We start from the raw sequence: 72,089 nt of genomic DNA, 5'->3' as shown, positions 1-72,089 counted from the left end.
TCTGTGAAGGTTGCATTTTATTACTCTTTCTGCCAGGGAAGGGCAAAAGAGATGAAGTTGGGATGAGATTTTTTTTTTAATTATATAGAAAGTTATTCGTGGAAAAAAAGTCTTTGTCTTTAGACAGTTTTTTTTTTCTGAAATTACCAATTTAACTTAATTTTATTTTCACGAATGTTTAAATTTCAATAAGGGCAAAGCAAATTATTCGCCTTTCAATTAAATTTCAGAGGAAAATAAAAGTTTTAATTTCAAAAATAGCTTTAAAGTAGAAAAAAAACAGTACTTTTTTTCAAAAGTTACCAATTTAACTTGACTTCATTCTCACGAATTTCCGAAGTGGTTAAGAACACTATTCGCCCCCTCAATTAAATTTCAGAGGAAAAAAATGTTTAAAAAAAAAAACTTTAAAGTTGAAATTTTTTTTTCCTAAAATTACCAATTTAACTTTATTTTCACGAAAGGCTAAATTTCAGAAGGGGCGAAGCACATTTTTCGCTCCCTTAATTTAAATTCCCAGTAAAATAAAGTTTTTGATTTCGAAAATAACTTTAAAGTAGAAAAAAAATAGGGCTTTTTTTCTAAAGTTATCAATTTAACTTGACATTATTTTCACGAATGGCTAAATTTCAGAAGGGGCGAAGCACATTTTTCACCCTTCAATTAAATTTCAGAGGTAAATAAAGTTTTTTACTTAGAAAATAGCTTTAAGGGGGAAAAAATAGTGCTTTTTTCCTAAAGTTATCAATTTAACTTGACTTCATTCTCATGAATGTCTAAATATCAAAAGGGGTCTAATGTCTAAATATCACTCAATTAAACTTCAGAAGAAAATAGTGCTTTAAAAAAAAAAAAAAAAAAAAAAAAAAAAAAAAAACAACTAAAGTTGAAAAAGGGTTCTTTTTTTTCTTTCTAAAATTGCCAATTTAACTTAACTTTATTTTCACGAATGGCAAAATTTCAGAAGGGGTGAAGCACATTATTCGCCCCCTCAATTTCAATTCACAGTAAAATAAAGCTTTTAATTTCGAAAATAGCTTTAAAGTAGAAAAAGAAATGGATCTTTTTTTCTAAAGTTACCAATTGAACTTGACTTCATTCTAACGAATATCTAAATTTTGTAAAGGGCTAAGAGTACACTATTCGCCTCTTCAATTAAATTTAAGACAAAAAAAATGTTTTTTTTTTTTTTTTTAAAGTTCTATTTTTTTCTTCCAAATTACCAACTTAATTTTATTTTCACGAATGGCTAAATTTTAGAAGGGGCGAAGCACACTATTCGCCCCCTCAATTGAATTTCAAAAGAAAATAATGTTTTTTTTCTTACATTTTTTTTTAATAAAAACTTCAAAGTTGAGAAAAAGTTCTTTTTCGTCTTCTGAAATTACCAATTGAACTTAACTATGTTTTCAAGAATGGCTAAATTTCAGATGGGGCGAAGCACGTTATTCGCCCCCTCAATTTAAATTCACAGTAAAATAAGTAATTTTTAATTTCGAAAATAACCTTAAAGTTGAAAAAGAAATGGTTATTTTTTTCTAAAGTTATCAATTTAACTTGACATTATTATCACGAATGGAAAAATTTCAAGAGGGGCGAAGTACATTACTCACCCTTCATTTAAATTTCAGAATTAAATAAAGTTTTTTTTCTTAGAAAATCGCTTCAAAGTTGAAAAAAGTTTTTTTCTTCCTTTAAGTTTACTAATTTAAATTGACTTTATTTTTTTGAATGTCTAAATTTCAGAAGGGGCGAAACGCAATATAGGCCCTTTTATCAAATTTCAGAAGACAATAAGGTTTTCTTTTTGAAAAATAGCTTCAAAATTGAAGAAAAAAAATTTGTTTTTTCCTAAAATTACCAATTTTACCTAAATTTATTTCTTGCTTTCATATTTATTATAACCTCTTACTTTAATTTCAGAGGAAAATTAGGTTTTTTACTTGGAAAATAGCTACAAAGTTCAACTAAAAAGTTACTTTTTGACTATTTTTTACTCGGAATTTTACTTGATTTTATTTTCTCGAATGTTTAAATTTCAGGAGGGGCGAAATATATTGTTTGCCCCCTCACTAAAATTTCAGAGGGGGCGACTGCCCCCTCTGCCCCCCCGGCTGGCACGCCACTGTTCCGGGTTACTGCTTCCGATATATTTTTACGCCGCAGATTGAAAAAACGCGCCATCATATTATTGCATCATATCTTTTGCAGTATTTCATATGTACCGAGTTCTTTCTTTCAGCTTTTAAACTTCAGCATTATCATATTAATATTATAATCATTAGAATATTTTCTAATTAGGCTAACTTAAAAAGATATTTTATTCAAATGTAGCCAAATAAGGGATAAAATACAAAACATGGCAAACCTTAAGAATTATTCACAGTGAGATATTAACTTTCCAAAAATTTTTTTGGCCTTACGACCTCTGAGAATCAATACATTTCTGAAAGCTCTTATGAAGGGTACAAATATGTTTAGATTTGAACCCAAATTGCAATGACAAAACTGCATAGAATATTTGGCTTGTTCACACATCGCCTCGTAGACGTAACATAAGCGGAGGGATACACCGGAAATTTTCTAAATTTCTTCCGGTTTAAGGACGCTTGTTATTGTTTATTGTTGTTATTGTTTAGTTTACATTTATCAAAGTGGAGAAAAGTTTAACTTTTGTATTAAAAATGTGGCAACATATTCGATACGTAAATAGAACGCTTCGCAATCTTTGGCTTCGCTTTGATATATTTGTCGCTGTTCATAATAGTTATAATAAGTTTTTCTTCTTCTTTCCAAGCTCTATTTTTTTTTCTTAAGCGAAGACGATAATTTTTGTAGCGATATAGAAATTGATACCATAAAAAATTAATTCGTTTTCGTGTTCTTTTCATGTATTTAGCATTTTAGTTTTTTTTTCTTAAGCGTTGTAGCTATTTAATATATAAAATAGGAGTTTAATTGTTTTTGAAGGAACGATCACGCTTACCTCGGATCTCTTTGGTTTTTCTATTCTTTACTTTAACAGTTTTTATTAAATGTAATTTGTTATTTCAGAAAGTTTCAGTTTGAAAGTGAGCACTTAGATTTTAATATTGAAGTTTCATGATTTGCTTTCATAGTAATTGTTGTTCGTTGACTTCTTAAAAACCCAATTACTGACATGGCAGAACCGCCTTCCAAAAAACTTTGTATTTTGTCAAAGAAAAAGATATTAAGAGATTCTCAAGGAAGAAGAAGGGCACAAGAAACGTCTGTGGAACGTCAAAGAAGGATGGAACATGACCGAATTTCGACAAGCAATTCTAGAGCCCAAGAAGTAACAGAGAAACGTCAAAGAAGATTAGAAGAGGATCGTGTCTCAACTAGCAGTGCTAGGGCCCGAGAAACACCTGAGGAACGTCAAAGAAGATTGGAAGAGGATCGTGTCTCAACTAGCAGTGTTACGGCCCGAGAAACACCTGAGGAACGTCAAAGATTAGAAGAGGTTCGTGTCTCAATTAGCAGTGTAGGGTCCGAGAAACACCTGAGAAACGTCAAAGAAGATTGGAAGAGGATCGTGTCTCTACTAGCAGTGCTAGGGCCCAAGAAACACCTGAGGAACGTCAAAGATTAGAAGAGGTTCGTGTCTCAATTAGCAGTGCTAGGGTCCGAGAAACACCTGAGAAACGTCAAAGAAGATTGGAAGAGGATCGTGTCTCTACTAGCAGTGCTAGGGCCCAAGAAACATCTGAAAAACGCGGAAGAGGATTAGATAATAATCGTGTCTCAACCAGAAATGCAAGGACCCGAAAAACATCCCAGGAACGTCGAAGAAAATCGTGCTTTAACATCCCAAGCTCGATTGCATTTGTGGCAAGACAAGGAAAACTCTGCATTTATGTACAACCCATCTTTATGTTGTGCATCAGATCCATTGATAAAAATTGGTGAAATGGCAACAGAATGCATTTTTTGCCAGGCATTAAAATGGAAAGGTGAAACACCAAGAATGTGTTGTAGCAATGGAAAAATTAAGCTCTGTGAACTTCAAACACCTCCTGAACCTCTACTGGCATTGTTAACAGATTCTTCAATTGAAACAGTACATTTTCAAAGTAACATCAGAAGATAAAAGTCATGCTTTCAGATGACATCATTTGGATCTGGGAGTGAAATTTGGGAACAAGGCTTTATGCCTACTTTCAAAGTTCAGGGACAAGTGTACCACAGAATAGGAAGTCTACAACCACAAATAAATGATAAGCCGAAATTTCTTCAATTATACTCTGTAGGTGATTAGGAAAAGCAATAAGAACAACGTTGTAGGAATGTTTTGCGAGCAAAACAAGCATTAGTTTCAAGTTTGCAAGAAATGTTGCATGAACACAATAATTACGTGAGAAGTTTTAAGTTGGCCATGGAAAACTTTTTTTGTGAAAACCTTTAGCATGGCGGACAGCTGGCCGCCTTAGGCGGCTAGTTAATAAAATCGGCTTGTTTATAAATCTTGTACAGTTCAAAGTTATATCTCCTTCTCCAGTTATTGTTTTCATTTACACCAACTATGCAAAATCTTTCTCTCAAATATTGCAATACAATTTTCCTCCAGTCTTGTCATTGTCCAAGCCTCAGAAGTGTATGTCAAGACTGGCCTGACAAGAGTTTTGTAGATTAAGAGCTTTGCTTTTCTAGAAAGAAACCTAGATTTAATAGATCTCAAGACATATGTCCCAAGGACAGCTCTATTTGCCAGATAGAGTCGATTTCTTATTTCACAAGTCATTCTGTTGTCAATAGTAATAATTGATCCTAAGTAAGTAAAACTCCTTACTGTTCAAGATAGGGGTTTGGGACTCTGTTTCTTAACATATATTTTGTTTTCTCTACATTTATGACTAAGCCCATTTGTCTTGCAGCCACCTCAAGGGCAAGAAATGCCTCTTTCAGGGCAGGAAGGGAATGAGCAATTACATCAATATCATCACCATATGCAAGTAGTTGTACTGATCTAATAAAAATGTGACCACTGGTATTGATGTTTGAATCACGAATAACTCTGTCAAGTGCAATATTAAAAAAAAAAAAAGACAGGAGAGAGAATCTCCCTATCCAACACCTGTAAAAGTATCAAGATTTTCTGATCGAGACCCAAGAAACTTAATCTTACACTGTATCTTTCAACATAAGTCTCGTCAATTTAATGAGTTTTGAAGGTATTTTAAAAGTATTCATTGTTTCAAAAAGATAATTTCTATTGATACTATCAAAAGCAGCCTTGAAATCAATAAAAAGATGGTGTGTTTCAATGTTAAATTCCATTGACTTGTCTAAAATCTGACGGATACAAAATATCTGATCTTTCATTGATTTTCCAGCACGGAATCCACATTGATATTTTCCTTTTTGTGAGTCAACGAATGGTAACAGCCTGAGAAATAAAATTTTAGACAGAATTTTATAAGTTATACAAAGCAGACTAGTGCCATGACAGTTGGCACAGATCATAGGATCTCCTTTCTTGTGAATTGGACACAAAATGCTAATAAATATTCTAATCCCTTGGCATAATCTCTCAGAAATATCAGGACAAAATATTTTCATCAGGAAAATCAGAATATCAAAACAGAATCTATGACCCTTTGTCCAGGGATTAAAATCAATTTTCGAAGGAAAAAAATTTTCTAACACAAGAATAATGAATGAAAACTGAACAAAAGTTGCAGATATTAAGTGAAATAAAGTGAATTTAAAAGCACATATGAAAACTACTAAATTTTAAAAGCAAAATAGCACTGCTAGTTTTTTAATTTGGAAATGAATTTAATAACGAAAAAATGTCGCCTGGTATTTTAAAAGAACAAGTTACTTAATATTTTCCCTCCTTGTTATTCTCATATGAAATAGCAATTTTATAATTAGTTGTTATAGTACGGCAAATAGTAATATATATTTCAAATAATAAATATATAAAAATATACAAATAATAAATATTTGATAATCAAAGAATGAAATTAAACTCCCTCGGTAACTGGAGGGGAAAAAACTACTCACTTAAAAAGCATCTAGTAGTGAAAAGTGTTTCATAACAATTTTTTTAAAGTGCCAAACTATTTTTTATTTTTATTATTAAAATCTTTAATAAATTTATATTTAAAATAGTTACCATTTCAACCTTTATTTTTTGCTACCTTTAATAAAGAACAGTTTTTAATAAAAATATCCTTTTTGCAGTGTTATTATTTTGTTTTTAACAGAAATCAGTTTTTATGTTTTCATTCTAAAGCATTTACTTTAGTTCACACAATAAAAGAAATTTGCATTCAATTTTTTCCTATCATTTTAGAGATATAGTTTTTCTTTTTCAAGGCTGTATTTTTAACACAACATTCTTTATCTCATTATAAATTTATTTATTATTTTTTTTTTAATTGATAAGAATTTTACAAATAAGATAGTCATATACTAATATTTTTTTTAAGGCTGATTTTCTAAAAATTTCCAATCAATTAGACAATACAAATGATACATAAAAATAAATTGAATTCGTCATGCATATTCAAAAGATACTTTTATACGATGAGTTATGAATTATATAAAGTTTAACCCCTTAATACACAGTTTCATAGAACATGGAGGCAGAAATAATGATTTGTTTATAAAAAAAATTCTGTAATTAAAAGATAAAAATATCCATGCTTGTACATTAGGTTGGTAAACCTTTTTTCTTTTTTAGTTTTTCCCCTTTACATTATAGCTCATGTATAAAAAAGTTATGTACACAAAAGAAAAAAATGATTTCAATTTAATTTGATAACAGCATTCCATCATAAAAGCAAAAGTAAAGAGAGAGTGAAAAAATCTGATTTTGAAGTAAAAAGTAGAAAGTAATAAACAAAAATTAACAAATAAAAAGTACAAGCATAAAATGTAAAAAAAGAAGAAAAAGAATTTAAAATACCATTTGAGGAAATCAATAACTAAAAGTAATTTTAAATTTTATATAAAACAAAAAATATTTAATTTAAAATTCTTTGTTAATGAAAATATCTAAAATTCAAACCAGTAATCCAAATTCCATATTTACATATATAAAGAGGTTTAATATGCGTTGATTTTAAAGCTATACCCAAATTTTCAGCACTTCTTTTTCTATTGGAAACAATTTATAAATATCTTACCGTATTGGGCAAATCAGAAAAACATTGTAATTTCTCTTTTAAAAAATAAATACAGGAAACGCCTGGAAATCTAATAAATAATCGTAATATTTTAAAAATTCTTTTAAAAAATTACAATTTTTGAAGTTGTGATTAAGATATATAACATAATAAATCCACTAATAATGAAAGAACTGAGCACAAAAGTTTATTTTTTAAATTTAATGGATAAGATTAACTTATACATTTACATCAGTATTTATTGAGTCAGTAACATTAAAAACTTTTTTTTTTAAATGCATATTTTTAACGTGTCTCAATAAAACATGCTCAAACTGAAATCTTCCAGTACAGAAATTACAAGCCCAGGCTCTTTCCCCAGAATGAACCAATGAATGTGTTCTCAGCCTCCACTTATTTTTAAAAGACTTACCACAAACATTACAAAGATTCTTATAATCAGTTGACTGTTGGTTTGGAACTATTGCCTTATCATTTGGATTACTATCAACATTTTCACAGGCAAGCGACTTTACACTTACAATCTTAATGCAGCTATTACTATTTGGAATTTCATGCTGTTTATGTTTTTCGTTTGGCACACTTCCAACAACTATAGATCCTCCAACTATTTCCGGCTTTACACTTTCAACCATTTCGTAGCTGCTGTTATTTAATAGATTGGTTTTTGCTTTTGGCTCTTCGTGCCACATGCCTATAGTCGAATGCTTTTCTAAGGTACATTTATTTGCAAATCGTTTACCACAAAGCCGAGATTTGTGTAAACGAGTGTTACAGTGTTGCTTGTATTTCCATTTATTTGGGAAGCTTTTACCACACTTGGCTCTGTATTCTAAGAAATGATAAAAAGAAAAGATAAATCATTAATAAAAATCCTTATTAAATGTTACAAAAATTCCAAAACATGAATTATGATAATGTAAAAATAAGATATCAAAACTTGTCTATAATGCAAGGAGGAGAAAAAGGATTTAAGGCATCTGAAATTCTATTTACCATTTAAATGTTAGATTTATTATTTCATTAATGCTATCTATTATACATACCTATAGTCGAATGCTTTTCTAAAGTGCATTTATTTGCAAATCGCTTACCACAAAGCCGAAATTTGTGTAAACTAGTGTTACAGTGTCGTTCGTATTTCCATTTAGTCGGGAAGCTTTTACCACACTTGGCTCTGTATTCTAAGAAATGATAAAAAGAAAAGATAAATCATTAATAAAAATCATTATTAAATGTTACAACAATTCCAAAACAACATGAATAACGATTATGTAAAAATGAGATAATATCAAAACTTCGCCTAAAATGCAAGGAGGACAAAAAGGACTTAAGGCATCTGAAATTCTATTTATCATTTAAATGTTAGATTTATTATTTCATGAAAGCAATTTTTTAACATTGAATGCCATTGTATGTTTGTTCAAAAAGAAGGGAAAAAACACAAATTTTAGAAAAAAAATACTTAATAAATGAAACTTTATTGTACAGAATATACAAAGGTGATTAAAGATAAAAAATAAACATTCAAATAAGTTTATTGATGACATTAATGCTATCTATTATACTAAAACACAAACAGATAAATCTGGAAATCTTCTGATGTTCATTTTTTTTAAACAAGATCATCTATAAAAGAAAAAGAAAAAATACATTAAAGTTTACATTAAATACATAAAAATTATAGTATTTAAACTAAAATAAAAATAAAATTTTAAATCTACAAATTAAAATGTCATTAAGGCAAAGCATCTCTATCTTTGGCATAACATAATTCTAAATAATGAACATAACAAAAAATGACCAGCAAATAGTGACAATACTCAAAAGGCATGACAAAACAATATTTTCCACATTTCGAAGATGTAAACAGAAAATAATTGTATCTGCTGATATTCTGCTTTCTTTCAAATTAAAGAAATACAGTAGAGTCCGTATTATCCGAGTTAAACTGCAACCGAAAAAAATTCTGAATTTTATCTTCCAAACACCCAGAAAAACAAGCTGATGGACAACACCAGATTACCGATGAAATGATAGTTAATATCGTCAATAATGAACATGGACTGAGTGAAGATGAAGACAGTGAAAATGAAAATAAACATATAAAAATCTCTCATACAGATGGACTAAAAGCCTTCGAAGGTGCTATTGAAAATATGTAGAACAAGAAGAAGAGGAAACACCAGCTTTCCTGTTATCCGTAATAATGTAAAACAAAAAACAATTAAGGGCTATATTAAGTTAACTCTTTTTAAGTAAGCTTTTCAATTATAATTTGAATTGTATGTGGTATACTCGTATAAATTTTGTATTTGTTACACATATTAAATTTATACCTACTCTTTCCTTTTTTATACTCTTCACTATAACAGAGTTTTTTCCACATTAACTGGGATATTCAAACTCTACTGTATAATAAATACATAAAATATATATATATAACTAAAGACAAGCTTTAAAAAAATTTAAAAAAAAAAAAAAAAAAAAAAAAACAACCATCTTAATGCATTTTTCACCCAAAAGCATTTATATGAAACTGTTAAAAAAATTATTCCAATATCTTCTCACTTCCCAATGCACATTTAAACAGATTTATTAAGCCTTTATAAACAATACTGTGTATCCTATAGTTCCAGAACTAAGGAATTATGAATTTATTACATAAAAATAACAAATAGTACAAAAATCAGGAATGAGAATGCATAAAAGAGAATGGCCAAAAATAACAAAAACATTTAAAGAATAATTTCAAAAAAGAATTAAGAAAGCTCTTTGCTAACTTTCAAAACAAAAACAAAAAAAAATAGATTTATTACTAATAATTGAACAGGTTAATAATCACATTAAAATATTTTAAATTATTTTATAATAATTCAATGTTTGTAACATAAAGTTTGAATTAAACAACAAACTAAGCAAAAATATAAAATTATAAATTTAGATAATAAATATTAGATAGCAAAAACTGATCAATATTAAAGATGAATAATTTTAAAATCTGTTACCAAGTCATCAACATTGCTTGGCCACATTTAGAGAAAGTTCAGACTGAAGAGTATGCCAAATATAACTTTAAAAAGCTGTTAAAATAAAAATAGTTTCATTATATAAAACAAAATAACCAAATAATAAAACTTTCTGGGAGAGGAAAGTCAATAACAAACATAATATTAAAAAAAATCAATAAAACATAAAAAATTAAAAAAATCAACAGCATATTTCAAAATTTGTTACTAAATACTAAAATGTACAATTTCTTACAATGTACAACATATATAAACAATATATGACTAAAGTATAGTTAGACCACGGTAATGAGACATAACTATTTCAAGTAGGGGTGTGGAGTCACTGTTTAGGACAGGTTTTGGCTCAGGTCGGAAAGAGAAATGGAATCTTTTTCTGCGTTCTATTGCGTTAGCCCTATACAGGGTAAAGAGAAGCTACCCTCCCTGAAATGTGATGTTCTTGTTTCCATAACAGCAGAAAACCTTCTTAGCAGTTCTTACCATAGACAAAGTATAATTTTTAAAATGAAATTGGGGTTTATTCAAATGATCCATTTGATTTTTTAAGACCTACATAGCTAACAATATGACATTTCTTTCCTGAGCTGGGTATGTGACAACATTATGTACAGATATTTATAATATCTGAGTTATAATTTTTCTTACAAGCAAGGATCCGAGCAACAATAAATTTATTTATTTTAGTATTTTTTCTTCATAAGTGATTAAGATATACTTATTGAAATATTTAAAATTGCCTTTCAGCAAAACATTTGTCTTTACAAAAGAATTCTTTGTTTAAAAGTATTTCTTGTTACAGTCTACATCTAAAAATCAGTTTACAGTAAGACACAGACCCATTTTCAAGCAGCAAATTACTTTTCCTAGGTTATTAAATAAAAAATAAAGATTAGCAAAAAAATTATTTTAAACAAATGGAAACATAATGGTAACGTAAGCAAACTTATATTAAGCAATAGTACAAATCTCATTCATTCATTGCATTGTGACATCATTGCTTGATCATTTTGCAATAATTGTGAAATATAACATTCTTTTCCTAATAATTTTTTTTTTAAAATTTGTTAAGGAAAAAAAATAGTTTAAGTAAACAAATGAAAAAGAGATATTGATGGAATTAAGTCAAATGATTTTTCCTTAAGAGTGATTTCCGTCACCAGAAAAGAACAGTACTAAATTTCTTTTGTTTAAAATCTCAGTTTTTAAAACTTAACAGTTAAGTTTTGCACAACTCTTGGAAATTTCCAAATAATTGGAACAGTTATTATCTTAGAAAAATGAGCTAATTTAGTTTAAAATTCAAACGATATATTACACTCCTCTAATTGTTAAGATGTAATGTACGATTTTCAGAACATGAAGTTAGCTAATTATTAACAATGAATGCAAACTTTCAAGTTCATATCATAAAGTATAAGGCACAAGTATATTAACTACATGGTTACACCTAGAACACAAAAGCATGTAGTTAAATTAATCATAATTTATATATTAGTTCTCAAATTATGACACATATTTACAAAAGCAAATAAAAGCAAACACTGTATTTTGATTATCATCTATATTCATAATATCCTTAAACGTTAAATTATGACTCATATTTACAAAAACTAATGAGAACAAACATTGTATTTTGATTATCATCTAAATTCACAATATTTTTAGATTTTAAAATGTTACAAAATCTTGCTTACATTCCTTTCCTATTTTATAGATAATATATCATAACTTATTTCTTGAAATTTTACTTTTCATAAAAAAAATTCTACTATAGAATTAAAGCTTCAGATACAGATAGACCAAAGAGCATAAGAGTGATTACACAACAGCCTATTAATTAGGACTGGGCGATGCAAGAAATTTTATATCATGATACATCTGTTAGACATCGCAAATAGCGATTTAGCACATGTTCAAATATTATCTATCAGAAATCCTTAAATCAAAAAGGAAAAAATCTATTACAAAAAAATGCTAGCTATAAGAAATGCTTCTATAACTTCAATAGCATTGCTTAATTTTTTTAATTAAAATAATAAAGATGTCATAAAGTAAAAACAAACTCGAGCTTTATTCTAATTTTTTTTTAATTAAAAATGACTTAAGATTTATTGGTTTAAAAATAATAATAAAACTGTAATAAAATATTTTACATACACGAATTAAAAATTAAAAGAGAAAAAAAAAAGTAAAAAATAAACCACAGAAACCATAGCCTTATTACAGTGCTTTTGAAACGTCATTAGACTTTCTTTTATTTATTTAAAATTAAGTTGTATTAACTAATGGCGAAATTCTACACTCAATAAAAGTAAAAATAAATGTAAGATTTCATTTATTATTATCTCTTTTGAAAATAAAATCGACTAAAGATTTATTTGTTTAAAAATAATACTAACTATCTAACAAATTATGAAACAAATATTGAAAGAATTTTAAGAAAATTTTTTAAAAAAAATACTTTATGTACTATTATAAATTATTAAAAAACCTTAAAACATTGCTTAACTTTTTATTTAAAAAAATCATTTGTTGTAACTAGTAGCCAAGTTTTCCTTAAAAAAAAAATAATACAAACTTTGTTTTAATTTTCTCAAAAATAAATGCAAATTAACTAACTGTAGGTTTTGTTTTAATTTTCATATAACTAAAAAGGACTGAAGAATTATTGGTTCAAAAATAATCAAATTACTTATGTGCATTAAATAAATTAAAAGAAAAAAAAAACTAACTTCTTCTAACAAAATACCCTGCTTAAATTGTATCATGTAAAATGAAAAACAATAATTCAAAAAATCACTGAAGAATCTCTTTTTTATACATATTTTCTTTTTATTAACAGATAGCTTTCAGGACAAAAATTTAGGATAACAGTGACTGCGAAGCTACCGCAAAGTAACAGTAGGTCAACTAAAATAAAGAGAAAAAGAAGCGTTAAATCCCTCAAAACAAAACAAAAATGTTACGAAATAATGCACAACGAAACGATCACTAAGTAGCAAAAGAGACACACAAGAAACTTTAAATCCCAAAGAAATAAAATTCACAGCAATCGCAAAATAATGTAGGTCCCACTAAAAATAATCTTCAAGAAACTTAAAATCCCAAAGACAAAAATGGTGCATAAAGAAACCATGCATATCGTTCTTTATTTCAACACCGATCCTCTCACGAAATCGTTCATTTTCAAATCGCTCTTCGTCATTCAACATCACGTAACTAGCATCGTCTTCGTAGTTAGACGCTATCGACATCTACCCCAGACAAAATCAAAACCTCCCGTGTTAAATCGCGAGCATTGTCTTATACTAGCGGCTAAAATCAGATTTCTGATGCATCGCCTAAACCGAAAATCATTATATCGGCGTGCCGATATATGCACTAAATCGATATCTCACAATACATTGGTTTATCGCCCAGTCCTGCTACTAATATTAAGGAATGCAGTTTGTACTACAAAGATACTCTATTAGTATGGACACCAGAACCAGGCTGTATGTTGTAGTCATACATAAAACTGTTTTTAAAACAGATCATGTATCTTTAAGACAGTTAATAATTAAGATCATATATAGAAGTTTATAATTAACTCACAGCATAATGATAAACATCATGTGGCAGTGTTTATATTGCATTATCAATTCAATCTTAAGTATATTAAAAAAGAGCATGTAAAAATACACTGAAATTCAAGCCTAAAAAAAACACTTCAAAAACACGAAATAAAAATTTCTAGCATATTGATGAAGATGACAGTCAACAAACAAAATATTTTTGGATATATTCTGTAATTAAAGCTAGTGGAGTACCTCAGATAGTGTAACTCTTACAGCATTTAAGAAGTTGAACCTGATTCCTTCTTTGAATGGAGTAGTAACCAGAATTAACAAAACCAATTTATTGTCTCTTTCGTAGTAGAATAATCACTTTAAAAAATAAAAGTAGCATAATAAAGAGTGAAATAGAAAAAAAATTTCTAGCGTTTTCCTACCGCTAACATCAATTTATTAAAGAAATTATACACACACAGTGCAATTGTACTAAAAGAATGCTTAAAAATTATTTTGTGTTCAAATTTTTTGTACATTTTCAGATTAAACGTTTATTTTTGGCAATAGTTTGATTTTTTAGAAGATAAATTAGAAAAATTGCTTCAGATTTATTAATAAATAAAGAATTATGAGCTCGTTTGTTTGAAAAGTCGACAGTCGAACAGCTGTTTATATTTCAAAAAATAGAAGCACTTTGAATCATGCTCCACTAGCTTTGCATCACAGAACTTGCCCAATTATCGATTTTTCTAAGTTTCTACCTGATGGAATGTTTTAAAATGCTATTTAACATCACTATTAAAAACAGTTTTTATCAAAGACATTTCTTTCACACATTAAAAGCATTATTATGAAGTTGATTCGTAGTAGTGCTTATGAGTCATCATTATTCCTGCTTTACATTGTCTTTTTTGACTGCTTCACAAACGTCAAAAACTTGTTGCTCTTTCGCTAAATGCACATTCTTCACATGACGTGATAAACCATACTTAAAATAGAATCTTTGGGTACAAAAATTACACGCCCAAGCTCTTTCCCCAGAATGAATCACTAAATGTTGTTTCAGCTTCCACTTATCCTTAAAAGACTTGCCGCAAATATTACAAAGATTCTTATAATCAGCAACCGCTGGTTTTGCAACATATGGAACAATCGCCATTTCGTTTGAAATGTTTTCAATGGCTGGCACTTCTGATTTAATAAGAACAAATGCGTTTGACTCTTCATTGACTTCTGGCTTTACACTGACTATCATTTTACAGTTGTTGCTATTTATTATCTTTGGCTGATTTTGTTTTTCATTTGGTTCCAAGTCATAAACTCCATGACTCGTAGCCAAATGTTTTTTTAAATAACATTTTTTTACAAACAGCTTCTCACATAGCTGACACTTATGTAAATGAGTTTTATAATGTCGCTCATATTTCCACTTATCTGGGAAACTTTTACCACATTTGCCACAAGTGTTCGACTTATGTTCCAAGAAGTGGTTAAACAGAGCTGTTTGATTTGAAAATGATTTACTGCATATTTCACATTTATTTTTTGAAGATGATGCAGCACTATTCAAATGTTTTTTCAAGTGCTTGGCATAATTTTCTTTTTGTGAAAAAACTCTATCACAAATATAACATTCATAACGTTGAGGTTCGGTTGCACTGGGTAAACTAGGTACATTCTTGAGAATTGTGGGCTGTGTGTTGGCAACGTTATTATCATTATTGGCAATAGAGTTAGAGTATATTTTCAAAAAATTTTCAGGAAGCTTTACTTCATTAAAAAATACTTTACCACAATCAGGACATTGAACTTTGTCTTTGATAACTTTATTTAAGTTATCCCACGAAAGATTTTCGCCATTGGAAGTGTTAACATAGGTAGAATTTTCGGTGATATGAGAGAATTTATTGTTAATTTCCTTGCAAAACGCGTTTTGGCCATCTTTTGACGAAGAATGTGATTTCTTGTGGTCATCCGATTTTTCTGATGATAATCTTTTTTTCTTCGGTTGGAAACAATTAGAATTTGCACTTGTATTAGATTCGTACCAACCCGATTCTCGGCCTGCATCTAAACGTCGTTTCAAATCTTCTACGGTACTCGGTAACAACACACGTGATATTAAATCATTCATCGACGACATTGCACTTTTATAACAAATTTGCAGAGCTGATCACCACATATTTCTTTTTAAATAAATAAAAAACACATACATGAAACCATTTTGAGTCTGATTTACTATTTTTATCGAATAATACAATTTCACGAATTCACAAGCACTGCGCTGCCAAAAGTTTATTTACATTCCAAAAAGCAATGAACTCATTGCCAAAACGCTTAAAGAAATATATTTTATTGCGTTATACAAAAGGAACAAAAAATTATAACTTCAACTTTTATAAGTGCTCGCAACGCTCAAGTACGCCGTCTGGGGAGAAGACTGGTTACATGCCTTTGGCCCTTCTTCCTTTTCAATTGACCACTTGGATCAGTCTGCGTAGGGACCGAGGGAGTGCGGTATTGGTCCTCGTTAAATTGTTCTATCGTAAAGTGCTCGACTTCGCGTGCAGGTCGTCGGGCTACCGAAGCGGGGGTGCCATCCCCTCTGCAAAGGATCAAAATAACACATCAAACTGTGTAACAAGGCAGCATTCTTCGTCTTAGGTCTTTTCACCAGTGCCGATGACATTCTGCCATGATAATTTCCAATCTTCAGATGCAGTTGACGGTTACTCATAAAGTCTGAGTCATGCTGAGTTTCCTTTTTTTTCTTCGAGTAAACCCTTTGTAGATGAGGGGAGTGACATGCCTAGTCATTTCACCGTTTTAAGAAAAATTTGTTATGTGAAGGAAAGCGCTTTTTCTGCATAAGAAAAATGGTAAGTTGCTAATAGTGGTGCGACCTTGGACATTGGTCTATTCACAAAAAACAACTGATACGAACTCTCTAAGGAAAACAAATAAGCGAAAGGTTCTGATTTTTTAAAAAAAATTAACAATTACTATGTTGAAGGATATAACAGATACTCCTTGAATTTCCAACTGCACAGTACTTTTAAAGAAAATATCCGTCTAAATTTTTTATTAGTTTTTAAAATTCTAAAGTATGTCAGAAATTTCAGATTCTAGTTACCTTGCTTCTTTCTGTAAATACAAAATTTACGGCTTTCCTTCAAATTCAATAATTTAATAAATGTTCACTCTTCAAAATATAATATTAAATTAAAAGATTTATAGTCATATTGCTTTCTTTTATTTAATCAATATGTAATTTGCTAACACAAGCAGGAGGCCCCACAAAGAGTTTGCAGAAGGAACTGTCAACTGTTAAAATATTAAATGAATAACATGATAACCACCAGGATAGGTGGTTATCATGTTATTCAATTTGGCTGAATTCTCAGAACGTGGTTTAGAACGTGTTGAGTCTGAAAGGGTGGGAAATGGCAGTTGAAAATATGGGGGGGGGGCGTACAAGCTGTACGCGCCCCCCATGTGGATAATACTAAAAATCCAAATTTATACTATTTTTGAGAATTATTTTTTTATGTAAGTTCTCTTGTCTCGTAGAAGCAAATATATTTCAGAAAAAAATGATTTATATAGTATTATAGTAAAAAAAAAAGAAAAAAACTTCTCTGAAATAAAAATTTGCATTTTTTATTTATAAAAAAAAAGAACAGTAAATATTATATATAAACATAGGTATCATATTTTTCATGATCAATGATTTCCTGCCTATGTTGACTTTTTCTTCCCCCACAAAACACCAATGAGGGATAAATTAATGTACATTAATTTACAAAAAATAAGCATATAAAAATTAGCATTTAAAACAACGTATTTATGAGCATCTATACATTTCTTTTCTTTACTTAGATTTCAGCGAAAAAGAATCTTTTTAAATATATATATTTTTTTATTTAAAATTAGTTTAGTTTATTTAAAAAAATCATATTAAGAAGAAAAAAAATAACAGTAAATATTATAAAGCATAAGTATGATCTTTTTCATGATTAATAATTTCCTGCCTATGCTGACTTTTCCTTCCCCATCAAAACACCAATGTGGGATAAATTAATGAACATTAATCTACAAAAAATAAGCATATAAAAATAAATGTTTAAAACAAAGCATTTATGCGCATCTATGCATTTCTTTTTTTTTTTTTTTTTTTGCTTAGATTTCAGCAAAAGAGAATCTTCTTAAATATATTTTTTTTCCTGTTGTTTAAAATTAGTTTCGTTTAGTTAAAATCACAATAAGAAAATCTGCTTTTTAAATACTAATTAAGAAATCAGCTTAGAACTAGTATCTTAAAATACTAATTATTAGAAATGCTCTAAAAAATCGTGTTCTTTTCAGTATTCTGTTCAAAATTTTCGTAAGATTCTTGGTTTTAAAAAAAATCGGTGTTTTGCTTTCTTAAACGTCAATACTGGCAACTTTCTTTACCTTTTTTGCTACCTCATACCCCAACTGACTTTTAAAGAGTTACCCAGTTTCCTTGACAACGGCTATAATCCGGTCTACCTGCCTTTCTCTCCAGTGCCAACTTAAGGTGGAATGGACTATAGTAGAAATTTTAGTACCAATCTATTAGCTATGTGTAGAAAATAGGCGTTTCTATCTTAGGATTGAAAATTGAAACTTGGAAAAAAAATGGAATGAATGAAAATTTCATGCCAAGTAAAATACACTATTGGCAGTCATAGCAGTGAATTTTGTTAAAAGTGAAATTATAATTAATTTTTTTTTAAATACTAGTTTGAAAACCAATATTAAATGAAAACAACTTCCTCTCAGTATCGCCAGTTCCTGTGATATCTAGCGTACTACGTGAAAAAGGATAGGCCAATTTCACTAAAGATAATGATTTCATTTAACTTCTTTAACTTCGGAAAAAAGCATCCCCAAGATTTTTTAACAGTGTACGTCGTTGTCAAACCACAATTTTGTTGAATATTTTTTTACTTAAAACATAGCTCTAAACGCTCTTTTCGAAAACGGACCTAACTTGAAATGCGTGTTTTAGAAATAAAAAGGAAAATTGAACTACCAATATTTTCCTTACAACTTTTCTTTATTATTCACTGTCAGAATCAACAAGAGTACAAGAATGCTCGCTTCGTTTCTGCTGTATTCGTTTGCTGCAGGTGGACATAGCGAGCTAAGTGTTAGTGTAGAATATTGGCGTTTCTGTCTTAGTCAAATTCATTTTGTAATCATGTTACTAATATTAAAGGTAGTGTATAGCGTGAGGATGCCTGTGAATCCTCAGGAAACAGGATGATCCCTCAAGGCATGTTTTCAAGCATGCGCAGTATACTAATCATAATGAGTAACGCCTCCTCCCTGTCCTTCCTAGTCAGATGACAACGCGATAGAAAATGGCGAGAAATGGCATTTCAAAAATGTGACTACTTCAAATTTATCCAAAACTAATCAAGGATTACATAAAGGGTATGTGACTATACTTTATTCAAAATATTTATTATCTGCCTTTTCACTAGAAATTTATACCTCCTTAAGAGTTGAATGATCATTTCTTTAAAATATTTGACTAACGAAAATCTTTATTTGATGTCAAAATGTGCAATGACTGGTGGATTACCAGAGGAAACCCGAATAGAGAATGATTTTTAAATTTAAATATGTTTATGCAATCCTTTGTAATAGTATTTAACGAGCATTTAATAATATATAGAGAAAAGGCAGCAATAAATATATAGAATAAAATATATTTACTACTCATAATATTGTGTTCTCTTTTGTTCACTCATTGACTCAATAGAATATTCATAAGATTGCCATAAATGACATAAGAAAAATAAATAAAAAAACATTTCATCAAAGCAATATATTATTTAAGCAATAATGAACTTCTACTCACTGTTATAAAAAATACTTTATTTTCTTATAAAAAACATTAAATTTTCAGAGTTTATTTCTTATTCCCAAAAATTCGTTTGAAATTAAATATGTATCTATAAAAATATAGGTTTTTTTTTCATTAATTTTACTTCATAAAACTTTAAAATATGCAAATTGATGTCTTTAAAATTTTTACTTTAAACTTCAATTTTTTTTATTGCTATTACAATTAAGGTGACGTTCCCTTTCTTTATTACTAAAAGCATTCCGAAAACAAAAAATCCAAATAAATATTGAAAAAAAATACCTTTTAATTTTACCTTAATCTAAAAATATAACTTCTTAAGAGACATTTGAAATTTTAATTCAAGTACTTAAAAATGTTTCAATCTTCATAATGCATTTGTTTTTTACTCAAATTTATCAATTTCATTTCATATTTTGTTTTTATACTCTTTCATTCAGTTGATAACAAAATATGTTACAATATAAAGATTTAGTTGAATTAAATCATAAAACAGAGTCTTTGCTAGTGTGGATTATATATTTTTTATTCTGTTAATAGATGGCTGCACCAGTTATTTAAAATAAATAATAATAGTTTCTTTTTAGTTAGTGGAGACGTATATCGCCAAAAGATGGCACTGAGATACATTGGAATTTTACTTTTTGTCTGGACTGTCAAATCTAGTGGGAGGGGAGGGGGTGTTTGACGGATGCTCCTAAATTAGTGGGAATAGTTTTTTCTTCTTTTTTTTTCCTCTCCGTTTTTCCCTCTTACTCCTTTCGGAACACCAGGGAACACTTAGCAAGGATATAAGAATGATTTCTCGTACTTTTTGTATCTAAATTTTTAAGATGTCTCATTTCACATGTTTCTGTCCTTAGATTTTAGCTATGATTTTTCATTAATAAAAGCACTAGCATATTATCTTTTGGTTATAAAATTAATAGATAATGATGTAAAGGATCATTAACTGGAAAATGAACCTTTTATTAATAAAATTATTCTTTATGTTTGTTATACTTTTTTAATTAACATGCATGAGAATTAGTCCACCCACAGCAAATGTTTGTTTCACATCAGTGTATCATACATATTCATCGTAGAGTTAAAACCTTTGTTTATTTTATTTAAGAAAATATTTCACAATTTTCTCCAATTGAAAACATTTGATGTTGCACGTAGTACTTTCATTTATTATTTATTCATTATTATTATTATTTTTTTTTCGTTTTTTTTTTTTTTTTTTTTTTTTTTTTGCATTCTTTCTTCTACTGAAATTTGATGAGTCACGAAAAAAATTTCTTAAAATAGTCTATAGTGATTTTATTTCCATAATTTTACTTTTTACTATTATAATAATGCAAACTGAGAAAAAAATCTGATTTAGGAACTTTAGATAAATGTTTTGCTTACTCTTTTCATTATCTATAGTACTCATTGTAACTTTAACAGTAAAACGTATTTCAAACTGTTAAAAAATTTTTATATTATAACGTTTTATTTATTTATTATTTTTTTATATATATAAAAATCAACTGCACATATAATATTGAAACTTGAAATATGGTTCTTGCTTGAAATATGGATAATTCAGAGATGCTCTCTGTTTCCCTAATTCCCCATCAAGAGAGAAATCATTAACCCTCTGGCGCTGGCGAAGCTGTAGTGATGCCAGCCGACGCCACTTTCCGTCATTATTAACAAATCCAGAGCCGTTTTTAAGGATGGGCCTGGCCCAAGACATGTGGCAAATGATTGAATTAATACGTTCTTGTAGAAGGGGACTCGAAACTTGATTTCTAAAGGGGTGGTTTGTTTTACTCAATTACTGCACCAGCTATACAATTCTTGGAAAGGGGATTTTTGTATGCCAGCCAACAACAGTTGAACAATACAAATGTTTCTTTCTATACATACATACTAGAACATACTTTATGTTTCTTTTTATTTTTAAAAAATTAAAATTTTTATATGACAGAAAATTTGAATTATGTGTTTCTAATAATACTTGTTTTCTTAAATGTATTGACCACACCTGTTTTTTGAGAAGCAAGTTTAAAAAACGAAATTAGTAAATTGATATTTTTCTTTTATATAAAAAAAATACAAAATTATTATTTGTACAATTAAAATAATTATTATGAATATGTAATTATAAATTTAAAATTTTTAAATTTAGCGAATAAAAAAATATTAACGATAATTCTAAATTTATATTGCAAAAATTCATTTATGAAATCAAAATTCATAGCTACTAATAAATATATTATTATTAAATAAAAAAAATTCCTTTACGATGACATTGTTTGCTTAGAAAATATATTATTATTATTGTTAAATGAAATTCTCCCTAGTGTAAATTCAAAGAATAATAATGAAGGAATTATGAGACTGAAACACTAAAAAAAAATTTAAAACAAATACTTCCATGTAAATAGATGGTATAACAGGTGAATGAAAAACTAGTTTTTGTAAGAAAATTATGAAGTAATTTTGTATTGTAAACAACAAAAATTCTATCCCAACCTATCCTTTATAAAAAATTAAAGCTTCAATCTTGATTCAAATTCTTCATTTTTTTTTTTTTTTTTTTTCCCACGAAAAATCATCTAGCTTCTCTTTCTCACTCTCTCTACTTTTAACTGAAAAAGATAATTTGGAGTTCAGTAGTACAATTAGTTTTTAAATTTTCATTTTCAATGTGAAAAAAGTGCTTGAACGAAATACTTGAGTAGTGCTTCGAAAACAAAAGGTTTCAGGGCATTGAGCTATTATCCCTTTATATTTTCTTCTTCATACACTTCTTTTTTTTTTTTTTTTTTGATTTAAAAAAGATTTAATTATTTGTCAATCATGAGCATTGAATATGATGTCTGGCAGGAAATGAATTTTAATGATGTGACAGAAGACTCTCAAAAACCATGAAAAGTACTGTTACCTTAAACTTTCAATACTAATTATGTATTAACGCTTTTATAATAATGTATTTGTTTTTCAACCTTAAAGTAAAATAATTTTTTAAAAATGATTTAAGCTAAAAATTTTTTATACTAAAATTAATCATAAAGGACTCCCAAATAACGACAGGCCCAGGGCCCCGAAAAACATAAAAACGGCTAGTAGGTGTTGTCTGAACAAATCAATGACGACAGTCGAACAGCGGCGCTGCCTCACCGATCCAGACTTTACTTATGTTCCCTTATAAAGACTTTACTAATAGATGTTTACAGCTAATCTTTTGTTACTTAATTGCTAGCATGTTATCTTGTTATAAATATGTTTTTTGTTGGTTTTTAAATGCACTTTTTAAGTTATGATTCTTCATTTGTCGTCAAAGATGCACACAGTTTAAAAGAAAGAGCGACGTCCCTTTTATATATTTTTTCAGACAGTTTAATTACTAATAGAAACATGGTTTTTTTTTTTAAATGCATAAGAAACCGTCTAATAGTTACTAAAAAAATCTGTTAGATTATCGGAATTATATTTCTATTAAAATCCAAAAAAAAGTAGTTTGAAAAAATGTTTTTTTATTTACATTCAAAAATTTATCAATAATTAATTTTGAAAATTAAAGAAATTTACATGTTGAATTACTTATGTTCCCTTATGTTTAAATGATTACAAATAAGTGCAAATTTGGAAAGGCATTGTTTGGAAGTGCGCCGTCAGTCCATGCTTCGCAATGGACACTTGTATCCTTATCTACATTTAGTTTTCTCTATTTCATAACCATAAATTATTATAATTCAAAATATTAAGTTTTTTACTTATTTTGACTTTAATTATTACGAAATAATAAAAAATATTTTGAATGAAAATTCTGCGTCAAAGGGTTTAACCTTCTATTCTTCACCTGACTGTTATCTGCCGTGGAATATTATCTCTTTTGCATTTCTGTGTTTTTTTTGTTATCTATTTTGTATTGCTTACAAAATTAAATGATATCTTTGGAAAGTTCCAGCAAAATATTTTTTTTCAATTTCATTATTATTCTTTAATAACTGGTTTGTTCAAATGTAATTTAAAATTCCTATTGTAAATGAAATCTGCAAATTTAAATATAGAACAGCAATGTTTATATAACGAAAAAACGTTTATTGAAACTGTATTAAAAAAGTTATTTTATTTAGCTCTTTTAAAGTATGTGAATAAGCACAATAAATTAGTCAGCTAAAATGCTTGTTAATTATGGTGTAAGCAAAATATTGATTGCACAGCAAAGATATTGCTTGTATTCAGTATTGTCACCTGGAAGAGTCATTCCACAGTATTTTCAGTTAGGGGTTGAATAAATTCAAATTAATGCAGCGAAAAAGCGAGAAAATTATTACTCTCATGATCATTATCTCCACTATTTCCATTTTATGATCAATAAAAAGCAAGGTCACAGAAAGGGATGTTTTATAATGTATTACATTCTCCTTTTTTCCTGACAACCTTAAATATTTCTATAAAAATTTTAAATAACTACTAACTATTGCTTTTTAATTAAATTGTGATTAACTATTACTCTATTATTTTTCAATAATTACTATTACTTAAAAAATTGCATATAATTTTACTTATTAACTGCTTTTTTAAATAACTATTACTCCACTTAGGCTCCATCATTAAATTCATTCTTGTTTTGTAGAAGGGAAATATGAAGACTGAGTCGCAACGAACATTATGGATCTATATCCATGACCATAATGTCCTCGCAATTAGGCCGTTATCTGGTAAAAAATAATATTGCTCTCGGTTTTTTTTCTTTTTCTTGTTTACATGATATGTTACACGATGTATTAAAAACTGAACTCAGTGGCGCGACAGCCCATAGAGGAATATCTAACTCTTCTTCATGTCAAAAGCAATAAACTATGGTATAGAACATAGGTTCTCAACCTTTTTAACGCTGCCGCCCCCATAAGGAGCAAAAAAAAAGTTTAAACGCCCCTTTTGTGAAAATTCAGTTATTTGGAGCATAGGGTGAGCTGAATTATAAGAGGTAACATTTTTAAGCAATATTCTTACACGTTAACATTGTTTGGTTTTTTAAAAAAAAAATAGTGTGAACGTTAACTCGATACTTTTCTCCCGACAGGTAATCTATTTATTATAATCAAAATAAATACGGTAATGAGAAAACAAACAAAGAAATCTATGCTAAAAAGAGTTATTTAAACTTAATTAGATAATTAAAAAAACATCAGAAATAATTTTTTTCACTGAAACGTGGTATCAACCAAGCAATCAAGTAACTATGTCAGTGGGATGATTTTGCTTGATGGTTCAGAGCTAGTTTCTTAACATTCGGTTCAATATTTTCAGTCAGGTGAAGACGCAAGTCCCCTCGTTGCACGATTTCGAGTCGATTTCTCTTTTTTGTGACTAGATCCGTCACAGCACAGTCCAGGGTAGAGACGACTTATGTTATCTTGAAGCCAAAATTCTGTGAGACGATCACCATTCTGGAAGCTAGCTTTCAAAGTTTCATTAGTTGAAAGTTCGACCAATTCCTCCTGAATATGAACCTCTGCTGCTTCAATATTCACGTAAGGGTTCATAACCCATTGAGGGACTTCCAGGGTCAACACATCTTTAAAACGATTAGAAAAGCCCATGTAAAAAGACTCAAGATGTTGACAATATTCCTGTATATCACCAGAGGAAATTTTACCATTCTTTTTAAGATCCGATAAGATCGGAAATTGGCTAAACTCATTCCTACCAAAATTCTGCTTCCACAAAATGAGTTTTTTTAGAAAGGCAGAAATAACTGATTTTGAAGTGATCAAATTGAGTTCGTTGCCTTGAAATTTTAAATTAACACCATTAAATTTTGCAAATAAATCCGTCATGTTGGCAACGTCTATCTTAAATTCTAGCAATCTGTCTCTCAGAGCTACATCTTTGTCTTCCAGGAACTCAAGCACATAGTCGAAAAGATTTCAAAACCTATTGAGACAGGTCATAGCTGTCTGAATAATCGATCGTTAAGAGCATTACTACGAATTTTGTTCGCAGAAGAGATAACGTATTGCATCAGTGACTGATGCAAGCGGTCACTGAGATTTTTTTCAACTAAATGCTGTCTGTGAATCACGCAGTGAACAGCTAAAATATCTGGTACCTCCCTCTTCAAAAAGGCGATAAACCCACCATGTCGACCCACCATTGCTGGAGCTCCATCAGTGGCAACAGACATAATATTCGTAAAAGTAATGTTTTTCTCTTTAAAATAATCTTTGACAGTGTTAAAAATAGATTCTCCTTTGGTATCTATAATCAAGCTTCGTGCAAAGAGCCTATCTAAAAAAAATTCTCCTTCCTCAACAAACCGGACATACGCTAACAATAAAGCCTCATTACTTGGCAAAGTTGATTCATCAACTTGCAGGGAAAATTCATTCGATATCAAAAGTTTGCATAAGGAATCCTCAACGTCTTCCGCCATCTCATCAATTCGTCGCCGCACTGTATCGTTGCTTAATGGGATATTTTTTACTACATTAGATGCGGCTGGATGATGCAAAACTGTTTCTAAGACTTCCTTAATAGATGGAAGTATCAACTCTTCGCCTATTGTATGAGCCTTGGCCAGATTTGGCAATTAATTTTGATATATTATAAGAGGCTATCAGACCATCGTCGCATTTTTGGGACGAGGTTGCTAGTAAGCAGGGTTGGCAAGTTTTTGACACATGACGGTTTTTACCGGTTATTACCATGGTTTTTACCGTCATGTCAAAAACCCCTCTGTCAAAACCCCATAGTTTGGATAAAACTGTATTTTTATTTGGGTTTAACTGCTTATAATTTAAAATTAATTCATTTTTTTGGCAATAAAATTTAAAACAAAGTTGCTAAAAGATATTTAAGAACAGATTTCTGCATTTTCCCCAACATGATTATATCAAAACATACTATTTGAAGTAAAATATTAGGATACTAATCAAAATTTTCAACATTTCCAAGCATCATTTTGTTTGGCATATTACGTTACTGAAGAATGTCAAGATTGATTACTTTCATTCATAAAATCTTGCTGTGAGAAACACATGTACACATAAAAAGAAAGCCTCATAAAAAAAACTTTTCTTATCATTTTTGTTTTCAATATTTTACACAGAAATGAGACATGAAAAAGCCTGGGAAATCCTTTTAGAGTTTCCTTGCAACATTGCACTAACCTTTTGTTATCATTATCCTCAATGATCTCGAATCCTCATTATTCTTGAATTTCAGACTCATTCATACTAAACTCAGAAATCGACTGGGCAATGAAAAATGTGCAAAATTAGTCACTTGCTATCGTATGCTTCGGCACAGTGACCCCGACTACTGAACATATAATTTTGTTTGTAATTAAGTTTTGTTTAATGTGTTTTTTCAACTGAATAAAAGCTTTTAACTTGACAAAATAGCAGTAATTCTTGACGTAGAGTTTGTTAGTAGTTAGAAGTTTTGTTTAGCTTATTTCTAATATTTAAGAAATGCCAAATTTTAAATTCTTCATTTTAGTTCCTGAATTTATTAATAGTTCCAAGCTTTTTTGTTTGTTTGTTTATTTCTAACAATTAAGAAGTGCAAAATTTTGAATCCTTTGCAAATCAAGCTATAATGATAAAAGTAAGTATCACTATTTTCAATAAGTATATTACAATATTTCTGTATAAATGTATATCCTTCCATAAGAATACGTGTATGTAGTTGCAAAATCAATAGCAATCATTTACAACATTAATTTATAAAGGCAATTATGTGAAAATAATATATTGTCCACCATATGCCATAAATAAAAGAAAACAGTAGGTTTTTGACAGTTTTTACCGGTAAAAACACGGTTTTTACAACTGTCATGTCAAAAACCAGTTTTTGACGGCAAAAACCCAACCCTGCTAGTAAGCCCGAGACCGAAGGTGCCTTCAGAAACTTGTCCTTGATGTTCTTTAAAAATGACAAGTCTTTATTCTGTTTGTCAGGGTGAATTTTTTGCAAATGCTCCTGCAAACGAGAGGGTTTCATGGCCTCATTCGATAAAACTTTGCTACAAAGTAAACACATAGGTAGTTGAGAGTTCGACGGGGATTAAACAAATCCAAACTTCCAGTAAGTGGCATTGTATTGACGACACTTCTTTTTGTTAAATGACATTGTTGGCGGCAACAAAATGCAAACGATGAAAAAAAAAATAACTATTTCTTAAAATTAATGAATAATATACTATGAAAAACTAATTCACACACGTACCTGGCCAAAGAAATAATGAAATCGAATTGAAACCTGGGAAAAAACTGAAAGTAGTGAATGAAAACGATCATAAGAAATACTGATCAAATCAAACATTCTTACTAAAAGAGCATGCACTTCAATTTCGCCAAATGGCTTGAATGAGTCAGAGCTATAGGAGACAGTCTTAGAAAATCCGATAACAGTAACGGCAGCTGTCTGCCAAAATCTTAATTGTGAATTAATAACCCCCTAATATTTTTGAGGATCCTAATAAAGCAAAAATGGAATACACTCGAATTTTAAAAAAATAATAATAATTTCCTCTCGTTCTAATAATGATTTTACTCTAAAAAAAAAACTAAACAGCATAGCACTTTCGATTTAAAGTTATTAAGCGAATATGAATATCAAATTGACGCCTATCCGTCCAATAGTTCAGAACACAGTAGTCACCCCGCACTAAAATCTAAAAATAGATCTAATGAATATGTAACTCTCGAAGGTCTGTGCCAGTCTAAATTTAATGAAAATAAAACCGCAAATTTATTGCTCAATAGTAAAAAAAAAAAAAAAAAAAAAAAAAAAAAGTTTTATTCAAAATAAATAAGCCGTTCCCAGAAATAAGAAATTTATGAATCAAATTTTCGCCAAACGGCTTAAATGAGTTAGAACCATACGCCAAATGGTTTGAAAAAGTCAGAGGCAAAAATAAATGACTCATGCGCTGTGCAATACTGTTTCGAAACGGAGAAAAGGTGTCGTACAAGTTCGTCTTATTGCTGGTGCAAATGATGTATCGAATATTCTTATTTTTTCATTTAATATTAATTTAAGATTTATTTTACTTATTAAATTAATCTTAATTTAATAATTTTATTTGGGAGTTTTAAAACTAAATTTGAATGACTAACCATGCTCATTGCCCCCCTACCGCCCATAACATATCCAACGCCCCCCTACAGCCCAAAACAAGTTCCCTGACCCTCAGCATACTCCCACCGCCCCCGTAGAGAAACAAGGGTATAGTAAAATAGGAAAATTTGCCCATTTTAGTGAAATATATCAGGAATATTCTGAAAGTGTTATTGATGCGGAAATAAGTTTTATAAGAGTTATTTTAACTCTAAATTTATTTTTTTATTTGCTTTGAACGTGAAAATATTAGCTGTAAAATGATGAATTTTTGAAGCCACGAATTCGAATGGTTCAAATTTGAATTTCTGCTTGTATAAATTCTAAAATATTAAAAAATTAAATACTATAAAAAATTTTGAATATGAAATTTCTTAAAATAATCGTATGCTCATAATTAAATTAAATATTGCATAACATAAAATTCCGAAAACCGCATTATACGTCAAAACATAAATGATCAACGTCGATGGATAGACAATTGCAGTGTCTGCCTGAAAAAGGCAAATTACGTTTCAGCTTATGTAATGCTATTTAATTAGAATTTTTGGTAACGGTTGGCGTCATTCGTTTCGCTTTTTCTTTTTTAGAATTTATCTGTTCCTGATCTTTGATTTTAAATTATTTTAAAAAATAGTTATTTAAAAGTTAAAAAATATTTACATTGAGAAGGAACTATTGATATCTCCGAAAATATTAATTGTAAAAGGGCATTATCTATCGACCTTTTTTTTTAAAGAAATTTTTACACACTTTTTGTTTCTAGAAAACTGTTTGTCTACTTTAAGTTTTATAAACACATTTATATATAAATATACATACGTATACATATTACGTTCGTAAACATATTACGTATCCATAAATATGTATACATGTGTATAGATATACAAATATGAATGCGTATGCATACGTATATGCATAAATACTTGAAATAAACTAACAGTTTTCTAAGAAAAAAAAAGGATGTCCCCTCCTATGTGTGTTGAATAGAATGAGATATGTAACAGGAATCGAATAGAGGGTTTTAAGTTTTTATTCATGCATTTTACATTGCTTATTCCTAATTGTATTTAATTATAAATACTGTTCCCAATGCATTTTTTCTTGCTTATTCTAATGAACTAATATTTAAAATGCGTTTTTTTTTTATAAAGTATATTTATTTAAAAGAAACTTCTTACAGCTTTAAAACCAATTATGCCACACACTTGAATTTTATCTCATGCAATTAAGCATGAAAAACTAGATCGAAAAATGTATCTAATGTCTTCAGATAGCCCCTATATAGCGAAGCAAAAAATGTGAATAAGTAAACGTCAAGAGTAGTTTTTTTTATACATGATTGAGAATTTTGAACTATTCGTTCTATAGCTAAAGTAAACTTTATAAGCAAAATAAATTTCATAAAAATTAAACTAAAACAAATATTAAATTTAGAATAAAGTAAAATATTGATCAATATATTATTACAAAATAGTTTAAAATTATCTCATGCATTATTTAATATTTTTAATGTCATTTAATATATTAGAACATAACTAAAACGATAAATTAAAATGCCCAAACTAAAATAAGTAATTATTGTATTGTAAAATTTATCGTTAAAATGATTTACGTTGCAAGAAATGTTAAAGAAAATATTTCATAAAAATACATAAAATAACACTGCAAAAGAATTAAATATCTCATTAAAGTCCCCATTTTTTATAATAATCAGGGAATCTGAGTTATAACTGTTATAACTAGAACTTAATATAGCTAGACTATTATAAGTTCTAGCTAGAAATTTCTATATAGTATAGCTAAAGAATTGATTTCAGATTTTTTTTATTCCCCTTCTAAAAATGTTTTTCACAAATAATTTCTATCAGAAATCTCTAGGGATGTTTTTAAAATTTTTGTCTATATTTGATATCAAAAAAATTTGCTATGCTCTAGAATTGAATGTATTTTAGTTGATTTTAAAACTATAAATTAGATATCCCAAAGTTACTTCACCCAAGGCACCCTAAGTGCTCATGTGGTAATTTTCTGTCACAGAAGTTTTTTTTTTTTTTCTTATTGTAGGCAACAGAAATCAATTATGTATTTATGTTTTTTTGTGTTATGTTTTTTTTCAAGTTCATGAATAGCTAAAAAAATAACTTCATAAACACATCATGGATATTGCTCTAAAAATTTATAATAACAATTTAAAATAATTTGAAACATTAGGTGATTAAGTTTTAATGAGATCTTTTAATATGATACGTATATTAAGATGTCAGACGGTAATAAGTTTTTGAGAAAAAGTAAAAATTACTTCTCCCATAAACTAACATGGATGTAGATTATAGCTAAAAACGATGCCAACAGTCTTAAATCAACTAACAGAAACCAATCGAATAAAACTCTTTTAATTAGACACGCTTTTCTATAAATAGCCTTTTAGACTAGTAAAATTTATGGTCCGTGTTCCTTTTACTTGCCCAAGGGCGCCCCTGGGACTTCATGATGTTTTTGGAAGTGCGAACAATCAAAGGAAAAGAGGGGAGCAAATTGAAAAGGAAATGAAAGTTGAGTGCCTAAACACCTCATTGAAATGTAGAGAATTTGGTTTCCGGTCACTTTTTGAGTATCACAATTTGAAAAAAGAAAAAAATATATACTATTTATTCAGTATAATATATTTATTTTAAAATATTTACAAGGCAATGTGTTTCTTCGTAGATTTTTGTTTTAATACAATTAATTGGAACTCAAATTTTCAAGAGCTAATCCCCCCCCCCCCCTGATTGCCTGGGACCCCAGGCGCCAAAGAGAATTTAAAAAAGAAGAAGAAATAAAAGTACATGAAATGCTCTTGTATGTTCTAAAGCATTCTAAATGGCATTTTCTTTGCAGTTGTCAAATCTTTAAAAAAATAAACCACCGTTTTTGTTTTATGCAAATACACACTTCAGTAAATGAAATAAAATAACAAATGTTCTTAAATACCAATTATTTTAACTAATAACACCTCATCTACCACCGCGGTGCGGGGGCGGGGGAGAATACACGAGGTTTAAAGGACGCACGATTCCAGAATTAATAAATTTCATCTATATTGATGAGCCTTCTACGGCCTGCGGTCTTTCTTAAACATATAAATAAAATAAAAACATGAATAAAATAAAAACTATACATTTTTTTCACAAAAAAAGGAAGAAAAAAATAAGGAAGAAAAAAAGATTAGGAATTTTAAATTGCAAATGAGTCTTTGAACGCGCCAAATCTAAATCATTGTAGTTTTTTTTATAGCTCTTTTCGTTGTTTTTTACTACAAATTTTCATAGTTTTTAAAATCCCGATAATTTTACCTCGGCAGAATTAATGCGTGAATTTCGAATTTTAGTAATGCTTTTAAAGCTCTTTATTTCAGTCCATTTCAAAGTTAATTCAAGTTATTTTCGTTCGCGTTTTATCGGAAGTAAAATTTTCAAGAGCTACCCCACCCCCCTGAGTCGGATTTCCAAATGTTTCTTGTCCGATCTCTTAAATGCAATATTATAACGGCTCGAGACTTTCAAATCGGGCAAGTAATAATCTCTTTTGAAGTACGTTATTTATGTCAGTCTTATCGTAAAAACAGGCTATTTTTCCATTGCTTGTTTTCGGCAATACGCATTTTCTCATGGTTTTGAAAATACCATACTTTTAATATGTATTAACACGACACTAAATCGCGAATATGCACTTGATTTGTGCCAAATTCATCAAAAATCTAAGAGATTTTTTATTGTTCTTTCAACTGTTATTGCTAGGTTTCTCCACAGGGTTTCAAAAATCCTGTTATTTTTAATCCGGCAATAAAACGACTTGCAACTTTCGAGGCATTTTAATCATTAATTTTGATGTGTTTTACTACTGCCGATTTCATCGTCCATCCAGCATGTTATTTTACAATCTTTTTTTTTTCTTTTAAAATAGCCATTATTTCCCTTTTTTAATTTTTTCAATACAATAACATTATTACAAAACGCAAAATTCGACTGTAGGATTTAATGCGTTTTTAATTTTTTGAGCTTAATTTCTAATTTTTGGTAGTTTAAAAAAATAAGAAGAAAAAACTTTTATGATTTAATATTCATGAAATCTCTTATAATTCACTAATTAGCAATGTCCTAAGGTTAAGAATATATAGAACTTAATCCTAAATTAATATTAAATCTTATTTTGAGCAATTATGCGTGTTTTTTTTTTAAATTTTATTTTAAAATTTAAATTACCCCATACGATTTCTTTACTTAAAATATTTACTTTGCAGTTATGTTCTCAAAAAATATTTATCTCTTCATTTTTTACTTTCATTCAAGAACATTACAGTTAATTGATTTTAAATTATACTTTTATGTTACTTGATGTGATATAAAACCGTCACTTTTTCCCTATCTTTATATTTTTCGACAAATCTATCTATTTATTCATTTATTTTTGATAAAAAGGAAATATTTTTATTTATGAGAGTACTATTTTGGTTTTCTTCAGCTGTTAATGCTTAAGAGAATTTAATTTTATGCAAATATATTACAAAGCTAACTGATAAAAAAGAAAGAATTAGTTGAATGAATTAAGATAATAAAAAAGAATTATAATTATTTAAAAGAATTTAATTTAATAGAAATTTATCACTTAGTGACTGATGAAAAGAGCTGTGTGTAAAACACTTATGTTTACATTAAAATTATATCTAATCTATTCAAATACTTGGAACGTAGCCCTTCATTCAGAATGGTAGTGCATTCTACTATAGATGAATTCAATGTTGTTACTCAGTAACAATGTACTTTTCTAAATTTCGCCTTTTCATCGCGATTATTAATTCTTTGCTAATTCATATAAAAATAATTTAAATTAAAATCTATAAATTTTTATAAATTAGAATAAAATGAATGATTATAAATTAAAAATAAAATGAATGACTATAAATTCCCGATTATCTCTTCACAATGTTCTTGTCTCATACAATATATTTTTCAAAAAATTGTGTTTAGTCTAAGATTGAGTGCATTTATAATTTTTGCTGTGGGGGGGGGGCGCACCTAAGTCTAAAACATAATCAAATAATATTAATTCTCAGTCTTTAAGCCAGGATGTAAACATTTCCATTACAAAAATACCTGTTAGAAAAGTATATCAATTTTGAATTTTTTCACATCAAAACTTTAAAATAATGAATGTAATTGAGAAGCAAGAAAATATGGACAATAGGAATTTTTTTTGATCAATAAAACAAAACTTAATGGAAAAATTATTTTTGATATAAATGTGGCATGTGTACAGATGGATGGAAATGGAATTTCTGAAGTTGAAAACAAATTGTAAAATTTGTATTGGAATTTTTTTTTAAAGATTACGTTACATCTGAATTTTCAACTGTGTAAGAATTAATCACTTTTAATGAATAAAACGTGGAAAAAAATGCAAATAATTATTAAATACAATCTAGTTTAAAGAATAAATGTGTTAGTCGAACAACATTATTATCACAATAAAACTTAACATTGATATTTCAACTGTAACTGTTGTACCTATTTTCGAACTTATTAATTATTCTTACTGTTCATGTATTTCATTTCAATTTTCAAACTCAGCTGTTTACTTGAACAATAGGGCAAAAATCTTAAACAATTTTTATCACAAAACATATTTATAATGGAACTACATAAATTATTTATGCTACGTCCTGTGATTGCTTTTTTTAGGTGCACCTAAATACTTTTCATTTTTGAATGCTTATAAGTTTAATTTTTTTAACTCTAATCTGAAATATTTAGGATCCTCTCAATCATCTTATCTTTCATAATTTATTGCTACCAGCTGTCGAGTAAACAGCCTATTTTGTAAGTTTTTCGTTCATGCGTATCCTTTCTCAAAAGGTTGGTGAAGGGAAGGGAAGCATCAGTTAAAAAAAAGTTTAGATAGAAAGATAGTGGTGGTGCCATCTACAGAGGCGTTATTGAAATATAAGAAATTTTTAAAATGATTTGTGTAAATTTGTAATTAAATACATTGAGTTTGGGAAAAGAATACAAAAATTATGTGCTAATTAATTCGAATTATGTTAGTCAATTTAATGCAAAAATTTCCTTATTTTGTCGATGATTTTAATCAAGTCTATTCTATTTCGCATTGAAGTTAAAAATATTGGCCCAAACTTTTTAAATTCATTACTTTGTCATGAACTCATACTCCCCTCAAATATGACGGAAAATTTACCTACACTCAATAAATAAGTGCCTCAAATTTTACATTATTGCTTAGTCTAATTAAGGAAACATGCTTTATATTAGTCACACCAATTGTATCACGAGTATGCTTGGGTCACATTTTGTTATGATTATGAAATATTTCTTTTGTATTTTTTATTAAATAATCATGTGAAGACTCTTGAGTCAATGAAAAACGAGTGAACAAAAGAGATCTTATTATGAGCAGTAAATATATTTTATTCAATACATGAAATGCTGCCTTTTCTTTACATTGAATGATCGTTAAATACTAAGGATTGTATAAATATATTTGCACTTACAAACTATAAATAATTTATTCGGACTTCTGTTCGCAATTTTTGCATTTTAACGTCTTAATCACCAGTCATTACATTGTACATTTAACATCAAATAAAGAAAATAGGAAAGAAACTGAACATAGATTCCTGCAAAGCTTTTTATTTATTCAACGTTCATTAATTAATTAAAAAAGATGATCATTCAACAATTAAGGAAATACATATTTCTAATGAAGAGGCAGAAAATCAATACTTCGAATAAAATATAATTACATACCCTTTTAATAATCTTTTATTATTTCTTGATAAGCTTTGATTTGAAATGAGCTTTGATTCTGGAAATGAGCGCGCCATTTTCTGTTCTGTAGACGTCTGTAAGAAGGACAGGGAGGAGGCGTTACTCATTATGATTAGTATACTGCGCATGCTTGAAAACATGCCTGGAAGGGTCATCCTGTTTCCTGAGGATTCACAGGCATCCTCACGCTATACACTACCAATATTAAAATGTAAATAAATTTTTGAAAAATAACCATTAGCGATTTTCGACGCTTCTAAGATATTTATTTTGTTAGTTTCTCTTTATGAGATACTACCTGCAAAAGAATTTTTCTACATTAAGAATATTTTAATTATAAAAAGACAATAATTAATTATGAAAAAAAATTGCTGAACAAATTTGTTCTAACTAATTTCTTATTAATGAAAATTTTTAGCCTAACTTTCATTTGACACATCTTTCAATTATGCATATAAAGTTTTACCAAGACAGCAAAACATTAATTTTTTATTATAATTATTGTTGAAATTAAATTACAATTGTAAATAAACAGATCATTTTGAGAAAAAGAAATATTTGAATAAAGATTATAACATAAGACAACTTAGACGAAAAAAAGAACACTAAAAAAAACACTACACTATAAAAAATAATAAAAAGTTGCCAAAATCAAACGAACAAAAACAAGGCAATGCATCAGTCAAACTGTTTACAACAACCTTGATTTGCTGATTCCATTAATAACCTCCGGTCCTGGTACTTTATATTCTTTCACATATAGTTCAATAAAAATAAAATGTTTAGTTTTTCTTCTTCCTTAAAGTATCTTTTGGTATAAGAGTTAAAATATAATACTGCTACTCAAGGGCGGCGCCAGTAGGGGGTCAGGGGGGGCTGGAGCATCCCCGTCGGGCATGGCCAGCCCCCCCATCGGGAAAAATTTAAAGTCTCGTCGGGAAAATAGTCTGGTCACATTTTTTTTTCTAAAAAATGTCAAAAATTCATTTACAAATGCCTAATAAAAATTTTTGTAGTTGACTTTTTATTTATTTATTTTTAAGAATTAGTAACAAAATTTAGTAAAATATATTGTAAATTCTATGTAATTGTAGTTTCACTGCACTACTCCTAACTTTGCTCATACATTGTTAAACTACAGTCGGGATGCGATTAGACATGGTTGAGATTGAAGACTTTTCGAAGACCCATAGAAATCCTTTCCCCTCAAACACATCTTGATTTTCTTGGAAACTTATCTTTCAAACTGCTATTCTTTTTTCTCGAGAACTGAGGAGGGGATAGATAATCACCCCTCTTTACTGGGAGAATAACTGATAAAAGCCTGAGGGACAGAGAGAGAGAGGCAGGTCCTCTTTACAAATTCTATTTTATGTAACATGTTTATTAATGGTTTATGGCAGTGTTTCCCAAAGTGTGGTACCCGTACCCGCAGGGGTACGGGAACAGTTGAGCGGGGGTACGCGTTCTCATGCGAAATATCTTGCAACAAACGGAATTTTCAAAAAATTTTATTTAAAAACAGTTCTAGCCATGAAAATTTAAGATTGCGTATTTTTCTATTGGCTATTGTTTTGCAGTTAACAGTTATTAATGAGTGGTGTCAACAGCACGTTGTGATTTTTAACTTTTGGGCAATTTTTTATAGTAAAAATTACATTCATTTTTTTTATGAGTGGTACATTGCGCTACAAAAAATTTAGAAAGGGTACACAAAAGTCATAAGTTTGGGAAACACTGGTTTATGGGATCACATAATTGCTTTGTGAAATTTTCAAGCAAAATGAAAGTAAAAGAATAAAATAAAAAAAAATCAGTTTTAATTTTTTCATTTTTTTAATACTTTTAAATGAGGAAAATCATTTACTTATTCGGATTCAAGGTTTATATTTTAATCAAAACATTAACAAAATATTTGTAATTTATTTTAATTTTTTTGCCAGATTTAATTTATTTATTTATTTTTTTATCATTTTCTTAGTAGTAAAAAGATTGTTGATTGATTCAGAGAAACAATTAAACTGTCCGTATTCAATATCTTAAAATATATATTAATCAACATAATAGATTCTCATTGACTTATTTTATGTACGGTGTATGAAATGGAAAAAGGGAACACCTTGATTAACTTTTGATTTAATCGTATATTCACATATAAAGAGTCAATACCATATTTTTACGAAAAAGAGCACTAAAGCGCATTTTGTTCAGGATAAACATGCAAGTTTGTCAAAAGTTTAGTTTTAGGTTTTTAATTTTCAAAATGCGGAAACAGCCGCAATCTGGAAGATGATAGTGTCCAAAGTTATGGCAAAAAGAGAGATGGAAAGTTTGGGTCCTTTAATTTTAACTTCATACTTCGATTATTGCGCATTATCTCGAGAACTTCTTGAATGTATTGAAAAATGTATACATTAAATTACAAAAAAAAAGAAAAAAAATTATGCACAAATTTTTAAGCAAAAATAATTTTAAATAATTATTTGTTATTTTTTACTAGTTTATTAAATAATAATAAAATATATTGAATTGCATGTTCTACATATTTTTACATCCTTTTAATTTCAAAACACAAACTTTCAGAGCAATCGATCGATTAGTTTCTGAGTTCAAATTTTAAAAACGTCGGTTTGTTTAAATTTTATTTATCTTTAATTATTCAATCAATTTTATTCAAATTTTGTATTTTACAATTTAAAATTACCTTCCACAAAATAATATAAAAATTTGTATATCTTGCTATTTTATTTTATTCTATCCGTCGTTGAACAGCTGACCTAATTTTCGGGTTTACGAATTTATTTTGGTTTATTCGGGTTTACGAATTTATTTATAATTAATTTTGAACCAGAGCCATTTTTAAGGATGGGCTCATTGGGCCCTGGCCCAGGGTCCCGAGTTCTGATGGGGCCCCCGAAAAGTCTAAAATCTCATTGCATTAATTTTTTTTTTTTAAATTCTAACTCATTTATTATTTATAACTCAAGAGGGCTACCAGATCCCACTTTTTTCTTCTTTTTTTAAAGTTTTATTCAGAGATTTATTCAGATTATTTTTTCTTTTTTACATAGTTGGATGCTTTTCAAAATCTAATCGAAGTGCTTACAAACATAAAATAATTGTTATTCTTCACTTTTCTAACCAAAAGAGCAATAAAACGCTTTTTCTACTGATGAAAATATCTCCACTTTCGTAGCTACCACCCACAGAGTTGTTAAATAGCCTCCTCACTTTACACTGTGAGAATATGTTTTTAGCTTCTTGATATTGTTATAGCTTCTTGATAATATATTGATATATTTTTTCTAATTTATTATAAAAGCTTTTCTTTCCTTTAATCATCCTAAATGTTTCAACTAGCATAATTGTTTACTTTATTTAATTATTGTAGTTGATTTAATTCTGTTATTTTTCAAATCAATCGTAAGAGAATGAAATAGGAATTTCTATATCAACTTTTTGTAGGATATTAAGAAGACATAAATCTTTCACATGGAGGTAAGCAAATGTTTCTATTAAATCAATTTTGGTAAATCAATCAAAGCGTGAAAGATTTGAGCAGTTTTTCATATATACATTGAGATTTTTTTTGTTTTGTTTATTTATATAAATGGCGGGCCACTATTCAATTCAATTCCCTCTTTGACTGGCCTGTTTGCCAAAACTCTTGATTTGGTCTGTTCCGGATAAAATTGATATAACAAATGTAATTTAATTTTAATTTTACTTACTGCTAATAGACAGAAACAACATATGATTTTGTTTAATAAAGCATTGAAATCAAATGATCATCAGCTAAAAAAATGTTACAACATGAGAAAAAAATTGTCTAAAACTCCTGTATGATCAAATTTTCCATGTTTCCCCTAAATATGAAATATGTTTAATTTGTAATATTATAGTTCGTACACGAAATTAATTAATTTAGTTAGCTTACGATTTTATTGTTTATTGATCATTCTATTTTTAACTCCTTTTTGTTGTTATTATGTGTTTAAAGTTAATAAGGCTTCTCAATTTTTTCATTAATAAGGCTTTTAAATTTCCTAATCAAAGTCGAAGCAATTTCTTAAAGTTATAAATCGAAACTATGTATAAAAATTTGACAGCTTCGTTTTTATTTTAACCGTGTGCATTTAATTTAATGAAATAAAAATAAATAAAGAAGTGGAAAAAATGTAAATAAATGACTGAATAAAAAAAAAAACTTCGTTGTCATATCATCTTTTGAATAATTTGAGTATTAATAAGTTATATAAAAATAAGCAAATTTTTAGTTTAAAAGGTAAAAAAAAAATCTGATTTGTTTAAAAGGTAATTATGCTCCATCATTCGATCATGAGACTATTTAATATCTGTTCCTAAGGATCAGAATTCTTTTTCATTTTACTTTATTGTAAAAATGATATATACTTAATATTTTCATGTGATATGCTGCAGTTTTAAATACCTAAGAGATGATTGAAATTGTCAATTCAAAAATCAATTAATATTTAAACAATTAATACGTAAAAAAATAATTGTCGCAAGCAAATTAATATTAAGTAAGAACGAAACAAAAATGATATCAATGTATGCTGAATCACTAGTGAGACAGGTGGGATGAACGACATCGAAATCAATTTGATTGAATAGTAAAACTAGAAGGTGTTTCTAAAATCCGGAAATCAATCAAGCTTCAATTTTTTTTTTTTTTTTTTTTTTTGTCACGAAATTTATCAGGGGCTATTCGTTAGATTTCAATATGTGTTATGTTTTTTCATAGATTAAATATTAAACATTAACAAATATTTGTCTTTTAAAACCTTTCACTCTATAATAATTATTAATTCTATAATAATCTTATAATAATTTTTCTATAATTGTAATTCTAAAACTAATTGATATAAAGCGTTAGTGTGTATATATTAAATGTCTTCCATCGGCGGAACCCCGACATTACGATTAAAGTTTATTAAGGTAATTACGAATATTATAACCTAAAAACAGACTATTTTTAAAATATTTAATTCGAGGAATGTAGATTTTTCCTCGTTTTACCATTTTCAATCTTAAATAAGGTTTTATATCCGACAGTTAAGTTTGCAGTCCTTGAGTTATATCTAATCTAGTTTTGAATAATTTTTGGTGTATATATATACATAAGCTGAAAATGAATAAGATAAGCCGAATTATGGTTTACTTCTAAATGAACTGATCAATTTGGAAAGCATTTTTCAAGAATGTTAAGTATCCAAATGACTTAATTTATTGAATTTAAAAAAAAAAATTTAAAAATATCCGCAAGGCAGGTTTGTATATTTGGGGCTGATGATTATGAAATCTAACACATAACTGTGAGATCGGGGGCTCTATTCCAGCTGATGGCAGTTTTTAATTATTATTTCTTAATACTGAAAAATGTTTTTCGTATTTTTTTAAGTATGCATGTTAATAACTAGTAATTTATCAATTATTTAAAGAACTGGAAGGCTCCGCTACCTGTTCATTTTGCTCACTAACTCTCGTGGTTGCTTCTGCATTCATTGCAGGTTTAGAGGAAAAACGGTTTATTTCCCTTTTTTTCTACAAAAATTACGATTGAATTACCATTTACATTTTGAAGGTGATTAAATTTAAGTAAATCAATAAAATTGTTACCAATCAATAAAATTGGAAAATTGGTACCTGCCGCAGAGTTATTACTCAATAAAGTTGGACTCAAGGGATAGAGCATTCTCCTCCGAATGAGGTGCACCGAGTTCGAATCCCAGTGATGGCTGAGTGATATGAATTCCACACCCGGCTTTTACCGACCACAGTGCTGACGTGAAATATCCTCAGTGGTAAGCGGATCATTTCTTAGAGTTCCCTTGGTATCAGACTAACCGTAGGAGGATTTCGTGGTTTTCCTCTCCATGTAACTCAAATGCGGGCTATCAAAACGTCCTCCACGAATGCAAAAATTTCTTCCACTACTTGATTCTGGAGTTCTCTTGTCTGCTGGATTAGGTTCAAAATTACAAGGCTACGGAATTAAACATTAGTAGTAGTAAGCTCGAATTTTTGGAATTTTTTCTAGTTGTGCAGAAATTTTTTATTGTTTGAGTTGCATTGTTTGAGTAGAATATTTAATTGAGAACACTGTAGAATCTTATGATGGATGTGCATATATTGTTTATTTATTCAGATATCACATTTATATTTTTTCTTTGTTAATATTTGAATCATGATAATTTTTTTATCAGAACAAATATGTCTATGTCATATTAATTATTTTTCGTATATTAAAAATTATTGCTTATTTTCAAAATTATCTTAGCCCCCCTGTCGGGGCATTGCTGACCCCCTGTCGGGCTAAGTCTAGCGCCACTCTTGACTGCTACTTTACCATGCAGGCCTCTCGAAATCTGTAAAATATTATCATGCATTTTGATGTTCCCCAATCTTTCACATAGTTGCATTCGCTTCTGCAAATAAGGCTGCCTTTTTCTACAACTCTTATTTTTTAAAAAAAATAACTCGTATTTTCACAAATCGAGCATTGCGCGCATAAGACTAAACTAAACAAAAAGAGTAGTATAATAATTTTTGCAACAGGAGCTCTGAAAATTTTGTTGTTAAGTTCTTGTTTCAGGACAATTTGTTACAAAACATCTAGGACAGAAGCACATCCTTATGAAAACAGTTTAAAAGGAAAGCTGTGCAGAAGTCGAAACGAAACTTAATCGAAGAGAAGACCGCTACCTTAAATCATATTTTTATAAAAGAAAACCTTTGATGTCATAATTAAAGAATCAATAAACAAATTGTCAGCCATAATTTTTTTTATTAAACAGAAAAATAATGTGCTATACAAAATTAGAGTTGATGGTGCTTTAAAGTGAATAAACTGAGCAGATCATTAAAGATGCGTACAGTTTTAGCCTTTTAAGTTATCAATGGTAAACAATATCTGCTTAGCAAATTAGCGCAAAGCACCATCACCCTTAATGAGTGTACATAAATAAATGACATTCTGAAAAACATATTAACAGGCTTTGAAATATAATGGATAGAATTATCACACAAAAGAGAAATTTGTTCAATTGTTAGAAAGTGTACAAATCGTGAAGATGAAGCAACTTAAGTGCTTCTTCAATAGGAGTATAAAACAGTGATATGTTTGATTATTATTCAAGAAAAAAAACAATGTTAAAAATGGGAGAATTCTATCGTTTTACAATTATTTCACCAAATATTTTCTGACACTTTACAGTAAACATGATTTTGATGAGCATTTAAACATAATTCTGAAACCTTTTGCGAAAATACAACTTAAAAAAATCGTGAACTTATTTAGTTCACAGATTAGCTTAGGGATAAAAAAAACACAATTCAACCACGGCATATTAATTATTTTATAAACATATTTAAATTCAAATCCCTCTAGCTCGATTATTTAAAAGTCAGGCCAGATTAATTTGAACTTATAAGGTAGCTGAAACTATGGTATTCCTTATAGATTTAGTTATACGTAACATCAATATCACTCATAAAATTTATTATTAATAATTATTGTATACAATATTAGTAATTTAAGAGTAAGATACATATTATATTAGGAAATTCAAATAAAGATTAGATTCATCCATAATAAAGAAGTAATAATTATGCGCTTTTTTATGTATAATAAATATTTAAATTAAAAGAGTAAAATAATGAGGTTTATGATGAATATGAATAGATACTAAACATATAGTAATCAACAAATTGTTATTAATTAAATAAAATTGTAAATGAATAATTTAAATGAGCTTACAATTCCAATTTGAGTGAAAATAAATAGATATTTGTATGATTAAATTAGAAATAAATTACAATTAATTAATTGAACAATATTTAAATCAAAGAAAGTAACAGTAAATATTTTCTAAATACATTTAAAATAACCAATGGGACATTGAAATATTAAAACATTCTAAAATAAATAATCGAACAAAAAGAAAAAAAAATTATTAAATATAAATGAGGTAGAGAAATGCATTATTTAATTGTAACTAATTAGTCCAAACACACAATAAAAATAAATCTTTCACTTTAAACTTCTATATTATTTATTAAAAACACTAATTATATATCATAATAAACTTTTATCAAATATCTAACTATCACAACCGATTCAGAGTTCTAAATATTAGAAAAAATTAGTTTTAATCAAGACTTAAGGGATTTTTCAATTAATTTTTAAAATGTTAAAAACTACACAAATTAGAAGGTAATCAAATAATCAAAGAAACTATTTTTGAAATTAAATGGAGAGAAAAAAGTTATGAAGCACTAAACATTTATGGTAAATTTTTTTTTTAATTTCTAAAACCACCTAAAAAATTAGTTCCATTTCCATTACTTAGCTCCATTTTCTTTTCTTTTTTTTAAATTTTAACTGTCTGTGCTAAGAGTAATTGGGACAGCAAAATTAAAATTCAAGGCCTTGGAAGTACAATTAGGACCTTTTAGAAGTCCCTGAAACAATTTTAAATTTAGGGACTATTAAAGGCAGCAATAATCATTTCATTCAATAAATTATCATACATTGAATAAGGTAATTACAGCAGTTCTGAAATAAACAAATACTAAAATTTAAGGTCGAAACACAAGTAAGACATTTTATAGTAAGCCTAAAAATATTATTAAATTTAAAGTTAGGACTTAAATTAAGGCCTTTAGACAGTGGTAACCCTGTAATTGAATAAGATAATTCTGAAATAGAGAAATACTAAAATTTAACTGCACCACTAAGAGTAGTAAGCAGAGTAAAATGACAATTTAAGGTCTTCGAAGTACAATGAGGGCCTTTTAGAGGCGCTTAAAAGCAGTCTTAACCCTGTTATTGAACAGAATACATACATTGAATAAGAAAATGCTGGCAGTTTTGAAATAGAGAAATACTACTAGAATGTACCTTTTCTCCCTCTAGTCTATGGCTCGGAACACAAATGTGAATAGCTTTTTTACATTTATGGTACAGAATAGCTCTAAATTCGTTGATGGTTGATGATGCTTATACATACTGTATTTCCCGGTGAATTAACAAAATATGAAACTCTTATCTAAAGATAATTATTGGATAAAAATAATTTTTAAGCAAACAACTCAAATATTTTTTTATCACCATCTATTAATACAGAATAAAATTTATACAAGAAGTAGTAAGAATTATTTTGAACACTAGTCAATTCTTGCTTTTTCACTCTGGAATAATAATGTTCCAACTTCTGATGTTTAGTTTCTTGTGAAATCTTGGTGCTTTTAGACTAATTTAATTTAAACTAACATGATCTTGTAATAATTTTGATATTTTCCCTGTCTTTTTATTTATCTTACAGATAAGGTTAATGCTAAAAGATAAATAAAAAGTGCTGCAAGATGAATAAAATATGCTAAGTGCCAGATTTCTAAAATAAAATCTGTGTCTAAATGTAATACTCATGCATAAGTCGACCCCTTACATTCATTGCAATTCAGTGGCCTTTACTCCGGAAAATACAGTAAGTATATAAGAATGTTTCGTAATGACTTCCGATAACACATATTTTTAGAATTCATATAAAAATGTAAGAATTTTTTTATGAACTTCAATGAATATGTATGAAAGAATTAGAATATTCATATAAAATAAAACTTATTGCAGATTAATGTAAGAAAGAATTGAAAATGTTTTACAACTTTGACAGATTACTATTGAGATTAATACGAGCAAAGAGATAAAAAATCGGTAAATTTGAGAATGATGCTAAAACGTTAATTCATTTCAGTGCAATTGGACAAATTAAATTTTTTTTTTGACTATTTTAATTCTTTCTTTGGTTGTTCCAAACATCAATATGAGTTGAGATTTGGAATTCTTCTCCTCATTTAAGTATTAATGAGCGACCCAAAAATTGATAATTTTTCACGAGAATTCTAAAATTGTATTTTAAGGTTGGTGACTACGAAACATCCACTATGACACCAGGCATGCCAACTTATGCTATTATGTTCATTGTTATGCAGCTCTGTTGAAATACTATTTTTCTGTAATAAGATAGAAATTCACAATTGAATGATGCTGCAACAGTCACTACATAAATTTTCTAAAGTCCCCCTGGTTAGGGATGTACACATTTTTTCATGTGGTTCAAGCATACAGCTATGGACATGGAGGTTCTCAGCCAACGGCCAAACGAACATTACTTAAACTTTTCTACAATAGTCTTAAAAGTTATATTTTTCTTATCAAAGGAAAAAAGCTTAAATACATTTAATTTCATAAATGTAAAACACTTGTTACGAGTAACAAGTCCTTTAAAAATTTGAGAGGGGAAAAAATAAATGCAATTTAATATAAATGAAGAAAGGGCGGAAAATGTGCAATAGTTGGCATCCTTGTAAGATGATAAAACCACAAAAATGGAAGCACAAACTTTACTATAGGTATGGACATTTCTTTATTTAAATAACAAACATTGATTGTTTGTAAGACAAGTATTTATACAGTAGAGCACCGATTATCCGAACTGCTCGGGACCGAACGTGGTTCGGATAATGAAAAGTTCGGATAATTGAAAAGATGCTTAAAATCTAGTTTAAATGATTATTATTTATGCACTACCTTCCCTTCACACTTTTTCCAGATTTACGACTGGCAGGGGCTGAAATAGCTCTGTGGTCTAAAATAGTTCTTTAAAAAAAAAATAGAATTTTTAAAAAATTTTTATTTATTTTTTAAAACTTTTTTTTGATTGATTCTTTTAATCATATTTCAGCTTTTTAAATTTTTTTGTCAATTACTGATATAACCACATTTTTCTTTATTTTCCATTGCAAAAGAAATCCAGCAAAGACTTTTGCTTCAAAGAAGATGCTCTTTTTGAGCAGCCATATCCCTTTCTGTTTTTAAATAACAACAACTGGATCAACATAATTTTGGCGTTCTAGCCAATTCATTGCAATATCTAACAAATTGCATACTTCTATATGAGAAGGTCCACTATCTTGAACTTGATCACCTACGTCTTCCTCTTCATTTGTGGAGTTCCGATTTTCATTCAAAATTTCAGTAATAATTTCATCATCATTTGAAATTCCCGGACGTTTTCAGTGTCTCGACACCAGTCTTCTATTTCTTCTGCTGCGCAACCTGGCATCTTTTCATCCAAAAGATCTACTGGTTCAGAAATTTAGAAAAATTGTTGATAAGTTAAAAAATATTCTAAACTTTAAAAAAAAAAATTCAGACATAGTTCGGATAATTGGATGTTCGGATAATCGGCGCTCTACTGTAGTTGGATTATATTATTTTAACAAATCCTTTCTTACTAAAGGAAAGTAAATGGCTATTGCTTTTCCTTACTTGAAAAGTAATTTAAAAAACTTAGTTACAAAGCAAGTAATAAATAATAAAACTAAAAAGAATTGAACAAAAAAGCATAACTCATAGTAAACTCTCCAGTGTTCTATTTGGTTTTAACACTGTAACCAAACCAATTGTTTCCTTAACAAAACATGATTTTTCAAAACGCACCATACAGAGTCTTAAATATGCTGTGAGAAACGTTTAAGGCAGGTAGGGCACATTACAAGGAATGTGAATTGCATGGCAGCCCATACATGTAGAAAATTTTCTTAGATATCTTAGCGAAAAGAGTTTGAGAATTGCTATTCTGATTATCCCATGTGGAGAGGTTAGATTAAGAATTTCTTGAAGCTCTTTCCCCAAAGAAATTAAAAAAAAAAAAAAAAAGTTATGTCTTACATTCCAGGAAAAGCTGAAATTTTAAACTATATATACCATCTTGCCCTACAGGATTATCTGGGCTTAAGAAGAAAAAAGTTAAAAATTATTATATATATTTTTTTTAAAAAATTGCCATTTTGGAGCAAATTTTCCACTTAGATAATAATAATCAAAATTAATAAAAAATTATAGATTTTCGTAAATTTTTATAAGCCCAGAAAATGAAATGTTGGTGTAACTTTTTAAATATTAAAAAATTACATCAAAAACACTTTTTATTTTAACGAAACAGTGGCTTTTCTACCTATTGATGATGTTTTGCGCACATTTTCAGAATTAGCACAGATGGCACTTGTTAAAGATAGGCTAAACTCGATCTAATAGTCATGTTATAACAGTTGCAGACTCACAGTAGTAATGAAAATAGCATATTATTGATTATTCAGAAAAAGCATAATTTCATGTGATGACAGAGACCTCAACAGACAGAAAAGCAAGAGAACAAGCATTTTACACAGTGATTTGTCATTGCGTTAAAAGAGACAAAAAACAATTATGTTTAAAAGCTCTAGTGGTAGACATATTTTTACAGGCTCGATTTAAATGCAATAAAATATGCAATGTCAGATCAATATTATTACAAATACATTTTTCATGCTAACCATTTTTGACCGTCATCATAAAAATGTAACTTAGATAACTCAAATCATTTTCCCTCTGAAATTATAGACTACAAATTAAAAATATGACTTTTCTTCATTTATACCGCACAAACAGTGCTGCATTGAAGAAATACTTAATATTTTTAATAAAATATGAATGAAGAGCATAATTTAAAGTTTTGCAATCCTATGACATTTTAAATTCCAGATTAGCATTTCAGATTATAAGAGAGAGAAAGAGCAGTTAGCACAGTGATTTGTCATTGTTATAAATGAAATAGCAAACATTTACACTTGCAAGCTCTAATGGTCGAAATTCTTTTGTACCATAGCCTTATTATGAAGCGCTTGGTTTGAGCATTGAATAGGGATTGAATCTTAATTCCATTCATGAAACACACACAGTACAATCAATATTCAAGAAAGATAAGGGAAATTTCCCATAACATTTAAACATTTGTTAAAAATAAAAATACACAAACCATATGAGAGGGAAAAAGAGAGACTAATTTTCCAGGATATAAATATAAGTAAAAATTTATGCCACAGAAAAATAATTTACACAAAAGAAAAGTTTTAATTTAATTGGAAAAATGATATTTTAATCATTTATAATTGAATTAATGTCAGTAAGAGAAAACATTTCCAGTTTTAATAGTCAATTTAGTTCATTTTTTGAATTTTATTTAAAGTATATTTCAAAATGACAATAATTTTAGAAAAATCAAAGTTGTATTTTTCTTATCATTATGGATCGTTTAAAGATTTTTATATTTATTGGATTTAAAAAAAAACATAACAGTTTATTTTCAATGTTTGCAGAACAATTAACTGAATGCTGTATTATAAATGGTCACTCAATGAAAAATTCTTATAATATTACGTAATTGTCATGAAATTTTTTTAATTTTTCTTTTTACATCATGGCCGCGGCATTATTTGAATTAACCTTTTTTGAAGCGTTAAAATAATTAAGTAAAAATTGAGAAATAATAAAAAAATTACTAAGAATTACACTGCAGAATGGTTCTGAAAGTTTTAAGTTACATTCTTTTAAAAAAATAAATGGAATAATAAAAAGGAAAGCAAGTGAAATCTAAAATTGACTAAAGTTAGATTCAGAAGATAGATTATTATAAATAACAAAATTACCCAGTGACCCAAAAGTGAATGAAGATTTTAAAAATCAATTAATGAAAAACAGAATGAGATAAAAATATCTGGTTTCTGCATTCCAAGAAAATTTATTGTTAGCAAGTTTCTAATTTAGTTACAAAGTTCTCAACAGATGGCACTGCAGACAGTAAAAAAATTATAAAAAATATTTTCCACAGAGTGTTAGGAAATTCCATTTGAAATATTTGCACAGGACCTTAGAAGTCCACCACATTTTTTTTATAAATGGGGGCTATTTATAGAAACATTGCTTCATATTTTTTTCCTATTAATTATATTTGTTGACAAATTCTGCAACTAGTTTTGGAATTTGAAGGCTTATTATCTAGTTTTGTTGTGGCAGTTCATTTATGTCACACTAGAGTTGCACAATGGGCTATTGGCAACAGTCTGGGAAACATCCCTAAAGATGTCTTCCCATCCCCATAATTTTGATCCTCTGCAGTGAGGATAGCACCCCCGCTTTGGTAGCCCGACGACCTGCACATGAAATTGAATACTTTATGATAGAACAGTTTAAGGAGGACTGATACTGCACACACTCAGACCCTTTGCAGACTAATCTAAGTGGTCATCCACCTGCATACCGACCGTAGATAGTGATGCTGGGAATCGAGCCTAATGATAATTTTTAAATAGAACAAAGCAAACCATACATTTTTATCTGCTTCTGTTTTTAATTGATTCTTGGAAATTGGGTCATTTTTTTAAACAACTGGTAGCTTGTTCTGAGTATTTTATGAACTGATTCATTATGGCAAAATTGACTTTGCATATGCATAAGGGAAAGATAAGATGATTAAATTTCTCTTAATTTGATCTAATTCTACATCAATAACTATCAATATCTACTACAATAAACACAGACCATCTTTAACAACTTACAATTTGTTAAAAGATGGAAATAACCCACACATGAAATTTTTTTACTGAGTTTATAATACATCACCATACATGAAAATATTTTGAGATTATGGTACCACAAAATATAAATCTACTCTAAAGGTTCCTCTATAACTAATTCTTTTTTCAAAAAAGACTTAAAAACATTTAACTATACCGAGTTACTACTTGATTTAATGGGTATTATAACCTATTTTTCTTATACTGCAGCAAAATTTAAGAAAGATTATTTTTATCACAGCAGAAGGAAGCTACCATAAGGTGGTTAAGATGTTTTCACAATTGAAATGCTAATACACTTATATTTCATTAATGGGTTATTTAAATACTACATATGCACCTTGAAGAACAGGTTATTTAAATTTTTTGGCAAAGAGAAGGGTTTTGAACCTTGCTTGTGTAAGATAGGAAGCACTGCTGTCTAGATACATCATCAAATGTGAATAAAAAAGATTTATGTTTTTAATATATCAAATGTGAAAAATAAGATTTATGTTTTTAATATATCAAAAACAATATAAGAAAGAATAATTGAATAAGAAATTTAGAAGTAAACATTGTTATAAGCACAATTGTAGTTATAAAACTATAGCTGTAGCTATTAATTACATTACATTGAATGAAATGGTAATTCTTTCATTAATTAAATTTTGATTAATATATCGGAGGTGCATACATTTTAAATAGCATTGTACATTAAAAATAATGGTATGAAAACTAATTGCTCCCCCCCTTTATTCTAGAAGTTTTTTTTATCACATCATCATGTAGGTACTGTCAAACAAAAACAAAAAATGCACATTTTAAGCATTTAAATACAATGCTAACTCTGAAGTTTTCATTAGGGGGTACATGGTCTCATTTAGCCATTTTAGAACACCTACACACTATTTTTACAATTATAGCAGTGTTACTGGGCAAAATAGTAATAAAAAAAATCTTAGAGCTAGCGATTTGCTAATCTTTGCAGAAAAGGGAAGAAAGGGAGGCACAAACAAGTTTTTTTAACAACTATTCAACAAATGCATATATATTATTTGAATAGTCCCCCGTGTAAAGGATATTTGATAACTGCATTATTAGGAAAAATAGTGCAATACTTAGACTACAGTTGCAAAAAATGCAACACAACATTTTTTTAAATGACAAGATTTTATAGATCTACAACTGCTTTAAAGACAACATTCGAATAAAAACTAATATCAACTTGGCGCACAGTTATAAAGAGATTGCTTTATACTTAAAAATAACCAGAAATGAATAGTTCTGAAAATGGTTACAAATCTAAATCTTACTTTCTAACTGAGGAATGCATACATAGCAAGCTCATATTATAATTTATGACAATCAATGTTGGCACTCATTATAATACATACAACAGCTAACACCTTTTTCCCAGTTGTAATAAGCGCAGTACCTCCAGCACGACCTCATTTTTAATATGGCTTATACATAAAGATGAGGGAAAGAGGATTGGTGCTTTGACACTAGAAGATCACCAGACACTATAAGTCTACTCCAACTAAATGCTGGAAAATTCTAAATTTAAGAATCTGGGGATTTATTAAAAGTTCTACATAAGGATGTATGTAATTTGCTTTTGATAACATTAGCCGGCTTCAGCTACTAATTTTTCAGATGCCTGTCTGTGGCTTATATTAATTTAAGGATAAATAATTCCTAGAGGGTACGAAATAAATATTTTTCTTATTACCTTAATTTATAAACTTTTATGCTTCAAATATCTCGTAACTGATAAAGCATTACATCGTCTTTTAGAAAATGAACTAAAAACGTTTCTTATCCCCCCCCCCCAAAAAAAACTTACATTTTCAAGTATAAGCTATTTTAATTTTTCTATGACCAGACATACTTTGAATGTAATGCTTCTGGTCAAAATTGTGGGGTTCCAGTTGTGATGCTTATGCATTGGAATATGTGGCTGGATATATTTTGTTCGTAATACCATATCAATTAAGAACATAAGGTAAGTAGAAATTATATTGAGTTTTTTTTTTATTAAAAAATTGAAGACAAAATATCAGGGAAACAAATATAAAACTAGATATAATTCATAAAAAAAGTGTTATAGATCTTCACTTAATATATTCCAAAAATTATAATTTTTTAAATACATAAAACAATTTGAGGCCTTATACATGAAAAATTAAATCAACTTACATACAATAATATATTTGTAAATAGCAGAAATATATCATTTCCTAGTTGCAAGAAAAGTAGAGAAATTAAAAAAAACAAGCACTACAATAATAATTATGTTACCAATTTCAAAGTGCAATAACACCTAATATTATGAAAACATAAGTTTTTCTGCTAGTGTATCTTTCAAGCAACAAATTTTTTTTTGTAGGAGTGAGAAGAAAAAAATTATGTTGCTGAGCCTTAAGTGCGATTTTGAAGCACTTTTAGTGTTTCAAATGTTTTAGCTCGTAGCTTGTTTAGCACATTGATTTTGCCCATTAGTCCCAGGGTTAAAACCTAGTCAGAAAAACTGATTTTTTTTTCTATGCGGATTTTTAGCAATTTTCAAGGCATTTTCATCTTTTTGCCTAAGTTAAGAAAAGGGATTTAGCCAACTCATACGAACGCAAGACCATAGTTTAAAAATTTATGTAACTTGTCATTAAAGATCTAACATATGAGATATCTAAGGTGTAAAGTTAAGTAATTTGTAGTAGGTCATATTTCAAGTAATTAGTCATTATCTAGTTTCATACCATTCATTATAAATGAAATATTTAATTTTATTAAGTGCAACAGTTATTGTGATTATATTATTTTGCAAGATGTACGATTTAAATCCTGAAAATATATCAAAATACCAGGCTTAATATTTCAGTTGGTGGGTTAAACAACTGAAAAGTTAGGCCAGTTTCAGCAAATGAGACAAAGTTTAGAGACCCCTAAAAACATATAACCTTCTGATCAGTTTATATACATATAACAGTTTGATGAAGACAAGAGTCACAGTTGAACTGTTAAACACCTTCTCTAAGTAGCAAACACCTTCTTCGCATATCTGTATAAAACTGAACAATATTTTAGATATTTCATGAGTTACAAAAAAAAAAAATTACTTTAAAACTACTTTATTAGCTATTTTATTTCAAGAATTATTGCATGTCAATATTGGAAGAAATATTTCTGTTCAACTATTACAAGCCAAACAGAAGATTTAGATCATATCACTGCGATCCTAACAAATGTAGCTTAATACACAATGGAAAATTAAGAGTACTTAATAACAAAAAGAAAATTCGTTCATTAAAATTCACTTTTATACAATAACCAACTAAAATAAAAGAATGTAAAATATTACATACTAATAATAAAACAATATTATAAGAGACAGCAACACTAATTGTAAAAGAATAAAAATTTTAGCATATGAGAGCATAGAATTTGAAATTTAAATATCAACATAAAGTATACAGGTGTTAAAATTTTTAAATAAACAAAAACAATTTTAAAAAATCACAGGACATCTAAGTAATAAAATCTTAACATAAATTAGTTCCTCCACAATATTTGATACAAATTCATTTGCAATAGTTATAAAATGAGATTTTAGCATCTTTAGGGATGATTTTAATAAAATAAAAATAAAAAAACTATAGCACTGAGAATAGAAATCCGAAAATGTTATGATCATAACACTTTTAAAATAAATGAAAAAGTATCCGAAATGTCAGCAACTGCATATATCTATAAAACAATATCAACACTTTATTAAAAAAAATATTGATATATATTTCTTAAAGCTTAAGTTGAGTTGATGCATTGATATTGTTTACTCGCACATAAAAATTTTCAAAATTATGTAAAGTTATTTTTAAATTGAGTAAAACGAAATCCTGACATGAGATTTTGAAATTGCATGGAAATTGCAATGTATAATTTTAAATCACGTATATAAAAATCATGATGAGTGATTTTTTTAAATTTCGCAAAGGTAAATTTAAATTGTCTTTAATAGGTAGGACAAAGCGCAAAAAAAAACTCCTTTTAGGGAATTTAAAAATGAGGAACTTTTCTTTAAATAAAAGAATTTCTTCTTTTTCCAAATTGAAAAAAAAGTGGAAAAACTCCTTCCTTCATGTTAAATGATTTTCAAATATTTTTAGAGTTAAACAGGTATAAAACGGGATAAAAACTAATACATATAATAACTAAGCATAAAACTATTTTTAATATTTTAAATGAATTATATTTGCTTTTAATTTATATTTGCTTGTGGACAAAATTCCATTTTTATCATCTACAAGAAAGATTTTATTAGTGGTAAAACTTTTCCCAGATTCTCTAAAGCTCTAAGCACATTTTAGTTTCATTTAAAAGGATAAATAACAAATGAATTAAAATCAACTGATTTAGCATGACGGACTGATATATTGGTTTGTTACGCACCTATAATACAACAAGCAGCAATGAACACAATAAAAAATTTCACTTTTGGAGTTTCTTACTTCATTCAACATAGCAGGCTTTTAGAAAACAGTAATGAGAAAAAACTGACTGATTGCTTTTAAAAGAGTATATAATAGAGAATTTTTCTGTCAACAAATACAATATCAAATAATTTGTTTCAAGCAGATGAATTTTTGTGTAGTGTAGTTCCTTTAGTATAGTAACAAGTGGAAATTTAATTTTCCCAATATAACATTTATCATTCTAACCAATATACAAAAAATAAGATAACTTTCATATTTAATAATTATGCCAGTAAGCTAAATTTTGTAAATAGGAAAACCATACTAGTAAAAAAAAAGTTAACAATAAGGAAATACATTATTGAATATTTTGAGATAATAAACCTACCCAGGTACTATAAATAATTGTTTTATATTTAAATATTTACATAGAAAGAGTCGTGTTACAAAATAAGTGCATAATATTTATAATAAAACTACGCCAAATTACATTAATTTGATTATATATAATTTTTAAAAAAAATTATTACAAAGATTAAAATTTTTTTGATTAATTCAGCTTGTATACAATTTGGTTTTTCATTAACATAACTAAAACATTTTATAAATCAACAGTAAAATTTGAATTCTTAACATGAAAATTTTGTTAAAAATTTGAAAAGGAATATAAGTTTAAAAGTAAAAAATAAATATAATATTTTGTAGAGTATATAAAGCAATACAATATGAATAACGTATAAATAATGACATAAAAGTGGATAACTGTCTAAATTTATGCCATAAGTTATTCACATTATTCTGCTTTATTAGGAAATTTTTTTCTTCATATAAATATTATGCCCACAAATCAATATTTTAGTTAAATTGTTCAAAAAGCTACTTTTTACTATAAAAATATACAGACTTACAGAAGTTTTTCATAAACACTCAATGATATTTTAATTAAGAAAAGCTGCAATAAAAGCTGCAAGCTTAAGAAAAGCTGCAATGTGCTATTTTTAGAAGTAACATCATTTTTTGAAAAAATGCAATAGGTAAATGAGCAATATCATTTAACAGTCAAACAAGTGTCAATTCTTCTTGAAAATTAGACGAAGGTAGCTCTGAAGGAGGAAAGACAACCCATAGTCTGCAATTAAAAAATTTTTTCTCTTTAGAATAAACAATCCTTTATCAAAATATTTTCTTAAAAAGAAACCAATTTCATATAGCTGTAATTGTGGCTAATTTCTGTCTCAAGATTGGACATTATTTTTTATAAAATCATTTTTTTTTGGTTTATTGGAATCTCCAACATGTCCACTATGAGGATTTCGCGACAGGAATAGTAACCACCTCAACTATGCTTACTAACATTGCAGATAAAAATAATACAGAAAATGACTTTTAGTAGATAGAGGATGACCTAAGGTTGAAAAGCCAAGGCCAGAATAGGATATCAATAATAAAAAAAATATTCTAGCGCACACACTATAGAGTATCATCATTAATGTTGAGCCACAGAATGATTATCTGGTACCAATAGCAGGTATAACACAAAAGCTACCACTTACATTTCAACTACATTATTCAGGCTCTAAATGTTGTTATTCTACTTTATTCAAACAATGCGAATTGAAAAATAATGAGTTATATTCAAATTTCTAAAAGCAAAATAAACACTTATACTGATATTTTGACACAAATGAAAATAATTAATGAATATCAAAAACTTAATACATAAAATAAGAAAGAGTGAAATTCTAAATTTAACCTTCATTTGTTCTCTGCATAAGTAAAATAATATTTTTTTTCATCTGAAAAGTATAGATGTCTATTTTTCAATAATGTCACGTGTTCGTCAGAGCTTTTAACAAACCCCTTTTACTAATCCCTTACGAAAAAAATTCTGTGTTTTACAATTTCCCATGACTGGTCAGTTGCTTCAAGTTCTTTATTAGTGAAGAGCTTAATTCCAAGAAACTTCATAATAATCAGGAGTCAGATCCAAGAGGTAAGGGGATTATTAAACATGTCCCATTTGATTTGGAGTAAACGACCTTGATAAAAGAATAGCTTGATGAAAATGCAGTTGCTTGGCGAACAGAACTACTAGTGATACAATAGGGATAAGTTTTAGAAATGCCCTTTTTTAATATTTTCAAACTTCTAGTTTTGGAAAAGGATATTTTTAAATTAGTACTGAAAATTACAAGCAAGAAAACAATTATCAATTTAAAAAAAATATATAAATTTCTTAAAAAAAGTGAAAGACTAAGGAGAAATAAACTTTATCAGCCTTACTTACGGCAATTAGAAAGCAGATCTGTGAACTTCATCAACTTGATTCAATGGCAAATAAAGCTATAACAACTATTTAGCATCAGTTATTTCATCTGCTTCTTTGTTTCGACGGAAAAAAAGAGGAAACATACCCAGCAAGCATCCGATGGTTACTCCAAGAGCACGACCCTACAATTTGTTTCACAATATTATTCACAAATTTTATGACAAGCACAGAGGGACCAACTTTCTAAATTAGCTATCAGAAATAAGAAGTACAATAACATAGAAATACAGACATTCAACTCATTTTGATAGGTCTTGAGATATTATAAATTAAGCAAAACCAACATTATAGGCTCCAAATTATTAATTATTTTCCTTACCAAATCATTGAGAGCATATTCCCAAGAGTGTGGCTACCCCTTATATATACTGAGGATCAGAAATCCAGATCTGTCAAAAAGAAGTTATGCTACAAAGTACATTTTCAGTTCTGAATCTGTCATTTAAAATCTAATCTACACTATTTAATTAACATATTTGAGGCAACCCCTCGATTGAGTCCTAGAATGTGAAGATTTCTTCATTAGAACAAAAGTGATTCAGGGTGGCTCATATCCCCTCCCCCCTTGAGCACTGTATTTATAGTTTTTAGACGAGCAGCATTATTACACTTTAGAATTTAATGATATATAATAAATAGGGATGCAAACACTTTAATTATATTTACAAAATTTCTATTTTTCTAATGGAAAAGTCATTTTTTGTGTGGTAATTTGTGATAAAATCATATTTTATTTAAATACAATTTTTGACCTTCAAATTTTGTATATTATTTTTTAACAGAATGCAATAAATTAAACTTATTTTCACATCAAAAGACACTAATAGTTTCCATAATCTTTTCAAATATATCAATTTTTTTCTTGCAATTTTCCAAAATAATAATTTTTATTAGGTAAGAGAAAAAAAAGGTTGAAAAGTTCTTCATAATCATAAAATACACTTAAATAAATTTTTTTCGCAATAATAACTTTTTCACATTTTAGATATAAAGCAGAAAAATAAGATAAATAACAGATTCAAAAAATAATTAAAAAAAATAATAAAAATCTACTATTGCTTATTTCTTTCAATGGCAAAGTAAAGAATTAAATGTGTAATTTCCAATTTGATCATGAATAAATTGGTTTAATTCTAAAATTAAAATTTTTAAAGACTGATATTATTGTAATATTAGTATTTAATCAAAAATTCGCAATTCTAGCTTTGGAAAAAAGAAAGGAACTAAAAAATTAAATTTTTTACCAGATTTATGCACCATCGTGTTCTAGACGAACTTGCCTGAGCCGGGGTTATAGAGGGTGCCTCAACACCAATTTTTGAAGCTATCCTTTCCACATAAAATGCAGAGCTATAAATAATTTCTTATATTAAACATAATTTACAATAAAATTTCTTTCAGAATAAAGAAATAGTTATTCATCATATAATTACATGAAATTAAAAAAAAATTCTTTAAGTATTTTATTTTCTATTTTGTACATGAGAAAAATTATTAAAAAATATATATATTTAATACTGACAACAACAAAAGAACACTTTCTTGTTCATACCAGTGCAATCTATGCACAATAGACTCAACTTGTCAGAACATGATGAACAGAGTGTGAGAAAATAATGACGCATTTTTCTTCCATACTGTTTATGCACTCAGCATCAAAAATAATTCAATATAGATGTATTAATTCATTTTTACTATATTTGTTACAAACCCAACAAGTTTTGGATGAGGTTTGTGCTTAAAATTGTCGAGTTTATGTAGAAGCAGTGTTTGTTAATAAAAATGTTTAACAGAAATTCGACATGCTTAGCTTTGAAAATAAAATTAATTTTAATACTGGTGTATATAGACATGAAAAAAAAACATAGAATTGAAACATAGTATGGAATTCTGTTAAAAACACTTTATTGGATACTAAAGGGAGAAAATATTGTCGAAATGGTATGAACAAACTGTCAAAAATAGACAAATGTCATAATTTTAAAATCAAAAACAAAACTTAATAAATGCATTTTGTGATCAAGCAGAGTTTTACCTTATCAGATTCAAATTATTGACTGCAACAGAAATAAAATTCGCGACTTTCTAATCTTAAGTGCATTATAAGAAGAATGACAAATGAACAAATATTTAAAAAAAGAAAATTACTTAAAAAATATAAAAATAATTGGAACTTTAGAAAATGGCAAAGCTTCAAGTAATACAGCTAATATTTCGTCAAATAATTTGGTTTTACTTAATGAATACACCAGCAATCTTCGGCAACAACCTAGTTTGCCTTTTTTTAAATTATTAGAATTTAAAGATTTGAAATCGTACAGTCAAAAATAAAGACAATATGTAAGTATAAACTAGTACTGCTCAAGTGAGAGAGAAAAAGGAGGCCCTATACCAAATCACACCGGTTCAGTGGTTAAATATAGCATTTTTTAAATTTTTGATAACCTATATCAACCACACATTTTTGCTCAATTTAAACTATGCACTTAGTGAGCTTTAATTATAGTTTTTTTTCCTCCAAGATTTCCTCTGCTTCTAATTGCTTAAATATTTTATAACAATATTGTTTCCATGACCATGCATTTAGAGACAGTAAAAAGACATGTTATTTTTTTTAATATTGCATACGGACAACTCAACATTGTGGGTTGGAAAAAATTGCAAAGACCCTAAAAATTGAAGCAGGCTGTAACAAAAACACAATATACTACTTTGTGAAGGTATTCAAAAGATATTAAGGAAATTATAAACAGTAACAATGGGTTTTCAACAGCAGAATTTTTGTATTTTTGATATAGCCCCCTGTCACAATGACCTGTGACGATTATTTTTTGAATTTAAGTTGAGTATTTTTTTGTTTGATTTATTTCATTCTCTTTGCTCAAGTAATTATGTCACTTTACTTTTGGATTTTCCTTCCTTTAGTTTGTTTTTATTCGCAAGTTTTTATTTTTCAGCATTGATGTTTTGTAGAAAATGTAAAATTATTAAAACAATAATACATAAAAGCAATTAAAATGTTCAGAAAAAATCATATAGTTGAGCAAATATAACCAACAAAATGAAATAAATTTAAAAAATTCTACTAATTTCTGAGAATTTTAATGTATCAGTAATATTTTTTTTTTTTAAAATAAGAAATTAAAACTATAATTTCCAAGAAAGATATATTACTTATGGAAAATTATTTTATACTAAAAGTTGTCAGCAGTGAATTTAAAAAAATTAAAAATAAAAGCTTTAAAAATTAAGTTCTTACCCAATACCTGCAACATCAGACAGGGTATTGCCAAGACCAGCAGCTGCAAGTATACAATGAAATACTAAATATACAATGAATACAGAATTAAAATATAGATTGGCACAACAATAAAATAGACATAAACAAGTTTGATTGTTAATCAATTTGAAATAAATATTAAACCTAGTAACATAAATGCGCGATATTCAATTACCATTTTATACACCTATGAAATAATGTGATAATGGTACTCATTTGAATCTTGCAATAAAAATTTGTTTGTAAATAAAATATTTACACAGTGAGATAAATCATTTACTTCTTTGGTAAATTATCTACACCGTGAGATAACTTATTTAATTTTTTGGTAAATTATTTCCAAATCAGCTGAATTTTTCTCATTAAATAAAATTTTTAATGACATTTTGCAAGCCCAATTGTATCAAAAATTAAATTTTTTTTAATTTTTTTTCTTAACATTACAGAAATGGACAGATCTAGTAAAAATTACAAATTAAACCAGTTCAAACTATCCACATTTGATTGTAAAAGGAAACATGAAATACAACTAATCCAATATAAGTAAACTGTAGACATACCAATAATAAGAAAAATTATTTAATCATTATTAAGTACTTAAAAAATTCAAATAGCATTACATTAAAGCTAATTTAATTGAGTTTTATTTCTCCTCAAATAAAATTTTGACACATGAGAAACCATACAATTCAAGGAAACCAGTCAAATATATCAAAGTATTTTGTTCACTCATGTTTTGTATTAAAGATATTAGCGCATAAGTGCATAAAAAATGTAAAGAGCAATTTAGAATAAACAAAAATCTATGCATATTTACCTGCCATCGTTGAAATACCAAAAGTAACACCAATGGTAGTATCAATATAATCCCCCTAAATTTAAAAATAAAAAATTCCATAAACTTAACTATTTCAAACAATGTTTATATGAGTAAAAAAACCTATTACAATAAATACCATGTTTTTTTTAAGATCCAAAAAAAAATAATTAATTAATAAAATAGAATAGCACTTTGATATTCATTATTTATTTAAATGAATTACAGTTTCTGGAACTTAGATGATTAATTGATTGATTGAATGAAGGGTATAGTGGCACATGGAGCAGAATTTAAGTTTGGCAGGAAAAAAACAGAGTTAAAGCAAAATATTAGAAAAATAAAATAACTTTTTGAATTTTACATAAACACATATATAAGGATTGGATTGAATGTAGAAGTTTTATGGCACAAGATCCAAAGCAGGATATGCTGCGCCAAACAATTTGTTGAGTTAGATCTAATGGTAAATTGCACACAATAGTTTCATTGTCATAAAATAAATGAAACTAATAAAATTGTTTACCTCACACATATATAAGGAAGATAGTCCAGATAAAAAATAACTGGATAGGACAGAGTTTCACTTTCTACACCCTCTCCCAGATAATAAAATGATTTGAATTAATCGAAGAGGGAAAAAAACAATGAATCTTGGAAACAATAAGTTTCAAAAACTCTCAAGCTATTATAAAATAGGGAATTAATTTGGAATCTCCCAAGTTTCTCTCCCAGATAATAAAATGATTTGAATTAATGGAAGAGGGAAAAAAACAACAAATCTTGGAAACAATAAGTTTCAAAAACTCTCAAACTATTATAAAATAGGGAATTAATTTGGAATCTCCCAAGTTTCAAGAATTAGAAAATAATAAATAAGTAAAAATAAAAATTCTGATATATTTGAAAGGAATACGCAAGTCATGAAAGTCTCAGTAGAAACTGAAAGGAAATATCTAATTTTGATAAATTGACGAATTAAAACGGGTATAAAAACAATCTTCAATTATAAACTTTTTCGGAAGGGATCAAATAATGTTTTAGTACCTATATTTTACGTTTCGCTAACATTATTTATTTTTATGTAACTTTAAATGACATTTATATTTTATGGTTCTAACATAGACAGTTTTATTTATAATTGTTTATTAATCATAAAACTGAGTTTATCTAATCAAAACGCTATACTATGCATTAAATACCATTAAAAAGTAAAATTTTGCAAAAATTCAGAATTTAAGATTAAATATTGCACTCCCCTTTTAATCGAATAACCAGCTTAATTGCATAGATTTGGCTGGAACCGATGGTATTCCTTTATGTGGGGTTGATTGTATTATGAAATTTTTTTCTTCCTTTAAAAGTTTAACAAAATGGCTATTCTCCATTATTCTACATACTTTACTCTGTCAGATAATAGCGAGTCTACTAAGCTTTTGACGTAATTACAACAAATTCTACAAAGATTATTTTTTTTACATTTAATCATGGAAATCAATTCTTATTATTTTACTAATAACTTGCAAAAACAAATATAAATGAATGTCCAATTTTTACATCAAATACCATGTTCAATTCATAGGTCCAAGTTAATAAATAAAAAAGTAATTGAAAACATCACAGAAAATAATCTTTTATAAAAGGGCTAACTTACTCTTAACAAAATTCACTTACAGCAAGTATCATTATTAGATTATCCAAAAATCCGAATCCAATGAATGGCATTGCACTGTGAGCAGCAATAGCTTTTAATTGAGAAGTGGATGGAGGTTCTGGTATTACTTGGTCAACTATACAAAAATAATCACACAATTAACAATTAATTAAAAGAAAAGATTCAATTAATTAAAAACAACAGTTAAAAACAATGTTATATTTAAAAACTACAACTATTTAAAATAAAAAATTACATATGTTCAGAATTATCAGGGGTCTGTCTAGGTTTTTCTGAGAGGTACCTATTTTGTGAAAATTTAGACATAATTCATGAAAATTAAAAATTATATTAAAAATCAACACAAAAATATGGATTTATCGTTTCTTATGCAATAAAAAAATAAAATTTCAAGAAAAAGTATTTTGTGAAACTATCATTTTTCCTAAATTTGAATTTGTGAAGGTACCGCTAAACGGTAGTAAATTTGGCCAAGACAAAACCCTGATAATCCTCTATATAATTTTTAACTTTGATCTATTTCATAAAGTTAAGTTGTTATGGTAATGTTTTTGCTTGTTCCATTTTCGTGGTTCTTCAACTTACACCATTATCTTTAAGTGTTTCGAGTTTAATTGTTGAAGCTTGTACTTTATATTTTTGTGAATGGAACTGTAAAATAAACCATTTTTAAATAATCCAGAACACTAACATCATTAACAAATTCTGATTCAAAGTGCAAAACAGAATAACAAATGCAAATGTTAAAATGGTAGTAAAATATACTTGTTACACACTACTACTCCCAATTTTTTATTATTCCTTTTAATGCAAGAAAACAATTAGCAGTAAGTTTCTGCACTAATACTAATGCTCAGAAAGAAAATGTTTCAAAATCATCTTACAGAGATGGTACTAAGCAAAGAATTTCAAACAATAAACACAATTTATATATATACAGTGGAACCCGCTTAAAAAGTTTCCTTTTAAGAAGTTTTCCCGCGTAAGAAGTTATTTTTTAAAAAAACCAATTACCATAATGTTAAATTTACTTTTATAAGAAGTTTTTTTCCCGTTTAAGAAGTTTCCACTCCTAATTTCAATTTTTTAAAATTTTATTTAAAATGTCTTATTTAGTTTTAACTTGCCCTCACAAACACATGTATGGGTACTGACCACTGACCTTCATCACTCCTTTGTTACAAAGAAAGGTGACTTATCAGGAACAGGTGTGAGCAAAGGAATGTGAACCTTTAGATGAACTATGAAACTGATAAGAATGTAGGGAATAGCTTTGTCATTGTGTCCACCTTAAATGAATAGCCTGGTGACTCACGAACTTCACTGCTGTCCACACCCATTCAATAACTGAAGAGAAAGATACATCTAAACATTTAGCAGCATTTCGTTGAAAATTTTCTTAGTGTAGGCGCTTATGTTATCTTAAAAATCATCGTAAAAAGTTTGATTTTTGTGGAAAATGTCCTGTAAAGGCATTAAGCGTAAAGCTCTATCTATTGATGACAAAGTAAAAATTTTAAAAGCTGTTGACAGCTATCCTCAATTAACACGAGTTCAAATAGCAAAAAATTTAGATCTTCCTGTTACTACGTTAAATGGCATTATTGCTAAGAAAGACATCATCTTAAACTCTTCTTGTTCCGGTGCATCCCAGAAAGTAAAAAAAGTGAAGAAAGGAAAATACGAAAATATTGAAGAGAAACTGATGATATGGTTTAAACAAGCAAGATCCGCCAACATACCTGTCAACGGAACTCTTCTTAGAGGAAAAGCATTAGAGATTGCGGAGAAATTGAATGTTGATTTTACGCCTTCCAATGGATGGATTGATCGGATGAAAAAAAGAGCTGGTCTAGTTTATAAAACAATTAAAGGAGATTGTAACAGCGTTGATTTACAAGAAGCTGAAGAATGGAAAGCTAAATTACCTGAAATTATTTCAGGGTATCAACCAAAGAACATTTTTAACATGGATGAATGTGGACTGTTTTTCAATCTTTTACCAGATAAAACTTTTGCCTTTAAAGGTGAACCCTGTCATGGCGGAAAAAACAGTAAAGAACGTTTGACAATTTTAGTTGGGGCCAGTATGAATGGTATAGAAAAATTACCGATTTTAGTTATCGGTAAATCGAAAAAACCAAGATGCTTTCGAAATGTTAAGTCACTGCCTTGTGATTATGACAGTAATCAAAAATCCTGGATGACAATTAAAATTTTTGAAACATATTTGAAAAAATTAGACAGTAAGATGCGAAAAGAAAAACGAAACATCATAATCTTCGTAGACAACTGCGCTGCTCATTCCAAGGAGAATAAGTACACTAACATCAAGTTGCAGTTCTTACCACCAAATTCTACTTCTGTTCTACAACCAATGGATCAGGGAGTTATTAAGGTATTTAAGCAGCATTATAAAATGTGACTTGTGAAACGGATGCTGGAAGGACTTGAAAATACTGGAGAGCTAAAAAAAGTCAATATGTTAGAAGCGATTGAGTTAATTGTATCAGCATGGGAATTAATAACACCATCTGCCATTGCTAACTGTTTTCGGAAAGCTGGATTCTCTGGCGGAGATACAACTGAAGAATATCTCTTAGAAGCTGAATATGAAATATCAGATGAAGACGAAGAAACAAACGTAAATTTTGTTAATGATTGGAAGTCATTCAAAAATAAACTTAATTTCACAGCATCGTTTGAAGAATATGTATCCGTTGATGACGAAATTTTACCTTGTGATATGCTGACATTAGAGGATATTTGTGATGTTACAAATGATACAGAAGAATTCAGTGAAACTGAAGAAGATATTGCTAAACCACCTAGCTTTTCTGATGCCAGGAAAGGGCTGGATACTTTTAGGAAATTTATTTACACTGTTGAAAATGTACCCCCGGAAATGTTTAAATTTTTACAGCAGTTGGACAATTTTCACTTAAAGGTAGGTGAGAAAAGACAAATACAAACCACTTTACACGATTTTTTCTCACAGAAATCTAGTCAATTATTGTAACAACGTATATTACATTGTATGAAACAAAAATTAAAGTAGGTTACTTTGTTTTTATTTATTAGCAATTTTTTTTTCTAAATGAATATTAAAATTCAATATTTATTTCATTAGGCTGAGAATTTAATATAAGTTACACAATTTCAAATTGTTTAGTTTTTTATTAATGTGTTTTTAAGTTTCACCGTTTAATAAGTTTTCCCGTTTAATAAGTCGTTTCTTTCCACTCCCTTGAAAAACTTCTTAAACGGGTTCTACTGTATATATATATATATATTATATAAATATATATATTATATATATATATATATATATATATATATATATATATATATATATATATATTCATATTTTGCCAACAGGTTTAAAATAAAAATTTTAGAGAAAATTTTACTAAGTTGGGAAAAAGAAAAATTGATTTTATGACCTAACAACCTAAAACTAAAAAGTAGAATTTTTCTCACACAAGCATGAAAGAAAAATTTAAAACTATTATAATTGTGTAATGAGTGCCCTGTAATATTAATAATGATCAAGTTTTCCATTTAAATTTGCAACACTCTGAGAATTTACTGTTTCTCTAGACTCAGCATATCCAGGAAGATGACAATGTTTTTTAATAAATGTACTTAGCATTAAACTTTATTTTTTTTTAAAAAATTCTTTCCTAAACTTTTAATTTATAATACCTTGAATAAATCAATTTTGGAACAAGATGAATTAAATATTTATTACACACAACATTAAAGTACATATTTATTTAAAGTATTAAAAGTACATTATTTAAAGTACATTAAAATTTAAATCTTAATTTATCATAAAGCAAAAATATTAAAAGTTTTACCTTATAATATACAGAGTTAACTTGAATGACTAACAGACAAACAAATATTAAATATTTAAACATGATTAATTCTTCAAAAAAAAAAAAAAAAATCAGAAGTTCAAAGAATTAAGCCATGTTTATGTGCAGTTCAATTAAGTATCTTTTTACAAAAAAATTAAAAATCCAATAAAGCTATTCTTTCATGCAGTTAAATTAAATATAACTGAGCTAATTAACTGGACAAATAACATATTTAATCAACTCTATGAAATAAATTACATATTAGCTGTGCCAAAATTTATGACCAAGCATTTGCTTTAATACAACTCTGTTTTTAATTAAATTTAAATAAAAAATAATATAAGTACAATAGCAAATAGTTAATATTAAGTAAGCAAAAAAGTGTCTTTGATTAGAGCTTTAAAATTTTTTGCCTTCATTTACTGACAAATAAAAGCTGCTTCAGCTTAGTAAGTATTGAGAATAAAAAAAAGTTTTTTTTTTTTAAACTCTAACCTTGAATAGCAGCACCTTGAGTTTGAAAGCGTTGCAATTCTTCGAAAAGAATAGTCCTTTCCTTATGATTTAATTTAAAAATAAAATCTTGAGCTAACTGCCGGGAATGCAGCTTATCTTTTATTTTGAATCCTGTATAACCAAAAGTCACGTTGTTTGTTCGATATTTAGAAGCATTATTTATGTTAAACGTGAATTTGCACAGCCGAAATAATCGATTTTGACACAGAACCGCCATTTGTTTTGATTCTTTTCCGATGACAACTCCAAAAGTGAAAACGAAACTGTACAATAAAAGAAACTGTGGGTGTCTTGTGGGTGCAGTTTTCAAACCACTAGCCTAATGATTGGTATCCGTTTATCGAGTCGTACGTTCATAAAAAGAGGTTGCTAAAAAGAACTGAATAAACTCAAATGCTGTTGAATGTCGCAAGTCTTCTTTTTAAAATATCAACATGTGAAAACTTGAAACATAAGCGCGGACATTAAATTTAAAAGCAGTAAAAACGGTTCGTAAGTAAAGTAACTGGCTATCCTTGAGTTTCTAACTACGCAGAAATAGACAGCTGGAAACGACTTTTACAAATTATTTAACAACAACAATATTCATGAACTTGCCGACAATCTAAAAATAAAAGTCAATTCAATGGTTAATTATTAACTATCAAATTTGGCTTTAAATTTCCTTAATTAATTGAAAGACATGAAATCTTTCTTAAAATGTAAGTCATTTTTGTTCCCAAGATTCCATTCTAAATTGAATATAAATAGATTGTCCACCTTAAATGCAAATAATATTGCTGTAATTCACGAAATAAACAAAGATGCTTCTCCTTCTGAAGCTAAAGTTTCCACACTTTTTGTGCCTGGGAGACATGGTGGAACAGTTTATCAAATTGTCAAACCAATCATAGACTCTAATTACATAGAAAAAAATGCGATGAATATTGAAAGATCCAGCAAAGCTAGAGGTATTGAACTTGATGTGCACCACTTATTAAAAATTATGAATGAATGGATTATAAAAAAAGAAAAACATCAAAATGCTTCGGATAAATTTTTAGAACTTGAGGAGGAATCTAATAGGTTTAAAGAATTGAATTTTATTGAGGAAGCAAATGCATTGCGTAAGCAATCGACTGAGTGCTTGGAAGAAATTAAACTTGCAAAAAAAGAGTTATATGATATTGAAGACCTTGTGATGCCATTGTTAGCAAAAATTCCTAATACATTAGATCCATTAACACCATTGCTGAATGATTCTGTAGCAGTTCATGTCGAGCCTTCGAAGAATAACTCTATATCTTTATCTCACACTGAAATCGGAGAGCGTTTGTCACTCTTAGAGTTTGTACATGTTAGTCCAACAGCATATTTTCTGAAAAGTTCTCTTGCAGAATTGGAAATGTTGGCACAAAATTATTTTTCTGATAAACTTCAAGAAATGCAATTTGCACCTATGTCTTGTGTTGATTTTGTCAAATCCTTTATCCTTGAAGCTACTGGTTTAGATCCTTATTCATGTGATCAATGTATACCATTGAAAAATAATAAGGCATCTTTTAAAGTGATTCAGAACCTTAATCTTGTGGGTGGGGCCACATTTCAGTCACTATGTGCATATTTAATAAATATGAATACCTCTGTTGAAACTCTTCCTGCGAAATATTATTCCATTGGTCGACACTACGAATCTGGCAATAGAAATAGTAAAAAACCAAGTCTTTTCTCTGTTGTGCAATCATCTAGTATTCACAGTTTAGTTCTGGAGGAACCCACAAATGAAACAACTGAATTTGATTCAATGTTACAAGTTTTGTTAACTTGTTATTCTCACTTTAAAATTCCATTCAGAACTGTTGTTGTTGCTGCTCCAAGATTAAACTGCACCGAAAGTTGCCGTGTGCAAATAGAATTGTGGTCACCAGCTATGCTTTGCTATGTTCCAGTTGCATACGTGTCTCGACATAATGACTTTGTATCGAAACGATTGCATATCTCATATGGTGTTCAGCATAATATTAATGGTTACTGTGCTATAGTTGAAGGTACTGTTGTTAATGTTCCTGTCTTGCTAGGCTGTTTAATAGAGAATTATGCTAATAAGAATGGAGATGTTAATTTTGAAAAGCTCTATGAATTGTTTGATCAATAATAAATGTATTTAAGTATTAAAGTATCTGATTTTTTTTCCAAATATGTGTAATTTTGTGATTTTTATTTCTATTTGAGTCATGATACTATAGGTTAGATCAGTTGCTCACTGCCCGAATTCGCTCCACAACACTGCCATCAAGATTCAAGAATATAACTTTAAGAGTGTTTTATGAAGTAATTTTTATTTGCAACAAACCTGAATAAGGCAGAAATGGACATACTATTGTTTTGGTTCTCTAAACAAGAACTTTCCTCAGTGTCCGAACATTCATACAAAATGACTGGAAAAGTAAGGAGATAAAGATGTGTGTTGTTGTTTAACCAATAGGAACAAAGAAACAAGTTTCTTTGTTCCTATTTGTTAAACCCCTTTTCTGCTGTCATTTGGTGTTCTGACACTGAGAAAAGTTCATGTTTAAAGAGCAGAAACTATTATCTATCCATTTCTGGTATATTCTAGTTCTAGTTTTTTGCTTGAGTCTACGTAGCACCATCCTCTTTTTGAATTTTATCATATTAAGTATAGCAAAAGTTGAGGTTTAAGTAATGAAAAGAAGTTTCATATACTCAGTGGCTCAGTTGAATTATCTATAAAATAGAAATAGAATTTAATAAAGAGTCATTTTTAATAATAATTGATTTAAAATAAATATTAGAAATATTGAAGTTCACTATAATGAGAAGGAATGGCAAATGGTTAGGACTGGGCTATAAATCGATGTATCGCGACATATCGATTTAACGCCTATATCGGCAAGTCGATACAGAGACTTTCGTTCCAGGCGATGCATCAGAAATCTGATTTAAGTCTTCGAGGAAAAATGATATAGCGATATAAGACACGCAAGGAACTTCCCTTACGTTCCGATGCCGACTCGGGGTGCTCGTTTCGTTATGTTGAAATGGCCTTGATTGATTAGCGGTAGAATCAGAACCAGAGTTTTGAGAATACTATATCGTGATCTCGCATGTTCGTTTTCGCACTTCTTAGTTTTTTTCTTTGTCGCGACTTGATATCATATCTTGTAGATTATTTTCAGTGGGACTAACTTCGTGATCGCTGCCGTTGCCTTGTTCTGAACGCAATCTATTATTGAAAAGAATTTATAAAGAGTTTCGTCATTAATTAGGTAATTTTTTTCAACAAAATTTTTTCTTATTTTTAAATGTGAAAATTATCGGAAATCTAATTTAAGGCGCCCATAAGGAATTAAGTTACAAAGTAATTAAATTTGTTAGGATTTTTTCTTTTCTTTTAATTTATTAAAAACTCTTTGGATAAAACTTCTAATAATTTAATGGGTTTTTATTACTGATTTTAAATTTATAAATCTTGAGTTGCTTTTATTTCTAGAAATAAAGTTAAAACAGAACTTATTTTTTGTCATTTGGATTTGGACATAAGTCAATCAACTTTGTTTAATCAAATAAATTTGAAAGGTTTGCGAATTGTATTCATTTTTTTTCGTTTTATTAGAGAGTACAATCAGTTTTTTTAAATGTTCTTTTAATATTATTAGTTAATTAGCTAAATATATTATCGACTATCACAATTCTTTTGTTTTTATTTTTAAGAAATTAAACCTTACTTTGTTTTTCGGTCATTATTCAATTTAATGTAATTATTTATGTGAAATAATAATAATAAAAGTGATTTAAAAGCGCTTTATTATTATTATTTTTTTTTTGAAATTTATTTAGCACTTTGTTTTGAACATACAAATAATTTTTAACGAACTTATTTTTTAAATTTTCTTTCTATATTGTTAGGTAAATATATTGATAAATTTCTATTTTATTTATTTTTTTATTATTTATTTTTAAATTAAGAAATCTTTCGTTATTTGCGTGATCATTTTTAGAAAATATAACAAAACTTGCGTTTACTTTTTCATTTAGAATTTGAACATTACAATCGAACTTAATAATTATGTAATTATAAAAGTTATTTTTATATGGCTCATTTAGTAAAATTATTTTTTATGGCTTTAAACTTTTTTTTTTTCAAAATTCATTCGCTTAAACTAATTGATTTTCAAATAATTCATAAACCTATCGTTTTAAACTTTCTTTTATTTCTAGTTAAAAGCTTAGTAAAGTTACCTAATAATTACCAAAATTAATTAATAATTTAGGTAATTAGGCACTTAATTAGACTGCTAATACCTTATAAACGATGAAGAGGTGCAAATATTTCATTCTGTATCTACACATTTTTTCAATAAATATTTTAAGTAAGTTTTGTGCATAGTAGTCAATTTATTTAATATCTTTCTTAAGCAAAACATATATATCTTCAAACTTATAAATTGATTTAAATCAATTTGAGTATGGAGTTTCGATAGAAATCTGACTTTCTGTGCCTTACAAGTAAATGAAATTCAAAAATGCTATATCGCGATACATCGCTATATCGCGATGCAAAACTGACGATGCATCACGATATATAATTTCTAATATCGCCCAGTCCTAGTTAGGACCATTCATCACAGGTTGAGAGTACTCCTTATATTTTGAAGATAAAAATTTTAATTACTTAAAAAATCGTAAATTTTTTACAAAGAATTTTTGTCTTCAGCAATTAGGTAAGTTTTATTGGGTTTTCTGTCTCAAACTTTGTAAACATCTGATTTTTAGATTAATAGTTATTAAATAGGATTTATTTCTACTAGTTTTTCAACTATAACCTTGAGGTTTGCCAATGTGGGCCTCAGTCTGAAAATTCTCATCTGACTTTTTTCGGTTGGACCCACTTGAAAAAACCTAATTTTTTTTCAATCTTTTCATTACAAAACCCGATGAAACATGGGTTTTTGATGAAAAATCCAGATGGGCTGGGTTTTTTTTTTAACATACCTGTACATATAACCAGAGTTCTTCCTAGGAATGAAAAAAAAAGAGGGCGCTGCCTCTATGAAAAGGCAACTATACGTTTTTAAAAGGCACTCATTCAACACCATAAAAATT

At 28.2% G+C, this 72,089-nt stretch overlaps 3 protein-coding genes across 8 annotated transcripts; 1 reads left to right on the top strand and 2 right to left on the bottom strand.

The window, feature by feature from the left end:
- Positions 1 to 7,322: 7,322 nt before the first annotated feature.
- Positions 7,323 to 16,074, bottom strand: LOC107452853 (uncharacterized). 5 transcript variants are annotated; one of them, XM_043056526.3, is made up of 5 exons: positions 14,502 to 16,074; positions 10,166 to 10,240; positions 8,738 to 8,786; positions 8,204 to 8,341; positions 7,323 to 7,989 (listed from the first exon to the last, which is right to left on the bottom strand). In XM_043056526.3, exon 1 carries the CDS (start codon positions 15,881 to 15,883, stop codon positions 14,627 to 14,629), a length of 1,257 nt encoding a protein of 418 aa, XP_042912460.1. In that variant the 5' UTR covers positions 15,884 to 16,074; the 3' UTR covers positions 7,323 to 7,989; positions 8,204 to 8,341; positions 8,738 to 8,786; positions 10,166 to 10,240; positions 14,502 to 14,626. The 5 variants fall into 5 exon arrangements, with proteins under 5 accessions (XP_042912460.1, XP_087019533.1, XP_042912459.1 ...); XM_087163407.1 differs by having other exon boundaries at positions 10,166 to 16,074; XM_043056525.3 differs by having other exon boundaries at positions 8,738 to 10,240.
- Positions 16,075 to 42,365: 26,291 nt separating this feature from the next.
- LOC107452851 (transmembrane protein 65) lies at positions 42,366 to 67,348 on the bottom strand. 2 transcript variants are annotated; one of them, XM_016069472.4, is made up of 7 exons: positions 66,966 to 67,348; positions 62,607 to 62,722; positions 60,933 to 60,987; positions 60,095 to 60,137; positions 58,080 to 58,185; positions 56,794 to 56,957; positions 42,366 to 55,635 (listed from the first exon to the last, which is right to left on the bottom strand). In XM_016069472.4, the coding sequence occupies exons 1-6, from the start codon at positions 67,201 to 67,203 to the stop codon at positions 56,859 to 56,861; spliced, it is 657 nt and encodes a 218-aa protein (XP_015924958.1). In that variant the 5' UTR covers positions 67,204 to 67,348; the 3' UTR covers positions 42,366 to 55,635; positions 56,794 to 56,858. The 2 variants fall into 2 exon arrangements, with proteins under 2 accessions (XP_015924958.1, XP_087019531.1); XM_087163405.1 differs by having other exon boundaries at positions 56,790 to 56,957; positions 66,966 to 67,276.
- Positions 67,349 to 67,387: 39 nt separating this feature from the next.
- On the top strand, positions 67,388 to 69,162 carry Slimp (Seryl-tRNA synthetase-like insect mitochondrial protein). The gene has a single exon (XM_016069471.4). It carries the CDS (start codon positions 67,669 to 67,671, stop codon positions 69,118 to 69,120), a length of 1,452 nt encoding a protein of 483 aa, XP_015924957.1. The 5' UTR covers positions 67,388 to 67,668; the 3' UTR covers positions 69,121 to 69,162.
- The last annotated feature ends 2,927 nt before the right edge of the window (positions 69,163 to 72,089 follow it).

The sequence above is a fragment of the Parasteatoda tepidariorum genome, chromosome 5, assembly GCF_982258835.1.
Source record: "Parasteatoda tepidariorum strain Cologne lab strain chromosome 5, Ptep-v5.0, whole genome shotgun sequence".
Classification (NCBI taxonomy): Eukaryota; Metazoa; Arthropoda; class Arachnida; order Araneae; family Theridiidae; genus Parasteatoda; species Parasteatoda tepidariorum.
This window is presented reverse-complemented; position numbering and strand designations above follow the sequence as displayed.

Excerpts from the sequence above, each read along its gene's own strand:
- LOC107452853 (XM_087163406.1), bottom strand. The coding sequence starts at position 15,883 with ATGTCGTCGATGAATGATTTAATATCACGTGTGTTGTTACCGAGTACC.
- LOC107452851 (XM_016069472.4), bottom strand. The coding sequence starts at position 67,203 with ATGGCGGTTCTGTGTCAAAATCGATTATTTCGGCTGTGCAAATTCACG. Across the intron at positions 62,723-66,965 it reads TCAAGGTGCTGCTATTCAAG|TTGACCAAGTAATACCAGAA; the intron begins GTTAGAGTTTAA and ends ATTTTTGTATAG. Across the intron at positions 60,988-62,606 it reads ATCTAATAATGATACTTGCT|GGGGATTATATTGATACTAC; the intron begins GTAAGTGAATTT and ends TTTTAAATTTAG.
- Slimp (XM_016069471.4), top strand. The coding sequence starts at position 67,669 with ATGAAATCTTTCTTAAAATGTAAGTCATTTTTGTTCCCAAGATTCCAT.